The sequence below is a fragment of the Metopolophium dirhodum genome, chromosome 1 (genome assembly GCF_019925205.1).
Source record: "Metopolophium dirhodum isolate CAU chromosome 1, ASM1992520v1, whole genome shotgun sequence".
Classification (NCBI taxonomy): domain Eukaryota; kingdom Metazoa; phylum Arthropoda; class Insecta; order Hemiptera; family Aphididae; genus Metopolophium; species Metopolophium dirhodum.
In genome coordinates, this window is record NC_083560.1 from 130,723,483 (window position 1) to 130,784,276 (window position 60,794).

Consider the following 60,794-nt stretch of genomic DNA (forward strand, 5'->3'; position numbering starts at 1 on the left):
AAAAGGATTTGGGTTCATGAATTGTGGAAAAAAAGAAAAATTGAAGGCGAATTCGCTACTTTGTATGGAGAGTTGGTAGATCACGAAACAAAGTTTTTTGAATATTTTAGAATGTCACAGTACTGTTTTAATTTATTATTAAGTAAAATTGAACATGATATAAAAAACAAGATACTTTTTGGAGACAAGCAATAACACCAACAGAACGATTAGCTGTTTGTCTAAGGGCCGGCGCACACCAATGCAGTGCGGTTGCGGCGCACTGCATGCAGTGCCGCATTTAAAATAGAACACACGTTATCTTATGGGAATGCCCACACCGATGCAGTGCGGCGGCGGTGCAGTGGTGTTGTGTATGCGGCGCGCTGCATGCGGTGAGGCATGGCGGTTTTTTCTTGCAGTGCGCGTGCGGTGAAAAGTCAAAATATAAAGAATTATCTATATTTACATTGTTCAAGTTGTTATCAATACGTTATCAATTGTAATGATTGTACCAAACTTCAAACTATCTAATAACACAGAACATTATTTTTGGTATTTTTTAAAAATATATTTACCTATACACTTGAAACTTATAAAAATGGCGGAGGATTGTGAAAAAATGGTGCAATTGGTTAAGCACATCGAAAACCACCCATGTCTTTTTGATTACAATAGAGCGGATTATTCTAACGACACAGTCAAGACAGCAGCATGGCATGAAATTGCAAAGGAAAATAATTTATCAGGTAAATAACATAATTTTAATTAAATTACCTTCTTATAATAAATATGAAACAGAACCATGTATTGTGTGATGAATGCATATAATATGTTGTATAATTTACAATTATTCACAATTTTTGTTCACCAGCAACTAAATTTCTTACACTGTTCTAGTTTGTGCCCTCAGGCAGTATTGAGCAAACATTTTCTATGATTAATTGATAATTAAAGTTTGTAAGTAATTTTTTTGCCCAATACTGCCCTCTAATTTTTAATAATATTGTTAAGGAGGCAAGTAAATGTGATTGTTCACTTATTTATTTTTATTCTTTTAAATATTATTACTAATATTAATGACTTATGGCAATAAATGTTACTTCCTAGTTACATAGGTTATAGACTTTATAAAAATGTATTAAGCAAATACTAATGTTTTATATTTATTATAAGAAGCCTAGTCTTATAATTTAATTAAAATAATATTATTAATATTAAAATATTTATACCAAGATTTTAAGTGACAACTACATTATAAATTAACATAGGTTCATCATATTACTATACATACAATAATCCTGAAGCTAGTTTGAGTTCAGTAAAAAATCAATAAGATATCTCATAGACCATAGTATTTATTTTAAACTATTTAATTAACATTTAAAAGTTATTTATTATTTTCCTATATCAAATGTGCATTAAGAACAATTTTCTTGCCAAGGTACCTGACCTTGATTTGATATAAAATAACTACACAATAACTCTCTGTTATTTTCTGCAACTCTTGTGGGTCTTGCTACTTGAATAAGTGGTAGTTCTTTATTATTTTGTACTCCCATTGAATCAATTGATTGAGGATGTGATGGTGTAGAAAATGTACCTTCTCGCATTCGTATGAAATTATGCAGAACACATGCTGCTTTAATAACAGATTCACATGTTTTTACCTTACAAGCTAGAGGTTGCTCAAATACTCTAAATTTAGAAACAAGCATTCCAAATGAGCATTCTACGCTTCTTCTGGCTCTGGAGCACCTAGTAAATAAAGAAAGATATATTATTCATTTTTATGAAGTCTTCTTAGGTTAGGTTCCAACTTATATTTTATAAGTGGCTAATTAAGTTATTTTAATTAATTTATTTATTTATTGAAATATTATACTCGTTTAGACCCAGTTATATGAATTAATTAAATTTAATACAATAGCATTCGAAAGATAAATTTTTAAACAGTAAATACTTAATTTAATAGTACAAACAAAAATATAAATAATATTATATGTATAGCATATACAATAAGATACAATAGCATTCAAATATTTGTTTAATTAATATTATATTTATTTTAATATTATTCTATATATGTACCTGTAGTTAAAAATCCTTCTGGTTTTATTTAATGATCTTTTGGGAAAAGGTCTCATCAGGTTTTTTTTCAATGGAAAGGCTTCATCTGCTACAAAAAAATGTGGGAAAGGGCCCTTTGAGTCCCAGCCAGGTAAAGGCTTTGGGTCAGGGGCATCCAGCAAATCATTTTCAATGGCTTTGCCTAACGAACTTCTTCTAAACACCCTACCATCACTGTTCCTACCATAATCACCAACATCAATGGTCAAAAAAAGTCCATCAGCATCTACACATGCCATTAAAACAATACTAAAATATTGCTTGTAGTTGAAAAAAGCTGATCCCGTTTTTGGAGGGCATTTAATTTTAAAATGTTTGCCATCTATAGCACCTTCAAAATAACATTAATTATTTTCTTCAAATTATATAAATTTAAGTTAGGTAGACATTTTAGTATAAAATTTACCTAGGCAATTGGGTATATTCCATAAATCCAAATAACGTTGCGAAACGTTTTCCCATTTTTCTTTTGTTGGTGGCGGCATATATTTTTCTTTTAGGCATTCCCAAATGGCCATAGTTGTTTCTGCAATGATATTCCTTGTAGTAGACTCTCCTCTCAAAAAATACATGGAGTGTGCTTTAACGTTACCTCCCATTGCAAGGTATCTAAAGAGTAGTAAACAACTCATAGTACTTCAAATTATTTTTTTATAATTGTATGAGTATATTTATATATTATACACTTACTGAACATATTTAGTTTTAAAGTGTCAAAAATATTATAATTGTGATTATTAATTTTTGTAGTGGCTGATTGTAAAGAAAAGTGGCGAAATATCCGTGGACGATATTTACGCCAACTTAAAGATGTGCCACCAAGTGGATCAGGGACCAAACGAAAGAAAGTCTATTACCTTACTGATTATTTACACTTTATTGACCCTTACACCACATCCCGACCTCAAACTGGCAACCTTACAGGTCTCACAGTAAGTGAAAATAGTATTGACTATTTAGAAGTAGATGAAATAGAATATGGTTATGAACATGAAGAAAGATCTATGACAGATACACATAGCATCAATAAATGTATCAAAAAAAAAAGTGGCATAGATAGTTCATCAAAAAAACAACAATGCTCTTCATTAGATGAACTTAATGTTGCAGCTGCTGGGTATTTTAAAGAAAAAAGATCCCAAAAAAAATCAGAAGAATTACAAGATCATGATATGGACTTTTTAAAGAGCTTATTACCTGATATTAAATCATTAGATTCCCATAATAAAAGAAAGTTAAAAATTAACATTATGCAATTAGTCGATGATGCTTGTAAAGAGGCATCATACAATAAGAATACAAATGTTCATAATATTCATGACACTCTATCATATTCAAGACAACCTTCACAAGATCAACAACCACTGTCTAATTTTCAACCAAGAGAACTATATTATAAGCAACCACCACAGCTATTTTCACATGTTGAACGACCACCTTCATCTTATGACAAAGAACCACCAACCCAACAACAAAGATCTACACACCATAAACATGAAATCGACCCAATGACTCAATATCAACCACCAGCAACGCATGCCCCAATTTGGACTCCTTTATAATGTAACTTATACATTTATGATTTATGTTTAATATATTATTACTAATATATAAACTTGTTAAAATAAAATAAATTAAAAGGTGTTTAATAAATGTTAATTGTATAAATAAAGTACCTAGTAACAGATGTGATTGCGGGTACTATTTAAACTTATATAAGGATAGGTATCATGAGAGAAAACATTTTCTGATTTTGTTCAGAAATTACCCCCTTTGCAACCATTTCAAGTTAGAATGCAACAAGATGATACATTTTGAAACATTAATATTTTTATTCAAATAGTTGAACAATAAAACTATTAAATACTTACCTCAATGTAATCAATAACAGTTCTTCCACAGTAATGGCTTTTCTGAAGTGAGTATCTTTTTTATGTAACATAGGCCGCACTAACTCTGATAAGATTTCAAATGATTTCTGTGTCATTCTATAAAAAGTTTGAAATTTTTCAGGATATAGAGAAAGCTCTTTTGCAACAGAAAAAGTTCCTAGAGTGTCTGCGTTTTTCTTTAGGTATGGATGCACCCAATACTTGCGTTTACATTTTTGACTATTATTATTATTGTTGTTGTTGTTTAATAACAACAACACCAATAAGTCTTCGTCAGTACTTGACATTGGATATTTTAATATTTTAAATATTTATAATTTTAATAGTATTGAAATAAAATAAAATAAACAAAGCAAATAAAAAAATGTTTAATGAAAAACACTAATCACTAGGTATTAATCACTGTTATCAAAATAGTAAAAATAGTTAAAAATAAAACAGATCGCGCCTCCGCCGCACTGCATTGGTGTGCTTTAGCGCGCTTTTGCGGTGCGGACGCAGTGTTTTTCGCGCGCTACTGCCGCCGCCCGCACTGCAACCGCACTGCTTTGGTGTGCGCTCTCCCTAAGGTATGTATACTGTACAGATATGTACCTATTGTACCTACTTATAACCAAACTGTATGCAATTATAATTTAATTAATTAATTTGAGAATAATAAAATTAATCATACAACATATTTCTTAATTATATACCTTAAGTAATGTAAAACATTTGAAGCAGTTTAAAATTAAAAAAAAACAAAACTTAATAACATAATCAATTAAACAAACATCATATTTAAAAGGTAAGTAATATTTTATTATGTGATATTATTATGTATTATCTTTATTTGAAAAATGTGCAAAATATTTAGCAGCTGACTCATTTTCTCCTGGATTTTTGTATGGTATAGTTTTTGGATGTTTAAATTTGTTACTTGACTGTGGTGCATATAAATTTGCGGGTAAATTTGAATATATTTCTTGCTGTGGTTGTATAATGGTTTGATCTGAAATATTTTGATCAAATTGTGGGCGTGAAGATGACAAAGTCGGTATTAACATATTTTGGGTTCTTTGTAAATGTGTAAAATTTTGAGTATATGAAGCAATATTTTCGTTGAGAAATGGAGATGGTGGTGAAGACGAATACTGAATAGGTGAAATAGTTGCAATTGGTGTTAAAGTATCGTTTGGCACAGGTACATTAGTAGAGTTTTGAGAATTATTTGACCCAAATTGATGAACGAACTGTGGAGATGGTGTAGATGAATATACAGGTGTAGTTGGTGAGCTAATATCATGTGACATTTCTATAGTATTTTTCGTATTACTAATTGAAGCAACGTGACTAACTTATGGAGATGGTGGTGAAGAAGAATAATTTGATACACTTGGTGATGACATATCTTTTTGCAATTGAGTACTAGGATAAGTATTGTGGTTTAGATGTTGTGTAGAACTTGATGGAAAGTTTTGATTATACTCTCGACCAAACTGTTACTGAGGTGGTAGCAAATGTGTGGGATATGGTGTTATAAGTTGTTTTTTTCTTTTCTTCGTCTACAATCATTTGCATTTCATATTCTTGAACTATAGAAAAAAATTTTGATTTCACTATGTTTAAATAGTATGGCGTGAATGATTTGAGTGTGGGTGAAAGGCCTGCTAAAAAATCAACAGAATGGGTTTGTGTAGTATTAGCTATATCATTTTCTCTTTTTTGCATTATACATATACCTACTTCATTAAAGTACTTGAAGCCGATTCCGGAGTTTTGGTTGTACGTTTTTTTGTAAATTTGCGAACTGCAGCTTGAGATTCTGAAGTTTTTGGTAATTGATCTTCACCATCTGTATTGTCACTAATACCAATCTCAATATTTTGAACTGTGCTAACATTTTCGACATCATCCTCACTGTCATTAGAATTCTCCAAATCATCATTATTCACATCTTTTAAATTTCCTAAAGTATCTCTCTCTTTTAAATGAGGCTTTAAAAATTGAAGCTGATCTTCATATTTATATTTTTTAATCCTTTTAAATGCCTGACTACTTGTTTTTTTAATAGATGTACGATAGTTATCCCTAATGTTATTCCAGCGAGTTTTGCATATTTTTCCTAAAAAAAGAGTTATTATCAATTAATATAACTGTACCTATAGATAATTTATATTTTTAAAGTGCAGTATTATAGAATTGTCTTCATCATTACAAAGTCTATAAAAAATTGTATTTTTAGCTAAATTTTTTTTTGATTTTGAGCCTGAATTATTATAAATGTTAAACCGGGACAAAAAAAATCTCATGTCCAATACCTACAGTTTTGAAATATAACCCTGTCTTATTAAAAACAATAAAATAATATTTATTTTATAATTTACTATTTGAAATTAAATTTATTTTCCATTTGATTTCAATTTGATAAATGTCAAAAATCGAAAAAATAAAAAAAATTGTGCCTATTTATTTTTAATATTTTTAATATTTCTCAGAATTTGATATAAGTATAATATATTTATAATTTTAAACAAATTTTGTTTTCTTATTTAGGTTTTTAGAGACGGGAGATTCGTTTAAGACTATTTCCTTCAGTTACCGTCTCGGTCACGCAACGGTTTATAAAATAGTAGTTGACACTTTTCAAAGTATAGTAAAAAATTAGATGCCTGAAGTTATGCCTCAACCAACTGAAGAACGATAAAAACAAATCTACAATGATTTTTGGAACGTTTGGAACTTTCCTAAGTGTCTAGGAGCGCTAGACGGCAAACATGACGTCACTATCCAAGCCCCAGCAAATTCTGGTTCAAATTTTTTAACCACAAAAAAACGTTTTCAGTTGTTTTGCTAGCATTAGTGGATGCAAATTATAATTTTATAGCAGTAGATGTGGGTGCTTACGGTAAAAATAGCGATGGTGGTATATTGGCACATTCTAATTTAGGAAAATCATTAGAAAATGGTTCATTAAATATTCCTAATGATGAAATTCTACCAAATACAGTGGCGTAGCCAGGAATTACCCGAGGGGGGGTTTATTGACTTTTATTTTTGCTCAACTCTAAAATATATTGTTCAGGAGTGGTAAAACTAAATGCGCTAAAATGTACCGAGTTATACGCTTATATACGCTTATTTAGTAATACATTTTTTTTTTATTAACTGAAGGTGAATAATAATTATATTTATTTATGTTAATATTAAACACGCAGTACATACTTATTGACTTATTATTATAAACAAGTAAAAATAGAAAATAAAAAAAAATTTAAATTGTAATATTTATATTAAAGTTAATATATTTTTCACATTATAAATTACAAGCTATAGCAATCTTATTTTTCTTGAGTCTTTTGCAAAGTCATTAAGAACTTCATCTGTTGTTAAAATAATTTCACAATGAATATTTAGTAGTACTAAACTATTTAATCTGTTTTCTCCAATAGTATTTCTAAGGTATGTCTTAAGTCTTTTTAACGTAGAAAATGACCTTTCACTGCTAGCTGTAGTTACGGGAAGTGTAGCTATTATTTGGAGAAGTTTATAAGTAGATGGAAAAATGAGTGGGTTACATGCTATAAGAGCTTCTAATGCATTTTTTGGTTTTTCTGTTCCAACAAATTTTTGTGTCCATGTCAATAATTCTCCAATTACTGAATCTGAACTACATTGAAGATCTTCACTATACTTTTCTGCCAAACTTTTTATGTTTTCTTCTCTATTTGGCAAATTATTGTTTGGTAAGAGACAGCAAAAATTGGTAATTAGAGATTTATGTGCAATGAACCTATCATGAAGTTGACTAATAAAATTATCTAAAAATGGAATAAACAATGATATTTTATAGTATTCATTTGGACAAGTAGTTTTTACATTAAACCAGTGGCGCCGAGGTTTGTTCCAAATCATGTTGTGAAATTATACATCTTTATTGAGACACCCACCACCTAAATTTATTTTATAGACCTACAAAAATACATTATGTATAATATCTTGAATCTTCACCACATACTAATGTATTTACTTATTATAGCTAGATTATAGACAAACTAAAACTGTTGACCTTGGGACTTGGTATTGCTTTCTTTATAACATGTTTTGTTTTAGATTTGGGAGATTTAAATCATTTATAAAAGTATAAAACTATATAAGTGTAATAATTCATATATTTATCAAGTATATTTATCATTTATATAAATGTAATGTATGTATTTATCAATATTTATTCTTGAATCCAACAAATACCTTATTTGGAGTTTGGACCATAAACATTAAACATAATACATACTTTAGATGTAACAATAAAATAACATAAATAAAAAATATTAAATTCATATTAAAAATTAAATTAATGTTAAAGATTTTGATAATAAAGTACTTTTTGTTGAAAAATATTGTATAACTCTTTCAGTGTTTGGTTCACAATCTTACTCACATGTAATAATTATTAAATTTTCCAACCTGTCTTCTGTCATAGTACTCCTTAATTTGGTTTTAACCAGTTTTAACTTCGAAAACGATCGCTTGACACTGCAGCAGCTGGACACGGGTAATGTAACAGCAATTTGTAGCAATGTATAAAGACTTGGAAACACAGTTTTTAACTGAAGTACACAACATAATTGAAATAATTTATTCATACTTCCTGAGTTTTCAATATTAGTTCTATCACTCATAGATGCTTCATCTTCATTGTCACTTTTATCTTGATCGAAATCATCAAAAAACTCTTCAGATTCATCAGAACCCTGATTGGGAGTTTTATGAATATATTCTGGTAATGTTACTGTATTTTCAAGTTCTAAATAGTTTTGACAAAAATCCATATAGTTTCTAATAAGTGCATCATGTTCTAAAAATTCTCCATACAACTCAACAACTTGTTTGAAAGCATCTTTAGGTAAAGAATTAGGCAAGAGCCTAACTTCAAGGATTCTTTTTCTTGAAAGAAGAAAAAGATCTTTCAATAATCCCGAAGACTCATCACCAAAACGATCATTCAATTCTGTTTGTATAAGATCTAAAGCTCCATAATAACATTCTATTTTAATTTTTTTAATAGGATCATTTATTGGATTATCGTTGACTAATTCCCAAATTATTTTGGAATGCGTTTATATCGAGGAACAGGCAAAGAAGAAAAGTCTATACTACTTTTTACAGAAAATTGTTCTGCATCTTTTATAACTTCAGAAAAAGAATCATTCTCCCTACAGTTCAATTCACGTATTTTTGATTTTGCATTGTCCAATAAATTAGTAGCTGCTAACAAATCCATGTCCCTTGTTTGTAATTTTTTGTTTACAGGTTCTAAAATGATAAAAATGTTCTTAAATACAAATGCAGTAATCAAAAATCGAAAAGATGTAAAATATTGAATTAAACCACTACAAGTTGCACTAACTTTAGGGTCACTTGGTCCTTCTTGCGTTTGGATTGTTGTCAAAGTATTTATAATACACTTATGCGTTTTTAGTACTGTATCTAACGCTGCTGAATGTGATGACCACCTTGTCGTGCACACTCGCTTTAAAGCCAAAGGTTGATGACTTTTTGAAGAATCTGTGGTCTGAAATTGACGAAATATAGCTACCTACTCTTTTCTTTGCACACCAAACGAATGAATACAAAGTTTCCAAGTTACCAAATAGATCAGCAGAATTTGAATTAGACGATACTATTTGCTTCACAATAAGATTAAGCCTGTGTGCGTGGCACCATACAAACGTAGCATGTTTATTTTCCTCTTTAATTAATGTTTGAAGACCTTTATAAGCACCTCGCATGTTAGATGCACCATCGTAAGATTGCCCTACAAGATCAGTTAACCAAACATAACTTTCACTTTCCATTACGTTTTTAAATAAATTAAAAAGATCACCACCGCAGGTATTAGGCGATTCTCTCATTGCTATTAATCGTTCCAATACATTCCCAGATTTTAAACAAGTATATCTAATAATGAAAGACACTTGCTCTTTACGCGAAGCATCGAACATCGAGTCAATGGCTATACTAAAGAATCTTGTATTTCTTACTTGATATTGAATAGTTGTGTTGCTATCTTTGGCTATACATTCAATTAATTGATTCTGCCTCTCCCAACTAATAAAAGATAATTCTTGTCTGCCTCTAGATTTTAACTTTGTAATATGTTCTGAAAGAGAAACAGAGTTTTTGGACATTAAAATGATCAAATCCTTAAAATTTCCTCTTGATAATGGATTTGACCATTGTTCATTATGCCCTCGAAAACTTAAGTTATGTTGAGCCAAAAAAAGAATAATGTCAATAAGTTATGATATAATTTGCCTATTTGCCTATTTGAATATTGAATAAGTAGGTATTAAAAATAAAGTGACATACCTGTTCTTCTTGTTGGCAAAGGTAATGTTGTTGTAGATGAAGTTTTAACTGGTAGTTTAAAAAATGAAGTTATTGAAGTTGAATTTAGTTTTCTTTTTTTACCACATGACTCCAAATGCCGAGTCCAATTTGTTTTATTTAATTCACCACGAATTCTTCCACATTTACAAGTTGTAGAAGTAGAATTCATTTTAAAAATGTCAGTGAAATGACGATTAATGACGCACTGACGCAGTTAAATGTGACCAATGCGAGAATGCGAGATACGTGCAAAATCTAATATATGTTATATTTAACTTATATACCTCGTATCAGTCGTATCGAGTGAATTGTAATAACATAACATTATCACAATAATATTAACCGTTCAATAATAAAATAAAAATAGATGTTTTCGTATCTTATGGTATATTTTATTATTTCTGTTGATAATAAAACTGGTTACACGCAAAGCCATACAAACGAGTCTATAATATATTATTAAATTATATTGACACAATAATTGTCATAAGACCAAAATAGATCACACATATTCATAATTCTTAGGATACCTAATCTACGGATAAGCTGGTGGGGGGTCACAATACCTTCAAAAATATTATTCTCTAATCTCTATAACTTGTACATTAGGTAAGTTTACTCTACTAAGTATAAGAATATAACATTATTCAAAAATGCGTTTTGTCTATTTAATTGATTTAGCATGTTGCAGTTGCACATGGGTCAGAGAGAGAAAACAATCCTAATGTAGTAATGTGTAATAAATTAAATTGACCATTGTAGGCTCGTAGTGTGCTCTGTAACTGTGTTGTATTATACCCCTGTGTGCACACTGCACGTGTGCAACTTACTAGTTGTTACTTGTTACTCTTGAGCCTTAAGTATATTACACGGTATCCCAACTATTTTATTCAAGTACGAAATCAAAAATAAGCCTATAGGTACCACCACCCACCCAAGACATGTGTTGCGGCCGCAACACATGGACATAGGGTTCGGCGCCACTGCATTAAACCGATTTTTTTGTATGTTTGTTAAACGAGGTAAAGTTATTTCAATATCAAGTGACATACATTTTTCTTTCACTTTCAAAAATAGTTTTTTAAAATCCTCATCTGCATTATTTCTGATATTTTTTAACACATCAGATACATTATCTGCCAGAGACATGGCTTCAATCAAATCAATATTTTGCATTTGAAGAAGTTTACTAAGAGGTAAACTTATGCTAAATACTTTTGCTAGCAGATGTATTGTCAAAATAAATTCAGGTTGCTTAATAGCACACAAAAGTTGATAAGCTCCTGATGACGATTCTCTGTCTGGCCATGTAGAAATAATTGATAATCCATCAATAACTGCATCAAATAATTCCATAAAAGTAATTATGGATTCATGTCGATCGACCCATCTTGTTGGACAAAGTAATTTTAGTTTAGTAATCTGTGATTCAGGACATACACGTTTTATTGAATCTAACATTACATTTTGTCGTTTAGGGTATTTAAAAAACACACATACTTTTTGTATGGTACCAGTACAGTTTCGTATACTTTGAATGTTACATGTGTCGGATATTGCTAGATTTAAACAATGTGAGGTGCAATGAATGTAGTGAGCAAGTGGATATTTTTTGGTAACGTGGGATTGTACACCATTAAAGCATCCACTCATGGTAGCTGCACCATCAAAACCTTGGCCTCTTAAATATTTCAAATCAATACCAAGTTTATCAAGGGTATTTAAAAGTGTGTTTGCTAAACCCATACCTGTAACATCAGTAACAGGAACAAACGTTAAGAAATCTTCTCTCATTTGCATTGAAGAAAATTCAAAATAACGTACACACAGAGAAAATTGCTCAATTCCCGATATATCGGCAGTTTCATCTACTAATACAGTGAAACATTTAGCAGCATTCACTTTTGAAATAATTTGTTTTAATATTAAATTTGAACAAGAAGTTAATATTTGGTTTTGGATATCAGCACTAATATAACTTGCATTTCCCTGAGCAGTTTTTAAATGTTCAGCTAGATTTATATCACCAGACATAACTTTAAATCGTAAGAGTGATCTAAAATTACCATCATTTTCAACAGGAGGATTGTCACAGTCTATTGGACCTGAGTCTCGATGACCACGCAAAGGTAGACCTTGACGGCCACAAAACAAAACAGTTTCAATAATTGGTTTTAATTTGGCACGGTTTTGTTCTATCTCAGATTTCAATTTTTTATCCAGTTGTATTAAAATAGAATCATTAGTTTTATTAGACACTGACATTAAACAATCAAACTTTAATAATGTCATTTTATGGTATTTATTGTTATCGTGTTAATTAAATTCTTCTATTGCGTTTTTCCAATTTGAAAACGGCGTTAAAACAAATTTACCCAATTTTTGACTACCCGAACCACCTTCATGTTCATTAAAAATTACACAATATTTACATAATGCGCCATCAAACATTTTTGAGTAAGCAATCCAAGTCCATTTGTAAAGCCAATGGTGTTGGAATTTTAGATTTCTTTTATTGTTTGTTGGATATTTATAATTTTGTTCAGGAATAAACAATGATTGCAGTATTTCAATTCGTTTAATAGATTCAATCTTAAATAACAAACAAACTTATTAATAATTAAATATTTCAAATTTATAAATATTGAGTGTACCTAATCATTCTACATTTCTAAATGCAACTAGTACCTAAAATAAATTTAACTAAGTATACCCTAAGGTAAATACCCTAGGTACCTACTCGTATTTACAAACTGAATTTAAAACAAGCTAAATGAAGCTGAAATTTATTTTAAAAAGTATATATACAGCGTACCTTACTGGAAACTAATATAAATCATAAATGTATATTATTATATCAATTCCCTAATCATTTAACAGTGTACACACAATTAAATGAAAAATGCTTTACTTAAGTTATCAGAATTATGGATCACCAAAAATCTAAAATATAATTAAATGAGTTTTATCTAGTAGTTCGTTGTTATTACCTATTGTATTAAAAATTGCATATTAATTTAAATAAATCAAATAATATTGTGTAAGGATATAACTACTATATTATTACTACTATTTTTAACTACTTAAAACTTACCCTTTCAGAACAATTAACAAATAAACCAATATCATTTAGTGACTTTGCTGTTTTATATTCATCCATATTTACTATTGATACTGGTGTGGACTAAAAATATAAAAGTAATTTAATATTTTATACTATGACAGAACATTATGATCTAATATAATATAATATTTATAAACATCTTACAATACCATCTGCATTTGTATTCAAATTAATATTCAATTCTGATGAATTTTCGTTAATCACTGTAGCATTTGTATTGTCAGAAATAGCAACTAAATGAGTATCCTAGAATATAATTATGAATTAGTTACAAAAAAAAAATTAATCATATATATTTGAAATTTAAACTCATGTATCTTATCCAATTTACTTATTGTATAACATGTACAGATTGTAAATATATTAAATTTTTTTTCAATGAGAAAAAAAAAAATTATAAATACTTACATCTGGTGACCCGTCATTTGATCCGGTAAATAATATCCGGCGACAAATGATCCGCGACATTTGGTCCGGTTCAAAAAGAACTTGTACCAAAAATATCCTGCTAAAAAATGTCCGGTAACAAAAAAATATATAATATAAATATATAGTTTTATTTTAATTAGTTGTTATTTTATTTTCATAATTTTCAAAAACGTCATAATAAAAGTAATAATATAGAATACAAATGTTTATAAATTAAAATTATGAGCGATACCCTTCAAATACGTAATGATATTTGAAGTTTCATAGTTTTCTACTGTATTTTTAAGACGTTGGTCTATGTTTTTATATTTTTTTTTTTTTGTAGGGTTATTTTCCCCCAGATTAATTTTTTCTAGTTTTGATTCTTGGAGCCCCTGTTCCTGCTTCAAAAAAGATATAAATTTCCAAATAGTCGTATGATGACTTCCCAATGATGCATTGAAAGCATGGTGCCAACCTTCAACAGCATTGTTTGTGCGAGGTTGGTCATTAATTACATTGTCATAACAGTTCCACATTTCTATTGGAAATAATGGTTTTTTTCTTCTATTACGAACTGTTCGACCTATCCATGTTTCCTCAAAGTAATCTACTATAAGTTCAAACAATTGTTCATTATCAATAAAATATTGGGATTCTAGGATAGTATTAAAAGATTTTACTACATCAAGGACTGGCACAAATGCTAAAGCACATAATTGTTTAACATGGAGAGCAAACGTTGAGTCTTCTGCATATTTCTTTTGTAACCCAGTAGATTGTACTTTACGCCATACACACTGGCCAAAATGAAAAAAACATCCAATTATATGAGCATTAGGAAAAATTTGTTTGAACGCCGAAACAAAGGATTGCTCAAAATCTATTTTAATAGATTTTGGGTTCAGATCTGGTTTTAATACAAGCAATTGCCTTAAAACTTCAGCGTATACTTCCTTTGTACGACTAGTCATTAATATATACACTAATGGAATAACTAAGCTACGTGTGTAACAATGAATTGTATATAATTGTGAAAATATCGAGGGAACACATTTAAAAGTTCCGTCACCAAACCAGTCATCTGTTTCTTGAAGCATATTTAAATTGTACTGAGTAGTAAAAATTAAAATTCTGCTTTCACTACTACCACTATCGTATGCCAAAAATGTTTCGTTTCTGTTAGTCAATTTATATATTTCAGGAATAATTAAGTCTTTGATATGACTTGGATTAACTGGAGCATTTTCTTTTATTACTCGAGTCCGTTGAATAGTCCTTGACAATGATTTTATAATAGGTAATTGTCCAATTACCGGAACAGAAGTTTGACCCAACACATTTGAAATTATATTTCTTGTAGAAGTTATTTCTGTTATAGCAGTATCCTTTATAGTATTCACCAGTTCTTTGGCCTCAATTTTGGCTAAGTTTGGAGCATGCGAATGATCAGTTTCTTTTAAAATCGATCCTACGAAAAAAAAAACAAAACATTGTATGAAATGTGGAATGTACAATTTGAAATAAAGTCTACATCAAAATAATTAATTAATGTTTTATTTTATAAATATTATTATTATTATTATTATAAATAAATATAATTAATTAAATTCTATTAATTTAGTATACAAATTTAAGTACATACCCGTTTCGTCTTTCGTTGTTGTGTGACATCGGCTTTTACATGACAACTTTTTATACTCGGTACAACGCCATACTACTTTTGTTTCATATACATCATGAATACTAAATAAAAAACCTTTATTTATACGCATATTTTTGCCTTTTTGGCTTTTTATAAATGTAAGTGGCATTATTTAAAGTTAACGTTATTCATACACGTTTGCAAACGGCTAGGTGTTCACATGTACTAAAATCGAAAAAAACGGATGTATCGCTATCTCCAACATAATAATAATTTATATCTGATAAATCGTTGAGAACTGTTTAGATTCGTTAATTTGTGGTTTTTCTGACCGTTTTCTGTATATAAGGTAGATTATATATAAATATATTTATATATCTATATATATATATATATATATAGGGACTATTATTGATTATTTTTCTATATATTTATTTCATATTTATTTTCATAACTAATTTTTATATATTTATATTTTATATTTTTTTGTTACCGGACATTTTTTAGCAGGATATTTTTGGTACAAGTTCTTTTTGAACCGGATCAAATGTCGTGGATCAATTGTCGCCGGATATAATTTACCAGACCAAATGACGTGGAACCCTTACATCTAATGATTCAGGAATTTTGTTTTTAAAAAACTGTAAAATAGTTTTTGATTGTCCTTGTTCTTGCTTGAGTGCTTTTCTTTTCAGATTATTCATAGCGATTACTTATTAGTGGCCTAAATAACTACTAACTAGTATTAAACAAACGTTAAACAGTTAAGAATTTAACAGTTACAGACCAACAAACCACACTTGACACTATCTCAGTAGAATATAATCAAGACTCAGTCTCTCAGCAGCACGATAGTATATGGTATAAAAGAATAATTGATAAAAGTATAAATAGAACAATATAACCCGTCGCTGTCGTCGGGTCATACATACACGCCATAGACATATACATATGTTTATATAATTCTGAGTAGATGTGGGATCGTTCGGTCGTCGGTGCGATAAGCACGCGACGATCACCGAATAGCGTCCCACAGCCGTACATAGAAAATACTAAAAATATAATATTAAATAATAATAAAAATAAAAGTATTAAAATCATACAATAAAAACATTTTTTTAAGGCCATGGGGGGGGGGGGGGGTTGAACCCCTAAAACCACCCCCAGGCTACGCCACTGCTAGGCGACGAAGCGTTTCCACTGAAAACGTACTTAACTCGACCTTATCCTGGGAAGCAACTTGACGACTTGTCCAAACGAATTTATAAGTATCGTGTTTGTAGAACGCGGAGAGTAGTCGACAATTGTTTCGGAATTCTAGTACAAAAATTTCGTATTTATAACAGAAGGATACAGTCTAAACCAGAAAACGTGGACTATTAGACTGTTTTAATAAATAATATTAAAAATGAAACAAAACATTATAAAATATATTCAAAATTAAAGTACTTGTTTGAGTAGTTGAGTAGTTTATCTTCCATAGTGATACCAAATAATATTAAATAAAAGATAATTCATTTTTATATTATACACCTACAAAAATAATCCTTATATAAGAATTAATAAATAATAATATATTTCAAAACGTTTAGATATAATTATATTTAAAAAAGTATAATATAATTATAATATAGGACTTGAAAAAATTCTTGGTCACTGCTGTCACTATCTGCATTTTCATTAGTATTCAAAACAGCATCTTTATCAGTATTAATTAAATAGCACTCATCAAAAATTATTTGTTTACAATATGATTTGTATCTATCGTGTATCCAGGATAGTTTATACTTTGGGTGGCTAATAGCTGATAAAATGAAGGATTTGCTTTTAACTTTTTTTAAATCTAATATATAATCAAATCTTTTTTCTAAACTGCTTATAATATTGAAACATAAAGGTCTACAGTGGACCAAGTTATTCATCTGTATTAACAAAAGTCTAAATGCCAGTATAGTAGGGGCAACAAAACCTAAATGACAAGACCTTTCACCATGCAATTTATCCAATGAAATTGCAAGTGGACCCATCACCTTACAATATTCTTCTAAGAAACCCCATTCATTTTTTTTCATTTTTTTCATTAAACACCAAGACTAAATTCTGTTTATTTGTAACTACTTTATGTACAGCATCATACATAGAATTCCATCTTGTCAAATTAGGAACTGGAAATTTACAACTACATAAATCAAAAACTTTATCTGAGACTACAGTACTTCGACTAAGAAGATTCCAAAATGATGATAACTTTTTAAATGTAATTTTAGAAATTAAATTATAGGCTTGATCGACTATTTTGGCAGTATCAACTATAGCTATTAGATTTAACGTGTGTGCAGAACAAGTTAAATGACTTGGTAGAGAAATTGTATTAGTAATAGTTTCTTTATGATTCAACATCAATGACGACAAATCTACAACATCAAATTCAAGATTAGAATTATTTACATCATCATCACTACTTATGTTAACATTGCTATCTGAGTCATCACTGCTTATTAAGCCTAAATAATTTGAATCAGAAACATGTGTATCATCAGTCACATTATATTGTTTTGAAAACGTACGAATTACTTTGCCAAAATTTGAGGCATTGTCAGTAACTACGTGGGTAACTTTTTCATTTTCAATCTTAAAGTCCAGCATTATTTCATTGATTACTTTGGCAATTTTTAAATAAGTATGATTTCCTTTTATACGCCTGCAAAGCTAATATATAAGAATACCTACTGTAGTTAAGTTCATCGATAAATTGACAAGTCATTCCCAAATAGCTATTATTGTTGGAACTCCAAATATCAGCAGTAACACACACAAAACTTTGTTTTTCAATAAATCCAGTTAACATTTCTACATAATCTTTGTATTTATGGTTTAGATCACTAACAAGAGCTTTTCTGTATGGAAGTACGATAGAATCTGATGTAAGGCCTCGAATCAACCGTTTGAATGATGGTTTTTCAAATGTCGCTAGTGGTTTCATTTCTTCAAAAATGTAGTTAAAAAACTAAATCCTTCACCTGTAATAAAATAATTATAATTCAGAAAGACATAAAATGTCACACTTACGTTTTAGAATTGTCACAAAATCATCCCACAGTAATAAAAATAAAAATGAGTTAAACTGTTGATATACCCACGACTTAAGTTATTAGTATATTAAAGTATAGATAGTTACTAACCAGTTCTTTTGAAGTATTTTTGTTTGAATCATTGTTGATGTTTCTTGATCTTTTTTTTTTCTTGAGTTTTCTTCTTTAGGCAATAATGACTTATGTTTCCGCTATAAATATTAGATAAATTCAACTATAAGTTTAAAATATAGTTCAATATTTTTTATAATAATAATAATAATTGTTAAGTCAAAAATATAGGATTTATGACCATATAAGTATACCTACATTTTTCTGAAAATCAAGCCATAGTAGCAAGTTGCTACTATCAAGTAGCAAAATTATATTGTATTTTTTAAATTTAAGACATAAAACTACCTATGTATTTTTAGATACTGAACATTACCTAGTATAATAAATTTACATATATTAAATTATGATGGTATGGGTAATCAACTGATCAAATAAAATATGAGGCTACTAAACTATACTACTATGGACTATGGTCTATGAGGGGTACTGATCTAAATTGCTTAAGTATTAAATTATAAGCACCAACAAGATAAACTATACCTAAATATACTTAATAAACAAACTACGTATTTAAGTGTTGTTTATCAATCTTTTTTTAAATCAAATTAACTTTAAATAATTAAGCTTACCTTGATATGGCTTAAAAAATTACCACTTGATTTTGTGGACCCACTAACAACTTTAGAACAGTTTTAACAAACAGCTGTTACTTTAAGATTTTCCACATTTCGAAGCTTATAGAATTCGTCAAATAAATATGTATAATAAGGTGCAGGTGCAAGTGAAACGTGAGTAGAAATGAGAGTTGTTGGGTCGTCCACATTTTGATCTTCTGCTGGTTCAACGTTCAAACGAATTTTTTTATTTGATGTGGAAGTTATAAATCGATCCATAATTTAACTGCTCAAATATAAAGTCACAATTCACAAGTAATTAAATGTTTATACCTTTTACTAGACAACGGTCACCTTATACGAGAAGTCGTTAGACTCTTTAGTCTTAATGAAATAATATGCTATAATACTATTTCAAAAAACGCACTGCATCGCGCATCGACGCATCGTTATCAGAGGTTCAACCGGTTTTCATCAGCGTTCTGGTGCGTTCTCATTTCTACGAAGTTAATTTTAATTTATTTTTTAAATGGATGGGGAAATAAAGCTATACCTAATTAATTGTAATAAGCTTATGATTTATGGCTAGTAGAGAACGATGTATAGTGCATGCCCGCACACAGGTTCTCGTATTATCGTAATACCGTCGTTGACAATAATAACAAGAAATATATTCTTCTAATTTTATAAATAATTTATATTATTTAAGAATTTTAGTAACATTGGTTTTATAATTTTGTAGGGGCACTAGGTATAATATTTATCTAGATAAATCTATCTAGATAAGCCAATTTTTTATCTAAGATGAACATAGATAAATCGTAACATAATTATCTAGATACACTAAAAGATAATTTTTTTCAAAAAATCTTATCTAGATAATTCCCAACACTGATCATCATTTGAAAGATTATTTTCAATGTTGGTATATTTTAATAAATGATTTTCCACTTTTTGTATGGTTGGATTTTTGTCCCCTTCGAGTTCATCAGAAGCATTTTTAAATAACTTCAAAAATTCAATGAGAGTTTTTAGAAGTTCGGTGTTTATATTTTGAATACGACCAAAATATTCACCATGAATTTGTATTATTTCAGGTAAAGATTTATAAACGGACTGTAACATAAGTAAACGTGAATTCCATCTTGTTTCAACCTCTTGAACCAAAACCATGGATAATTCACTATTCTTCCCCGAACTTTTCATGAACTTAACAAGAGTTTTGTACTCAGTCATTAAATTTGTTATGGGCTCCAAGGACTTTGATCCATTGTTATTTTCTTGTTGCAAAAACTTCAAATCAAAAACATTTCTTAAGACTGTATTAATCAAGTGTGCACAACAATTTAAACGATTATAATTTCTAAGAGTACTGATCATATTTGATCCCTGATCAGTGACAAAAGTTATGTACTGCATTAAATCCGAACCATCATTTTCGTCAGAATCTTCTGATAACTGGGTAAAAAAATTACTCATAAATTTTTTTATATTTTCGCCAGTTTTAGAATCTTGTGATGGATATTGGCCTGTGTACAGAAGACGATTATTTAAAACCCAACTTTGATCTATATAATGTAGTGTTATAGACATATAATTATTCTTTTTGAAATTGTCTGTCCACATGTCGCAAGTTGAACTACAATAATTATTTTTTATCAGACTGTAGATTTCAGAAAATAACTTTTTTCTTACATCTGTTGTTGTTTTAATAATATGCCTTGAAACAGTAGTCGGATGTGGTATAATATCATTTATATTTGAAACTCCATATTTAGCACCAACATCTAAAAAAAATTGGGCTATTTCAAGAAAACCTTTACCTTTGATTGCCAACATAGGTCGTAAATCTAAACTACAATACTTGACACATTTTTCAATTGCTTCGTCTTTTACTTGTGTTGGCAGAATTTTGCATTTGTTGTTAGTCAACTTTCCATACATTTCAATGGGATTCTGATTTGTATTTTTTGTACATCTATGTCGTTGGAGAGTAGCTGTGCTAGATTTTTTAACATTAAGGTACAAGGGCAAGGTCCAAGGGCAAGTAACAAAATCAGTGTTAGTATGATCTTCAGAATAAGAACTATGGTGCATAACAATTTTAAATTTTTTCTAAACTGCACTTTTGCCACTATGTGGAACAAGAACAAATTCATGACTACCACTCAACAACTTACATTTTATAAAACTTTTCGAATAATTCAATCCAGAAGACTGATCTTCTATTGAAGGTGTACCAATAGTTGATACAGTAGTAGATGCAAATGAAATATTTTCAGTTGAATTGTCACCTATGGTTTCATTTAATATTTGTGTACTTGTACTTGGCTCTGCAAAGTCCAATGAGTGCTCAGAATATGATATTGGTGAAACTGACCTAATGCTTGAATCCAACATATTTCTGATGAATTGAGAATTATTCATGATCTAAAAAAATTGTAGTAGTTAATAGACTGAAATTGTATACACTGTTAAAATAATAAGTATTTTTCTAATATTATAGATGTACTTTAAAAAAACACAACATAATATTATACATAATTTATAAGATTGACACATTGCATAACTTAAACCACAAAATATATTAAGTTAAATGAGTAGTAATGTACTAATATATTTAATTTTCATGTATTAGAATTATAGACACAATGCTTTAGAAACATTGGTAGAATGAATAGAAATATCAAAAAAAAGTTTGAGGGAAATTATTTCACATTAAAAAAAATAAATAATGGTAGGTACATTTTACATATTATGAAAACTATTTAATAAATTCATTAATAAATTTATTCTTGTTATCTTGTATGACAAAATAATACAATAAAAAAATAAAGTTTCAGAAATGGGGTTTCTTTGATTTACACAGAACTAAAATTAAACTTGAATGAAAAAAATTAATAATCCATGCAAGTTTGATAAGAAAATAGGTACTAAAATATTTTTACTTAATAATGTTTAAGGAAATATAATAATGTTGCTTATAGCTACTAAAAAATATTTATTTTTTTCTTAAGAGAACAAATAATACTAGTTTTAAAATAGTTAACAATTACACACTAGAATTAATATAATATAAACACTTTTAGACGAATTTAAATTATGTTAAGCATAGGTACTCAATTCATAAAAACATTACGGGAGTATTGTAATTTACTACCTAGATATCATGTGTTATAAGTAAAATTAGAAGTTAATTGTTATAACTTATAAATGTACATTTCTTGATATTTAAGACATTTTATTTTTAACTGAAAATTATTTCAATAAGCAAGTTAAACCTAAAGAATTGATATTCCAACTGTTTAAAAAATAGTGTTTTAAAAGATAATTAAAATTTAAAAAAAAAAAGGTAACTAAACAATATTGAGAATAATGTTATTGATAAAATTGTTAAGATATTAGACTATTTTATGTATTATTTTCATAAATCCTTAGAACTTTTTGTTACCATTCCCGTCACAAGTTGCTCTTTGTGAAAGAGCATTATTTTAAAAACTAACTTTTATCAAATCAAAATTAAAGTCATAGAACAACACATTGCTATTGAAATTGACATATAAGATGTGATTGAAGAATTTAAAATCCTTATGTCAGGAATGAGAGGGCTTGAATTATAAAAATGATGTATAATGTAAATTTTAATTTCAATAAACATATTATGTCTATAGAAAAATACTTTTATTTTACAGTGAAAAAAAGATGAAAAATCTGTTATTTTCTAATAAGAAATTTAGTAATAACCAATAAATCTTATAATACAACATCATATTATGCATTAATTTAAGGGGCGTTTATAATCTTTGATGGGTAGGGGCACTAGGGGGCAGGGTCCCATTTTATCAGCCGCATGGCGCATACCCTGCTGAAGTGTGATCCACCGTCGAATGACGTTAAACCGTAGGTATTGGTGTTAAGTAATTAACACGTAGATTACGTATACTGAGATTACCAATTTATTAAATTAGACACTTCTTGTAACAATGCATATAATGCTTTTTTAAGTTGATATTAATACTAAATATTTCAATTAAACACAAAATAATTAATGTATATATAATTAATGTAATGAATCTATATAAATACTGACACTGAGAGAGGTTCTGATTAAAACTATATGAGGCTCTGTAATAAACTATTAAAGATGCTCTGACCAGTAACACGGGTGTTACTCACTCTTTCGACCTTACACGACTGCCGTCCGCCGGGCGAGGCCCGCCGCAACGGTCCGTCCAGGCCTATAAGGCTATAAGAATGTGCTGACCCAGCCCTTTCGGTCACGTAGACCATCGTGAGAACCGAATCGGTCACACTATCGTCTTACCCCGAGTCAAAACATTTATCCCTATATATGTATTACATACATACATATATATACATAGTACATATATACATACATACATACGCGTGCATGCATATACAACATACCCCCAGCGTTAAACTGGAGCAGTCCCTACTCCATAAATTTCTTACACTACGGGTACACCTAGTTACAATACCGCCATATGGTGTCTATAATGCTTAAACTTACTTAATTTATTCTACACTTAAGGCAATACAATTTTTTTTTTTTATACAAACTTAAGGGTTAACTTGTTCATTGCTTGGAATATTATCCACTACCTCTGGTTTATACATTTTTATGACCTGGTTCTTAAACTTAACAACAACTATACTTATGGTTAGAGTTATGAATAATATGGATATGTACATAACTGTAAAGTGAAATTCAACTTTAAATATAAATAGAGGTTCCAATGACTTACGTTGGAGGTTATTTATTTCGATTGCCTTATGTGCTAAAGAGTTTAGATTTGTTATTTGGTTTAAGTTTGAAAAATGTTGGGGTAATACAAATGGTAGAATCTCTGCTAACAGAGAGATTACACTGACTTTTGGATTTTCTGGGATTACGTCTGCTTGTACATTTCTAATGTTTTTATTTAACGGTACGAGTACAGAATTTTCTGTAAAAATTTCACATGACAATGAGGTGGTCAACCTACCCACGCCCGAGATCTCCACGGTATAGCTTTGCAGAGGTTCTAAACAGGTAATCGTACATGTGTGTGGTTGTGCATAGTACAACCAAGAATTGGTTTTTGACAATCGATTCCAAATGGGTGTGTCTAATGTTACAAATTTAATTTTACAATTTCCTAATGTATTTTGCGAGTTAGCCAACCGTGAAATTTCACACAAACTAGATCCCGTTCGGCGGTGTATTGGTTGATCACCCTTACAAAGAGTGTATAATTCTAGCCTAATACATAGTTCCCATTGACTTAATTCTAATACAAAAAAATGTTCATTATTATTACTTAAAGCAAGGTAGTCGATTTCAGACTGAATAATTGTGTCTCCTTTGCCAAGTTTTCTTCTGTATCCTCTTCCAACGCAAAGGCTAACGCGTCACTTAACTTCTTCGGACCTCGAGCCTTTAATAGAAGCCGATAAGATTCTGGCAACCCACTTATAAAGGCGTTGAGTACCTGATTGTGTAATAGCCTGTCAATATCAGTTCCATTCGAATATTCTCCTGCCTCCATTGTTGCATCGATCAAGTCATGCAATAATTGTTCCATTTTATCATAGTATTCTTGCACTCCTTCATCAGGGCTCTTCCTAAACGTGAGTAATTTCATTTGTAGTTGCGGTAATAGCTTTTTTGTTTCTGATATTTCCACAATATTTTTCCGGAACTCCTTGTATGTCGTTATATCCTTGTACCTTAACGACCGCAATGCTCTTCCTGTTAGCTTTACTATTAATCCTTGCACTAGAAGGTCCACCTGTTCCGGATCGACGATCCTGACTGCAAAATCACATGCCCTTAAGAAATGGTATGCCTGGTCGGGATTTGTTCCATCAAAGTTCGGTACTACTCGCATTGCTGCTTCGATGCTTACTCCGGATTTGGGTCCTTCCGTAGAATTAGAGGTATCGTTGTTCATGATTTCTATCTGTTGCTCTGACGGTTTTTGCCTTTTTGTACTTCCTGAATATTTTTGATGCTTTGAATTTGGTTGAGGTTCTGGGTGTTCCGTGTGCTCCTTGTCTTCTCGATGCTTTGGATGTTCTGGACTTTTGACTTTTTGATATTCTTGATGCTCTGAACTTTTGATTTTCGGTTGCTCCGGATGCTCTGAACTTTTGACTCTAGGAAGCTCTTGGTGCTCTGAACTTTTGATTTTCGGTTGCTCTGGATGCTCTGGACTTTTGATTTTCGGTTGCTCTGGATGTTCTGAATTTTTGATTTTTGGTTGCTCTGGATGCTCTGAACTTTTGATTATCGGTTGCTCTGGATGCTCTGAACTTTTGATTTTCGGTTGCTCTGGATGCTCTGAACTTTTGACTTTTTGATGCTTTGGATTTTCGGTACTGGTTTGAAGCTCTGACGTTCTGCCCGACGTTTGACTACGCAAGAAGTACCTAGTTTCACCTAAAAGTTCGTCTGTTCGTCCTAAGGTGTCTCTTGCCCTGCGTAATACACTATTCGGCTCATACAAGTCCCCACTTGAGGGATCACTACTGGAGCTATCAAAATCAATTAAATCTGTGCTAATATTATCGTCCGACCCTGATTTCGACATACACTAGCTATAAAGTTCCCAAAAATTGTGCCTAATAAATATTGTTGCATATTGAATTGTAGTCGACTGTTGTTTACTCCCGATAACGCTTCTGTAGATAGCGGCACGATGTTGTTGATACTCTGATCCACTGACACGGTGGCGTTGACCTTGCCCTACTCCTGCGGCGGCGTCGCGTACTGCTCCTCGACGATGACACTGTTCAACACGGCGGCGGCGACGACGACGACGACGAAGGCGATGACAACCGACCCCTCCTCGCTCGTGTGTACGGGACGCTGACCCACAGCGTATGAACGATTTGCCTTGGTGGCTACGGTGACGCATATGAATATTATATATGACGCACAACAACGAAACTGCCAGCAGCGCGTATCGGACGAGTTAACACTATTTCTTAGATCGTATTTTATATGATCGGGTTGCCTCGACGGCGGCTGCGGGACGATGATGTCAGCACGCCCGTCCGGTAATGAATTGTATAGATAAATCTTTAGTATACACCGGCGTATATACATTCGGCCGGTCGGATATAATATATAACACGCCGTTACGGCACTGACGACGGCGGTGCGTAATTTTCCGATATACACTATATATTTTTTTTAAATATGTATACTATATATATACCTTTGGACACTCGAGTCTCCGATTATTGAACGTGATTGCCTTATCTTCCTGTACTGATTTTCCGTAGTGATTTTCTGACACCAAGCCGGTTGAAACCAAACGGCGGTGGTCCACGTAGGTTCTTTAGTGATCTCCAAAATTGCACTGTCACAAAATAAATTATGACAATTTTTCCCTTTTAGAGATCCCACCGCTGCCACCAATGAAGTGTGATCCACCGTCGAATGACGTTAAACCGTAGGTATTGGTGTTAAGTAATTAACACGTAGATTACGTATACTAAGATTACCAATTTATTAAATTAAACACTTCTTGTAACAATGCATATAATGCTTTTTTAAGTTGATATTAATACTAAATATTTCAATTAAACACAAAATAATTAATGTATATATAATTAATGTAATGAATCTATATAAATACTGACACTGAGAGAGGTTCTGATTAAAACTATATGAGGCTCTGTAATAAACTATTAAAGATGCTCTGATCAGTAACACGGGTGTTACTCACTCTTTCGACCTTACACGACTGCCGTCCGCCGGGCGAGGCCCGCCGCAACGGTCCGTCCAGGCCTCTAAGAATGTGCTGACCCAGCCCTTTCGGTCACGTAGACCATCGTGAGAACCGAATCGGTCAAACACTCGTCTTACCCCGAGTCAACACATTTATCCCTATATATGTATTACATACATATATATATATATACATAGTACATACATACATACATACATACGTGTGCATGCATATACAACACTGCGAACAAAGTCTCCACACGCCTATGTATGACATAAATAAAATGTACAAGTAAAAAATAATAAAGAGTTTTAATTGATATAATTTAATATTAACTATGATTAATTTGATGTACCTAATACCTATGACTGTAATAATTTGTTTTTATTTAATGTAGATACAAAAAAATATGAAACTTATTTAAAAATAATATTCTCAAAGCATTTTATAATTTTTTAAATATTCAAAAATGTATTGGATATATTTTTGGAAAATTATTCAGATACGTATTCTGAACACAAAATAATTCTGGACCTTGGGTCTAAAAGGGCCAATTTCACTATTTAACACTTTTGGATAATAAACAATTACGTTTTTTTTTTACTTCAAAAATGCATATAAATTTGAATTTTTATTGTATGCATTTTTCCTTTTGCAATCATCATAATATAATATTATATACTACCTAATGGTAAACATTTGGTTTTTTAATGTTCTTATTTAAGTATTTTTTATTGACATTGGCCCTATGAAAATCAGTATTTATAAAAAAATATGCGACATTGGCCCTAAAACCACATCATCAATGTTTATAAAAAATATTTTTTATATCTATCCTTACACTTCTTAGGTTTAGTAACAATTAATCAAAACAATTGATTTTTCATTTTTATATTTATTTAATATTTATATATTAACATAATTTGTTTTAAAATAAATATAATAAATTAACACTCACTAAAATATTATAATATTAATAGGGTAAAAATAACTTTCTTATGTAACAGTTTATAAGATTAAAGATATTATTATTATTATTATTATTCAGCCTTGAATATTTGTTACAGTATCACAAACTTAAAACTAAACTATAAAAAAAAACCTTATAACAAAATTAAAAACAAACTATAAAATAATATTCAAAATAACAACTTAATCACTTTCTTCTTCACTTGATCTACAAGTTGTGGAGTTGTTTATTAATGAATAGTAAAATGGACGGCTTGATTCACTGATAAAAGGTAATAAAGACTGTAAGTCTTTTAACTTTTTTGCTTCAAGTGGTAAAAGGTTAGTGTGTAGAGCATGTAGTTCACCTAATTCACAAGAACGTCTGGTTTTTTTTGTTAAGTCCAATATTTTAAATGTATGGTTTTCATCACAGGAGAAGGAATGTTTATATAAAATATTTCCAAAATTATTAATCATGTACTTCATCCACCTAATCTTATTCCACCCCACAGCTTCACCATCAATATTAATTTTTTTATGTATAAATACTTTACCAATTAACTCTTTGAAGTTTAAAAAGTTGTATTGCTCCATTTGTATTACATTTATTGGAGGCTTTCTTGGAACTGAACTTATGAGTATAGCCCAGTCTCTTGGCAATTCAATATCTATCATTGTACGTTTTTTTTGTTTTTCAATGGCTGCATGAATTGTATCTGCCTCCATGTGTGTATGACCAGGTATTAAAAATGTATGATGGATAATCAGATCTCTTCCTTTTTCTTTCAAACAACCAACTAAGTGCAAAAACATTACATCCATATAAATATTTCTGTTCTGACCTGGGCAGCAATCACTGTAAAAGATGATCTCTTTAATACCATCACATTTATCAAGTTTATCATTAACATATTTATAAATACAAGATGCTACTTCTTGACCACCACGATTTGCTTTAGTTTCATCCCATAGATAACAATATGAATAGTTTTTATCACCATATGTCTCATATATAGTTAAATTGAAAGTCCATAATTGTCACTTGTAGAAAGAAAGACCACTAGATAAGAATGGTGTAGCTAAACATTTTTGTAAATCAAATGACACAGTTAATATTTCATTGTTAACAGTACTTAGAGCTTTATCTTTTTTTTTCTCCTCATAAGCCATTTCAGCCATTTTTAAATGTACATTTTTTTCTTCAATTGTATCTTGTATTTCTTCATTCACAGTGGAGCATTTCAAAATAGTTTCAAACTTATCGCATAACTGACAAGTATCAATATTTGGTTTTTTGAAAGCTAAATTGAATTCTTCAACAAAAATGTTCCTGTACATAAATTCACTAAGAATATTAAAGTGGTTTTCTGTGCAATGGTTTTTATAAAGATCATACATTCTACTTATAGAAAGATCTGGATTCAAAAAATACTTTTTATTAGTTTTGTTTCTAGAGTAATGACTTTCTTTGAATGGAAACATTTTAATATGATCTCTTATATTATTTTTATCTTGGTCAGATGTTTTTGGATGATTTGAATGACGTCCTCTACCATCTGTCAAACATATACCTGCACCTGTTATCTTTTTTTTTGCCATAGTAACTCTAATTTTTTTCAAGCTTATATTCAATGTGTTCATAAACATAACCTGACATACTTCAATTTGTATATTATTAATTCCTGTGAGAAAGTATTTTCTTGAAAATTGTCTTCTACTGGGTGTGGAGTTTTGTTTTATACGTTCAGTTTTTTTAGGGTACTCTTCTATATTATTTGATATGAACTGGCTTTGTCCTTCTGATTCCAACTTATAAAAATTATCAAAAATAACAAACATTTGATCTGTGTCAATTTTTTCAAAGCATTTACGTTTACATGAACAAGGGGGCTTCAATGTTTTTGCTGGAACTAATTTACCTTTTGTAGTTATATAACTTTTGCCTTGCATCTTTGACGTTTTCCTTACATTTTTAGTCCAACCTTCTGGATTTCTTTTACGTTTTCTTGTCAGTAATTCATCAGCCAATTTTTTCCTACCACCACCTCTTGAATTTATGAAAAATCCTTCTATATCTTCAACAATACTTATATCTCTAGACACACTAGGGGAGTTCACCACTAAATTTCAAAATACCAAAATATTAGAGTGAGTAATTTAATAATGAAAAAAAAAATCTAGTTATTTTATTTTCAATACTTTAAAATATACTATTTAGTATTATTCTAATAATATTTTATAGTATTGAGTTTTTAGTTTATTTGTATATAATAATAGGTGCCTAGTAATAATAGTATAATATGAAATTATTCTATTATAAAATATTATTATTTCTGTAAAGCAAACATTATAAAAGTATATACTATTAATTTACCTTCAATATCAAAACTCTCATCATTATCATTGTTGTTTTCAGGATTTAGTGTATTTATCAAGTTTTCGGGATTAATCTCAATAAAACCTAGGATATTTCAAAAAATATATATTATATACATTACTTTTAAGTATAGAAATTATGGTATAATTTTAGTATGTTATCTACCATTATTATTTAGAATATCGTCATCACTACTTTCTTCAGACTGAATATTTTTGATTGGTGGAATATAAAATTCATCACTAGAATAATCATAATTTACACTACCAGATTCACTTTCGGATTCGACTGTATTTTCTAGATTTAAATATGATAGTATTATGTATAATAATAATATGTATAATATTAAATAAAATAATATTTTTAAATATGACCAATCAACTATAATAGTACCTTTAACTGTTTTGTCGTTGCACATTGACAACAGCAGCTTCGATCTTTTACTCATTGTAATGATTTAAAAATAAATAACTGTTTTAAAAAATATTGAACTATGAGTACTACACATTTGATATTAACAAAAAATTGTTCGACGATGTAATGTTTACTTGTTATTAAATATAATTTTAATATTTTTTTCGTTTAATATAGAATAGAATATTGATAACACTATCAATAAACAACGTCAACATGGCCAATGATAAGACAATATTTTTATTTAATTTTATCATATAAGGGCCAAAGTACACATAAGCCTTATAGTTTTATGAATTAGATAATGACTATAAAGACTTAAATCAGATAGGTCACTATAGAAATAGAAATAATGATTTTGTTTGTAACATTGGCCAATCTGTTTCTTGTAATTTTAGTGATCAAGATACGCCCTTCTAGCACAAAAAAATATACATAAAATTGTATATGTTAAGCCATTTATCTCATTTTCACCAAAAAGTGAGATTGGCCCTTTTAGACCCAAGGTCCAGAATTATAAATTAAAATACATAATCAACATTTGTAATATATAAATATTAAAATATTTAATTTTATCTAGATAAAACACAACACTGCACATAACGACTGACAATAAATATATTAATATTGTAAATTTCAAATTATGTACCTACCTTTTACCCAATAGCAGTGGCGGCGCGAAATTGTGAAGACTTTGAAGCATATTGTATAATTTAAATATTTTTAACACCGCACCATTTATTGAACCAAAATCAGCAGCAGGGGCCATTAATAATTATTAATTATAATATTTACCATGATATTTGTGTTGAGGTCTTACGATTATATATATATTTATACACCCACCCACCCATTTCAGATATGAAGCAATTGCTTCAAATAATCCTATATCCCGCCGCCACTGCCCAATAGGGTAGGTACTTGCTTTTTTGTACTTACCAACAATTTCAAAATCGTGTATTAAATCAACGGCACTGTATCTGAATTCTGAGTTTATCGCATGTTGGTAAAATGAATGAATAATGATAATATGAAAATTGTATGCCGAATTTCTGACAGTGTCAGGACTCTGGATCGATGCCTGCCGCCTGGACGCAAATAGGCAAATGGCAACCGAGTCACCGTCGCGTCGGGTCGGTCGGTAAATAAAGATAACAATAACAATTCAATAATATTCGAATCGTAAAATAGTTATTTATATATTTTATAAGATTCTATAGATATATAATATAATAGTTTGTAGGAGCTCGTGTTGATGTCAGGAATCGAAGTAGTTAGTTAGGCGGCACAAAACACGAGACTCAATTAATATGAATAATAACTCGACACTTTAATAATTATTAATTATACTTTGAAAAATAATAACAATAACTTTAATAACAAGTAAAAACTTTAGAAAGACAAGTCAGTGCCCGTGAGCGTGTGCAGTCCGGAACTCCGGACACACTCCGACAGACACACGCACGGCAACACACACCAAAAGACTAATACCATTGAGTATAGATAGTATAGAGAAACCATCTATAGCTGAAATATGTGATACGCGCAAAGGGATAGCAGCCGATAGATGGCGCATTCCTAAATTTGTCGCAGATAGCAAATGCAGTATGATCATATCAATGATACATATTTATCGTATATATTTAAAATACTGTAAAATTAAATTGTACATAGAGCGCCAAAAATGTAATTTGAAAAATACACGGATATATATTAGAAGAAAAGATGAACTATTAATATTAATTTCTCTATGTAGGTATTTAAAAAATGATTTAACGAACTTTGGTAATTCGTTAACGATTACCTTTTGGATTTATTAGTGTTATAAATTTCGTCATTGTGATACTCCTAAATATTTTGTTTATTACAAATTTTAAATTTATTAATAAATATGCCTGGCGGAAGCTGCAATTTTTCGAACTGCAAAAATAATAGATCAAATTGTAAAAAAAAAATGTATAGATTTCCTACAGATAGAGAAAGGTGTAGACAATAGATTCTTAATTCAGGTAAGTTAAATACATTTTCATTGAAAGAATTAAGATGAATGTAGTATAAATAAGTTATTATTTTTATAGGAAACATGGTATTAGATGGTTTATCGCCGAAAAAAATTAAAAATAGGTATCTGTGTGAAGATCATTTTAATGAACATGATTTCACCAGACCAGATCATAACAGGCTTATGTCTGGAGCCATCCCTGTGAAGTTTAATGCAAATAGTAAGTTTATTATAACTCAACTAAAATTGTCTGAACCTAGTTAATATATACAGAAGTTTTTATAATAATTATACTTATCCTTTTAAATATATCTAGACAAAGAAGATATAATATCAAAAGTGCCACAAAAGACACCAGTTAAGAGAAGGATTACATTTCATAAAACAGGTAAATAATATATATAGCATCCACATTTATCATCATAAAAGTTTTTTTTATTCAAGCTATTGAAAATTTATTTCAATACTTAACATGATTCTTTTTTAATTAATTGAAAATATAGAATTATAAATACACAATTTATTAGACATTTGAAATTCATACTAATGAAATATGTTATTTAAACAAAAAAAAATTATTTTAGTTATTCTATTGTACTTAATTAACTGTTGTATTATTGTACTGTAATTAAATAAAAATACTCAATAGTCAGTTTGAATACTTTTCATTATTAATTATAATTTTTTTACACAGTGAAATTCAAATAATATATTAATATTAATCCATTAATTTTTTTTTGGATTCTTCTTTTTTAGTGAATACTTACACAACATATAAATAAAAAAGGTGGGTAAGTGGATGTCGCTCTGCTGTACTGTAGGTTACAAGTGGGTCACTGTAATGGATGGTATTAAATTTGAATTCAATGATATATCATTGTATAAGAAAAACGATTCTGAGTGGAGACGGTGTGTCAGTCTAGGTATAAGACTTATTATATACTTATCTATGGTATTAAAAAAAATTGACCTATAATAGGTACCTATAATAAATTCCCAATTAATCATATCACAATATCCATTAGGTACTTACAACGCGTTATACATCAACAACAAACTGTGATACTATCATAGATATATAATAGTACACTTTAGAAGTTTCAAGTACCCACGAATAATATTATACAATCACAACAAAATAACTAAAATAGTTATTCTAGGTTTTTTAATATGTAATTTTGTCCAAATATGAATTTAAAATGTCTGTAAAAAATAACTGTGCTCATATATTTTTTAGATTTTTTGGCTACAGTATGAACTATTTATGAGAATCTTTGTTTTAAATTTTCAATCCTTAGCTATAAAAGCTGAACATTTTATAATTTATTAATTACAATGATTGATAATTTTCGAGATTTTGATAAATTTTGTCAAAAATCGATCTTTAAATGCTTATAAAAAAAAATTGTGCCTATGTATTTTTAATATTTTTCAACTGCTATTAGAACGAAATATCAGGAGCCTTGTATTAAATTTTTACACTTTTTGGCCCAACAGATAAAACTTAATTGATATTTATAGAAAAAAAACCAAAAAAATTGAAAACTGAAAATGTCCGTAAACAGCTCAAAAAGAGTCAAAATATTTTCAAAATTGTATGGTGTTTAGAAAATGCTAATATAAACATTCAGTGAAATTTTCATGTATTTACAGTTTTTCGTTTTTGAATTACAACAAAATAAGAAAATCGCCACATGAGAAATCGAGTGAATATCCAATGTTGTAAAAATAAGAATTTCAAAGGTTCATAAAAATTTAATTTGACTTTCTAATAGACATTTTTTTTTTGATAAAGGTAGAAAATCTTAAAAGGAATCTTGTATTACATTTTCAAATCTTAGATTTAATAAAAAAATTTTTATGAATTCTCAACTCAAAATAATTTGTTAATTATCGTGATTTTTTCGTATTTTGTTAATATTTGAACTTTAAATGCTTATAAATAAAAACTGTGACTAAGGTTTTTGAATTTTTTCATCTGCCTTTGAAACAACACAGGAGCCTTCTATTAAATTTTCAAGCTTTTTTAACCAACAAATAAAATTTTATTGATATTTATAGAAAAAAAAAACTAAAAAAAAATGTAAAATGAAAATGTTCCTAAACAGTTCAAAACAAATCGTAATATTTTGAAAATTTTATCGTGTATAGAAAATGCAAATTTAAACAACCAGTGAAAATTTCAAGAATCTACGGTAATTTGTTTTAAAGTTACACCAAAAACCAAATTCGATTTTGTCAAAAACAGATTTTGCGTAAAAATTCCCGTTTTTCCTGAATTTTTCTTTTGTTTTTCCCGGCGCTTTTGAAAACTACTAGGAAATTTAAATTTTGACCTCCCCAATGCACCAACGATATTCACTTTCTGATCGAACAAGATACTGAAGTTGAAAATCGTAGCATTATTTCGACTACTTATCGTGTACACAGACACAAAAATAAAAAAAAAATAAAAAAATAAAATAAAAAAACACACATCATTGTAAAATCAATACATTCATCGTTCCACCCAGAATCTAAAAGTATTGATTTTGTACTTTGTGCAATTTTTTTTCAATTTTGCATTATTTTGGAAAATTCATAATTTTTAATTTTTAAACACATACCTACTCCAAGTGTTAATGTTTTCTATTTAAAAAAAAAATATTATATACTGTGTGTCCTCGAAAACTGGGTAAACTACTTAACTTAGTTACCTATACATAATTACTCAGTACCCTAAACATATTTTAGAATTGTATCAGTGAGAGATTGATTATGAAATAGTGTAATTTTATGTCTAGCAACCAGGATTCAAAAATATGTATAGGTTATAAAGTAATATGGATAATTTAATTATACATTGTAAATAGTTTTTGTTAACACATGGTATATGCAATTGTTATTCTCAAAGTATACATACTTTGATTATTGATATTTCATAAAATTATATAAACACTTAAAACAAAATATATATGTGTACCATATTATCTATCAGCTACCACTTAAAGTTGTTTTATATTTTTATGAAAATATGAATTTGGCAGAAGGTGTTAAATATTAGATTGTAATGTAGTTTGTACCAAGTAGCCATGATACATTTAGCATTTTGCTAAAGAATTTGTAGTATGAAACATTAGTCTTATTACATTTTCCTCACAAAAAAGTTGATATAGAAGTAAACGTTACCTGATTAAACATCTAATACAATATTATTACTATACTGACTACAGAATACACAAATATAGTGGAAGACTGGTTAATGTCTGTCTATGCTAATAAATATAAATTACATTTTTATAGTACCTATATTTTAAAATAATGCATTATTACTTATTATTTATTAAAACAATTTAAAAATTAAAACAAATTACTTGTCATTACATGTTATACATAAATACAAATTTCAATAAAATAAAAATTACATTCTTGTTGTTTGTAGGAGAAGAACACATAAATGTATTTCAAAAGAGTCCTTTTGGCGATAAAATGATACAGGACTTTTCACCAAAAGAACTGAAATTAATTATCCCAAATAAAACTTATGAAAAATGTATAGAGACACGTCATGATATCAAAGAAATTGTTGATGAAGAATATGATCAAACATATAATTTTGAAACTGTTTCCCCAAATACAAAAAAATATGTGTCACAATTGACTCAACTACCAAGCCCAATAAAAACCAAACAAAGTAGAAAATATGAAAAACTTTTAGAAACAGTTATGAAACAAAAAAAACTATTGGCACAGAAGCGTCTTAAAATATCACGCCTGATAAAACAAAATGCAAATTCCAAAAAAAAACAAAAAAAAAATGGGATCCAAGTACTTTGATTAATAACTCTGTATTTAACTCAAAAAATTCCAAAGCACTTGTCACTATGCAACTTTTGCATAACAAAAAAAAGCCATGGACACAAGCCGAGAAAAATTTTGCTACATCTATATATTTTAAATCCCCATCAACATACAGGTTTATGAGAAGAAATAAGATAGTTTTACCCGGAGTGACTTCTATTCAGCGATGGCTTAAATCGTTGATGTATTTGCCAGGTTTTGTAACAGAATATAATTCTCAATTGACATTAATGTCTAAAGTAATGACTGAGCAAGAAAAAAAATGTGTAGTGTTAATTGATGAAATGTCAATAAAAACATGTCTGGAGTATAATAAATCATTAGATTTCATTGAGGGCTATGAAGATCTAGGGCATTTGGGTCAATCAGAAAAGTCTGCAAAACTTGTTCTTGTTGTAATGATACGTGGACTTTATAACAAATGGAAACTACCTTTTGCTTACTTCATTAGTAGTACTGGAGTCACAGGTGATCAAATGGCCAACATTGCAAGAACTAGCATTGTGAAACTATGTGAAATTGGATTTTCACCAAGTATAATTACGTGTGATCAAGGTACAAGTAACCGCAAAATGTTTTCCTTGCTTGGAGGGACTCCTGAAAATCCATATACAGTAATTAACAGCAAAAAAATTTTCTTAATGTATGATATTCCTCATTTGATGAAAAGCGTTAGAAATAATCTGCTTACAGGAAATATCATACTAACAACAAATGAAGGCGAGAAAAAAATATGTTTCAATCATTTCCGTGAAACATATAAAATTGACTCATGTAGCAAAACGACAAGAGCAATGTGTAAAATTGATCAACGGCATTTGTATCCGAACCCATGGCAGAAAATGAGTTGCAAACTAGCTTTACAAGTTTTCAGCAACACCGTCAGTGCAGCAATGAAAACTGCCATTGAAACCGGTGAATTAGTTTCTTCGACAGCACAAGACACAGCAAATTTTTTCCTCCAGTAAACAATCTATTTGATGTCCTGAATAGCAAACATTTATACGATAAAAACCCATACAGAAAACCGCTAAGTGAAAAAAATTTAAAGGGATTCTCAATTATTTATGAAGCATTGGAAATGTTTAAAAATATTAAAAAACAAAGTTTTAAAAATAAGGCAAAAGCCAAAGATAATATCCCACCATGCTTCACTGGGTTTGTTTGGTCTTTGAATGCAGTATTGGAACTTTATGAACATGAAAAAAGTACAAATCCATCACCAACAAACTTCTTCCTTTTGACAAATAGACTGTGTCAAGATGCACTCGAAAATCTATTTTCAATTTTCAGACAACGCTGTGGGTACAATAGAAATCCAACTAGCAAATCATTCAGATGTGGTTTTGCGAGTATTTGTTCCTTTAGTCTTTTAAATTGTGCATCTGAAAAATCAAATTGTGAGGATGACGAAGACAATTTTTTAACACCAGAAATATTAACTGACTTACTCATTGATGATACTCCACATGATAAAGATGTGGACGTTCAAAAAACTACTTTTATAGCCTCTTCTAGTGATTCAGAAGATACATATGATTGTACGGAGAATGAATCACTACCAATGTCTTCTTTGTCATTAGAAAAATGTTCCTTAGAATATTACGCAGGATATTTAGCTATGAAATGTTTCAAAAAATTCCAATGTAATAAATGTTATCATCAGTTAATTAATACGAATAAAAGCCTTGTTGACAAAGATCAATTGTTTATATTACACAAGACATTTGATCATATTGAATGGACATCAACAGATGTAGGTTTAAAAGCACCCACTAAAGAATTAGTAGATTTTGTTCATGAAAGTCTAAAGGTATTTCAAAATTACTATGAAAATTTAAAATGGAAAAAAAATTTGGTATCCACATTAGTAAACATGGCTGAAAATAAAATAAAAAACAGTTTATTAGAAAATATATGTCAAAAAGAAAAAAAAATTATATTAAATAATTTATTTACTATTCGAATCTATAAAGAATGCAAATGGTCTATGGATAATGTAAAAATTATAAATAAAGGAAAACAAAACTCTAAATTAAGTATACTTCAACATAAATAAGGATTTTTTAATTATTATTATTATTATCATTCTATATATCTACCTATACTCAATTGTTATTAAATGTAATAAATAATAATACTCATTTAGTTAAATATTAATTTGTTTATTATATAATTAAGTGTTTAATATTATTATTATCTTTGTTATTATTATAATTCATAATTATGTATTTGTTTTTCAGTTTTATACTGTTATTATTATTCTTTATGTCATGTACAAATTTAAATTTGGTACAATTATACGATGTACCTAATAATATGTTTTTAAATCTTCAATGTTTCAAATAGGTACGACGGAACGTTTAAAATATATGTTAATTTTATTAAATGATTTTACTTTATAATTTATTAACACATTTTACAGATTTAAAATTTATAATTTTTTTTATCCACCTACATATGCATACAATCATTAGGTACTTAATTTCAAAATTTTGATTTTTATAACATGTTACTTTTATTGTTTTATCTAAAATCTTAATATTTAATTTGTAATTAATTCATTAAAATTGAAAATTTAATACCTATCAATAATAATTTTTTAACCTTCAAAAATAAAGATAAAATAATGGTGCATGAAATGTGTGTTGATTTATACTTGTAAATCTTAAAATCAATTTTATCAAATATCAACTATCAATTTATACATAATATTATATTATATTTTAATAAATTATTATAAAATAATTTTAAAATGTAATCAATATAACAGAAAATAAACACATTTAACACAAAATTTAAATACTATAATTTAATGGGTAAATTATGAAATTATACATTCACTCACTGTTGTCATACCTATTATACCACGCTAATATATTGTAGACTTGTAGTAACCAAGTTACTACGCAACTGTCAAAATCATCTCAAAAGGCATTACCTATATCTAGTATAACATTTTATATTACTTACAAATAAAATAATATAAAATAGATAGAAATTAAATACGTAATAATATAATAATATATAAATAATTATTATTAATTTTATAAATTATTATCAGACTGTAGTGACAAAACCGAAGGTTAACACGGGCAAGGCGATTTTAGGAATCACACAGAATAGACATTTATCAGTGTAGGGCTGCCATTCGTCCCGATTTAGCCGGGACACTACCGGTTTCAAGCACGCTGTCCCGTAATTCAATAAGTCCCGGTCGGGACATAAAATAATACCGGTTTCATGAAATTTCCTGTTTTAAAATTATAAGAGTGATTATATTATGGCGGTTTTTGGAACAAATGTATCGCGGAACAAAATGTAATGATCCGATATATTATTATCAATGATTAGGTCGTATAGCTAATATTAGAAATTCTGTCGTTTACTTCAATTGAACATTTATCCATCATAATGATTGTTGGAATAATATTCTGTTCTATTTATAAAAATGTTGTCGATAAACTACTTTGTTTTGACGAGTAGGTAATAATTTCGTTATGATAGAAAAACAGTTTTCGGCTGCGTGTACTCCGGCTTACTTCGTATTTGTCGCCTCGTGCATAGGTTGATTTTTATTGTTTTATCGAAATAAGTAATAGTTATTATTTTATACCTTTTTATGTACTTTTTATTCGCGTGATTTTGTAATTGAATTGTAATAAAATGGCTCCGAAAAGACTATGTCGTTTCACTGAAAAATTGGAAAAGGAATTCCCTTTTATTAAAAAATTAAAACCAAATAATGATTTTGATGTACATTGTACTACATGTTTAAGTAATTTTTCTGTTACTCATGGTGGAAAAACAGATATAACTGGCCATATTAAAACAAATAAACATAAAAACGCAAAAGAAGCTGCAATTACTTCAAATAAGGTTAGTGATTTTTTTACGCTTCTAAATGCTAATGATGAATCACTAAAATTAGCTGCTAAAGAATTGACATTAGCTTTTCATACCTGCATGCATAATCATAGTTTTAATTCTATGACATGTACTGCAGATCTTATTCGTCATTTATTTCACGAAAAAAAGTTCACTTCCGCCAAAACTAAAACTCGTGACTTAATCACAAATATTTTAGCACCACATGCAATGAAAAATACGATTGATTGCTTAAAAAATGCTAACTATATTTCAATATTAGTAGACGCTTCAAACCATAAGGCAATTAAATTAGTGCCGGTCATTGCTAGGTACTTTAGTCCAGAATATGGAGTAAAAAATCAAATTTTAGATTTTTCTAGCTTGCCAGGAGAAACAGCTGATTTAATTCATAATAAAATAATAAGCGTTTTGGAAAAATTTGGAATCAAAGAAAAAATAATTAGCTATTCCGGAGACAATACAAATACTAATTTTGGTGGTATTGCAAGAAAAGGGAAAAACAATGTGTATGTTAAACTAAAAAACACATTAAATCGTGAAATATTAGGATTAGGATGTTGTGCTCACATAGTACATAATAGTATCCAATATGCAGCAGATAGTCTTCCGATTGATATTGATTCAATTGCTTGCAAAATATTCGGATTTTTCCATATTTATACCGTGCGTGTCGAAACCTTAAAAGAATTTTGTGATTTTGTCGATATTCAGTATACAGAGATATTATCGCATTCAAAAACTAGGTGGTTATCTTTACAACCAGCAATTGATAGAATAATAGCTATGTTCTCCGCACTCAAATCTTATTTTTTGTCGCAAAATAACTGTCCTAAGGCCTTAAAAATATTTTTTGAAAATGAAACATCTTTGTTATGGCTAAAATTCTCGCAAAGCCAATTGAAAACAATTAATATCTTCATTAAAAAAATTGAGGAACAATAATTATGTGCTGTAGAACTAATATCAATTATGAATAACTTAATTGAAAAGCTAGAGAATAAAAGAGATGATTTGTTTTTAACAAGTGATATGGAAGAAATGTTAGATAATGGAGAAATAACAAGAAAAAAGTTTACTGACATTTGTACTTCATTTTATAATTTGTGTATAAATTATCTAAAGGATTGGACTGCTTCAAATCAACACATACCTGAATTAAATTCTTTATCGTGGATTTTTATGTTGCAAACAAATGAAATAAGCTGGTCAAATTTAAAACTGTCAATCAATTTTGTAAAATCAAAATTAAACATTGTTTTAAATGAAGAAGAACTGTTTGAACAATTTAAATTATTTGAAAAACTTGTTAAAGAAAAATCTGCAGAATGGCACAGTTTAACATTCGAAGAAAAATGGATATCTATATTTAAATCATTTAAAGAAACAAACACCGATTATTCTACATTATTGAAATTAGTCGAATTTGCTTTTGCATTGCCAGGTTCTAATGCTGCAGTAGAAAGAATATTTTCATTAATGAATAATTATTGGACAAAATCAAGAAATAGTTTAGGAATAGATACAGTTGAAGCAACTTTAATCATTAAAACTAATTTAGAAAATAAACCTTGCAAAGAGTTCTATGACGAAATATCAAAAAACAAAAATCTGCTTATTCAAGTTCATAAAACTTCAAAATATTCATGGAAAAATCAAGCATCTGAGAATGAAACTTCAAGATCTCAACAAATATCAAAAGAAAATAGTGATGAACTTGAAGACTGATGGTGTCAATGATAATCGATATTATAGTATTATACCTATATATAATGTATATAATGATAAAAAATTTGTTTAAGATTATGAACTAAAAAATCAATAAATAAAAGAATTATAATGTTATTATTATCTTAATAGTCTTTTATTATATTATAATCTTTGTATATTTAAATAATGAGTAAATATAGAGCTGGGGAGGTTCATTCTTCTCAAGTATATGTACTTTACACAAATAATAATATAAAAAAATAGCTAATGGGTACTTACATACTAAGCTCAAATGTTTGAAGGGTTTCCAAAATTAAATGTCCCGATTTTTAATCTCTAATAAATGGCAGCCCTATATCAGTGTGAATATTTTTATTACTTATTAGCATTGAGTATACTATCCATACTCAATGTTATTAGTTATTAATTATTATTAATACTATAGAATGTAAGTTGAATCAATATTATAAAATTACAACAAAATAACTAAAATCGTTATTCTTGATTATTTAATATGTCATTTCCTCCAAATTTGAACATAAAATACCTAACTATATAAAAATAAAAACCGTGATTTATATTTTTGAGATTTTTTGGTTGCAGAATAACCTACTTACGTCTACGTGGAACCTTTAAGTTTTCAATCCTTAGCTATAAAATTTGAACATTTAAAATCCGATTTTGAGTAAAAATTCTCGTTTTTCCTTAATTTTTATTTTTATTTAAATTTTTAAGTTTTTTATTCAAATGAAATGATTTATTCTTGATGACTAAATATAAGATTGGTTCTGGGGTGGGATTAGGATATAAGTTTATACTATCGTTCTAGTAGGGCCTCCCCCCCCCCCCCCCCCCCATTGACCATTAAATCTCATAGATCACAATATTATATTAATTCATTATTATAAATTAATTAAAAGAGGTAAATGGTATAATAATGGTTTTCAAAAACAATAAAGTAAACAATTAAATTAAGCTAAATATATTTTTCATAAATTATAATATTATTAGAAATACATAAATGTATGAATATTTAGATTATTTCAAAAAATAGTTCAACTTTATTACCACAAGTTCTTTGCTAGGTTGGTCTTGATCTGAATCACATTTTGATAAGCTGTTCTGTTGATCAGTTTCTTTAACTTTTCTTTGGAAAAAAGAAATAAAGGCATTTGACTGTCTTTTCATTTTTTATTTAATAATTTAATATGTAATTTAGTAATATATTAAATAGTAGAAAACAATAGACATACATCCACAGACCACAGTTAAATAAAAAATATTATTTTATTATAATATAAATAATAATCGAGATTGGTGTTGCACTTGCACTGTTGCTCAACGTTTACACTTTTACAGTAATGTTACTAATGCAATATTCGAAAATAGTTAATACCACAGAATAGAATAATATCTAATAATATCATTATAATAATAATACATTGTTTGTCGACGTCGCACGTCGTCGATAAGCAATTTCCTGGGAAATACCCCAAATTTTATCGAAGTTTTACCAAGTTTAGTCGAAAACAAGAATAATCAATATACTAATAATATGTCAACCACTGTACTCATTCCATGATTATTATAAGAACTAATCTAGATTATAAAATCAATAATTGATAAAACACTAGCATTAATATTTGTATTAGACATATTTCAATGTTTCACGTTTTTGTGATATATTTCATGCTTTTAACAAAAAATAAATATAATGTACCTAATAATATTATTATATTTATATAATATTATCTAGAAAATGGCAATAGAAGTTTATTTGGTGAACATTTTAAGTCGACAATTATTCATTGTAATTTTGTTTATTTCGTAAAATATGATTTTACTTTATAATTAATAAAGACGATAATATAACGAAAATAATATGATCCAGAAGGTACTTTCGGTTAGGTCTAGGTGTATATACGTATAGCAACTATTTAAATGATTAAATCATGAAACATGAGAGAAATACCAACAATACAATTTATGATCAACTAGGTAAATTAAATTAAATGTATACGAATATTCGACTTTACACGAGTGTTAAAGATTGTATTCGTGCAATAATAAGTTCTTTGACGCTTGACATTAACGTCGATCGGAGCCCGGTGAACGGTGGTCACCAACGATATCGTAGCATAATGTACGACACATGTGGCCGCCGGCCAGCATTAATGGGATATTGAGAATTGGGATGCAACTTGCAAGCTTCACGACGCGCAGGAGTGCAGGACTCGTCACTCGTCAGGGCGGACGTGCGGCCGCAGCTTGTAAATAATATATGCCTATTAATTCATACATTTAGGTTGTAAATGGCAACGTTAATTATGACCAAATTAGGCAACGTTGTATCGTAAACCTATGATGGTGATGAAACGTAAATTACGTAGAGGTGTCAACTGCACAACTACATTACATTATTTTATAATATAATTATAATTATTATTTTTATATTTTCATTATAACGCGGTGCGCGCTCTATTGACAGTTCTAGTGAACTAATTCATTACGTATCATAATATAGGAAAGATGGTCTCTCTATACTATCTATACTCAATGCTAATACTAATACTGCTAATACTAGACGTCGCTTCGGCGGCACGAGTAGGTGGACAGTGTTGTCACTTATCACTACAAGTTCGTGGAATTGACAATTATACATATTACATAACGTCAAAATACGATTTTATATTTATAGGTATCCGGGTATCACTATTTCAATTATTTGTTGTTGTTATACAAGTTCACGTCAGTCTAGACTGTAATTATTATTTATTCTTTGAAAAACAGAAAGAGATAAAATGCTATTAGTGTCGGAAATTTAACATTTTATAAAATGTATAATATTATTATGTAATATGTATAATTCTTTCTAAATATAAAATCGTATACGGCGGAACCGGGACCGAAGACCGGACCAATACCGGAACCGGTCTTAAACCTGGACCAGGACCGAGTTGAAAGTAAATATGAATATTTTATTCGAACCGAACTGAACTGTAACACAACATATTTCTGTTGAGACTAGACCGAATTAATTTTTAAATGTCTAAAACTAGACCGAACCAAACTGTTACTTAATTTTATTTCATAGGACTGGACCAAACCAGACTGTAGTCCGGACCGGACTGATTAAGACCGGACCATGCAGAGCACTAGTGTGTGTGTGTGACGGTCGTCGCGCAGGCTACCAAACATACTCGGCGCGGAGGCGGGGTCGTCACGCGTGTAGAGGGGACCGTCGGGCGGAGTGGGGTGGCAATTCGTACGGTGTGCTGCCAACATAATATTATTATTAATTAATTATTATTCTCGTTTACGTATACTCGCGAATCCGTGTTAATATCGTATAATAATATTATTATACACTACGACTGCCCATGCGGACTCGTTTTGTGCGTCGTTGTCGTCGTCGTGTCTGTACGAGGTATTACTATATTATATTACTATATTATTACGAGGTATTGAGTAACTCAAACATTACTGTGGTTCATCAATTGAAAAGGTAATAAGTAATTACTTTTTGATTTAATTTAATTAAATATAATTTACAGTCAAGAACGCCGAAAATACCCACGTATCTTTATTCATTATTATGCGTTTATGCTCGCGCACGCACGGAAATCGGAAAGTACGGTGTATTTAAAATATTGAGTATAATACGCGCCCAGTAAACATAGCATGTATAATCTACGTTTATAATAAGGATAACTTTGGTGTATGTATATACGTAGACATTATTCGTATAATAATGGTATAATATTCATTGAAAAAGATAGATTTTACGTTGACAATACGTATATACATAGTCGTACATTTTTCGTGATAAAATTACGTTTATTCTACGTTTATCTTACGTTGATTTTTGGTTGGTCGAACTTACGTCGAAATATAGGTATGGATTTACGTATATTTTACGTTGACGGTACGTATACACTTATTCGTACATTTTTCATGATAAAATTACGTTTATTCTACGTTTATCTTACGTTGATTATTGGTTGGTCGAACTTACGTCGAAATATAGGTATGGATTTATGTATATTTTACGTTGACGATACGTATACACATAATCGAACATTTTTCGTGATAGAATTACGTTTATTCTACGTTTATCTTACGTTGATCATTCTTTTCAACATTTCAAAATATACTGTTATAACAGTAGATGTGGTTACTGACAACTATTATCGATTAATAGCCAAGAGAAAATTGATAATATCAGAAACATATTTTTAAGTTTTAACATCTATACTATAACAATGAATGCATAGACTAGTCTATAGCTGTCAAGTGCCAGTCTTGGCAATTCAAAATTTCTATGCCAGATTCTTTGTAAATACCATATAATTAACAAATTGGATATTTGGACTGGGCCCACCTACAACAAACAGGCATAATTAGTTGTATGCCAGCAATTTATCATAATTTGGTATAAAGAGAAACAATAATAAGAAACTGAAATGATGCGTCTGAATGATCAACCAGTGCACTGGCGTGGGAAAGTGTGGTCGTTCAAATTTTTTCAATAAAATATTGAGTGGTAGGTAAACTAAATTATTTGCTCCTATTATGTTACATATATGTTAGACATAGCTTGCCGACACCGGATCGAACTTACGCTGATGCTTGGGTAAACTTTAATAAATATAATGCGTGACGCGTCAAGTATACTTTTACATTTACTAGGTATATAATAATACGTTTTATAAATTGTGTCTATATATAAAGTCATATAGATGATAGTATATTCACGTTTACCATTTGGTATGTTATAATTATTATACGAATTAAAAACCTAGATTATACGTACCATGTTTACTAAATATTTTACCAAAACATGCACTGTCGGTTTATTGATACTGGGTAATTCAATTATAATAACATTAATAACTTATAAATATATTATATATTTATAAACGTGCGATAGCAGTTTGTTGTTTATCTTCGGATCGGGCGTTACCTCATCCCCGCCGATCATAATCGACAACCCGTATAATCGCCGTTGCACTCGCACAGCCTGACGCCGATCAACACTGAACACGTTATTATTACTGTACAGTAATAACACGTGTACCGGGATAGACCTAACCGACATATCATTTGCGAATGTTGTCGATCCACGACAATTATTCAGTTTAGTTTAAACTAAATTTACTAGTTTACTACACAAAATTCAAAAACGAAAATATCGACTTCTTATAAGAATAATATATCAGGTAAAAACTTTATAAACTATAATAATAATATTATAGTTAGTGCTTTGTAGTTTTACATAGTATTACGTGCATGCACATTGCGAACTTCGAAGTGCTTATTAATATATTAATAATTAATTAAGCCATAATATTATTTTTAATAATATATATTATTATTTATATAAATCGTAGATACATATAATAATATTTGATGTGGCACAATGCACAGATTACTTTCATCATTTAAATTAGGGTTGACTTTTTATTTTTTTATTATCTAGATAACTATCTAGCTATAACATATAAAATTAGTATTTATTTACTATTTAGTAATTAGTATTATTTAGTAAGAATTATATCTACCTATTGGTATATAATATATAGTATATATTAGTATATTTTGTTTGTGACAGTCGACAGACAGTTTCTATAGGTTTCTATAGGTTACTATATTACTATAGTAAGTTTATATAATGTAATAGATGTACGTATAATGTTAATGGGGCACTGGGTGTGCAGTTCTTACAAATTATTCTGCTTTTAATTAATAAAATTGTCTTTGTTTAAGTAAATAAATGGTTAAAATATTTCAAAATGTTTTATTAACTTTATAAAATACCAACATAATATTGTATTTCTAATTTATATATTATTATACAACATTGTATGTAGGTATACTTATGTTAAAAAATTATACCTATTAAACATTTTTTTTAAAAACCCGCTAGGTACCGTAATTGAATTGTTGTTAGGGAATTATGTCGGAAAATTTAATAGTTGGGAATCTTAACAATATTTTAATTTCAATCAAATTAAATTATAATTTATATTATAATATAATTTGCGTATGTACGTACTATATGTGCTAAATAATAAGTATGCGTTAGGTATACCTAACCTATTATAGGTAATGAAGAAATTGAACCTAATATGGTACCTATCCTCTTCTATTTTAAATTTTCTTTGTGTATTATTATGGTTTTATTTTGCTCTGTATGTGTAATTTCTAATCTATTTGCCTAAACAGAAAAAAATTCTTACTAATACTTTTTTATTTTATACATAAATATCAAGGATGAGAGAATTTTGCTCTTGAGTAGGTCACTGTGATGGATGTGTTAAATTTGAATTCAATATGATAAATCATTGTTTACGATGATTTTTCAGCCTAATATATTTTATTTTATTTATTTTACATTGATAGTAATTAATTTTCTATTGTTAATATAGTAAATTTTACAAAACTTAAAAATTATGATTGAACCTATACTACTCTAATTTTCTAAAATTACAATATTAGTATATTTTTTTCTAAATTTAAAAAAAAAAATGTTCATAGTTCAACGAAAAATGCCAAAGTATGCTTTTAAGCCTAGTTGCTGTTTATCCAAAAAATCAAAAAAACTCAGGGAAAAGCAGAAAAGTATTTGTACAATACCTCAATCTAGTAATATAACAAATATAACACAAGTATCACCAAGAACTGATATTTGTGATATTATTTCACCAAATGTTAATGTTGCTACTGTTTGTGACAATTCATTTTCTAATAAAGACAATTCTACTGGTATTCCATCTGGGAACTTACCTGCATGTGAGCAGAACGCATCTTCTGTAGAATGTAATATCAATACAATTCAAAGTACTAATACTCCTATAACATTTCAATCTCAGCTTGCATCATTCATAGTTACATCGGGACTTTCGAGAAATAAAACAACAGATTTATTAAAAATTCTTAAATCTGTGGATAACATAGAATGCCTTAAAGATCTACCATTTAATTCAAGAACATTATTATCAACTCCTGTGTCGGGTCAAGTTAAAATTAGTTCTATAGCTAATGGAGAGTATATTCATTTTGGTTTGGTTAAAGGGTTAATTCATTTATATAAAGTTAATAACGAATTACGACAGCTATCTATTTTTGAACTATGGTTTAACATTGATGGTTTACCTATTGACAAACGAGGAAGTTCATTCTGGCCAATTTTGTGTGGTGTCTTAACCAAGCACACAGTCATACCGTTTATTATTGGGGCTTATTTTGGATCAAAAAAACCACATGATGTTCATGAATATCTTTCACAATTTATAACTGAATTAAAAGACTTAATCGAAAACGGTGTCATCATAGAAAACTGTTCCATAACAATTAGGGTGAAAGGAATTATTGCTGATGCACCAGCTCGAGCGTTTATTAAGCAAGTCAAAGGTCATACCGGCTATTTCGGATGTGAAAAATGTGTAGAAGAAGGCGATTATTTATCCTTTTCATACCGTAATAAGACTACAGGTAATATATGTTTTCCAAATGATACAGCTGAATTACGTACAGATGAATCATTTGTTCATCGTTTGAATGAAGAACACCATATAAGTATTTCACCATTACTCAGTATTCCTGGTTTGGGACTTGTATCTTGTATTCCTTTGGATTACATGCACTTATGTTGCCTAGGTATAATGAAAAAAATATTAAGATTCTTTATCAGAGGGACCCGTGGTGGTTCTTGTGGTTCAACTCGTTTATCTTATGATCAAATTATATCTGTAAATAAAAGAATGAAAACTATTTCAAAATGGTTGAGTACAGATTTTGCACGCTATCCAACTGATATAAATAATTATAATACATTTAAAGCTACAGAACTACGACAAATTTTAATGTATACTGGCCCTTTTATCTTTAAAAATATTGTAACCATTCCTGTTTACAATAATTTTATGACTTTACATATAGCCATGCGTATCTTAGGATGTCCTAAGACAGTATTTTCACAAAATGATTTTGCGAAAGCTTTAACAAAACATTTTTTAAAAACATTTTGTATTATTTATGGGCGAATAAATGCTTCCTATAATATTCATTCAATTATACATCTACCAGACGATGCTAAAAAATATGGTGTTTTGGATTCATTTTCATCATTTCCTTATGAAAACTATTTGCAGCATTTAAAAAGAATTGTTCGACCTGGGCGTGCACCTTTAGTACAATTGTACAATCGCATAAATGAAGAGCATAATAATTGTATTTCAAATCCTCAACACTATATTAACTACCCTTTTATGGATGGATATCATTGTGAAGGACCTTTACCCAATAGTCTATTTAATGAGTCTGTTGTACAGTACTCTACTATCATAACTGAAAATTATACCTTAAGAATTTCAAATAAGAAACGTAGAAGCACAAAAAAGGATGATTGTGTTATAATTTCTAGAAACATAGTATGCATTGTAAAAAATATTCTAAGCATGAATGGTGAAATATTCTTAGTTTGTGCAAAATTTGATGATTTAGTACCTTTATATGACCAACCATGTTCTTCAATATCAGTTGGTTCCATGGAATGCAAAAATATATCCTCAGATTTAAAATTGTATCATTTAAGTGATGTGAAGTATAAAGCGTGCTATTTCCCTACATCTGAAGACATTTCAGAGACATCTTTTTTTGTCTGTGCTATGCTTCATGTATCCAGTTAACTATGTAATATTTTAATAATTATATTTACACAGTTAATTAATATATGTTTTCCTTTTAGAATGAATAATTTAAATAAGTTGTATGCCATTGCGGCCTTGGGCAATGGTAATGTTATGGCTATACCATGTATTTGGTTAGTTCGGGAAAATTATTCACCCATAGTCAAAAATAAAGATTATGAATTATATTTTCCATTACACGAATCTGTTAAGCAAGCAGAAAAATATGCAGATGTTAAAAAAGATTGGGTAAAATCATATTGCACGGTTCTCGATATTACAGGTAAAATTAAAACTTACCAATTTTTTTAAATATGTATATTAAATTACTTAGTTTACCTATAGTATAAATGTGGTTATTGTTCAAAAACTAAATCAAACTAAATATTATTTTAATTTTTAGATTCTTATTTAAGAGCCCATTATATGGCTACCACAGAAAACTTGGAAAATATACATTTGTTATTGTTGAGTTTTTGGAAGACCAATCAGCGGAAGTTGTTTTATGTAATTGGGTTTTGACTGATGATGTTACACAACAATTTAAATGTCAGTGGCCAGGAAGTAAAAATGCATTGAAGTACTCTCAGTTAAAAAAAAATCCTACAAATGTATGGTCAACACATATCTGTATTCCACGAAAATTTTTTGGCAAGTTGATATTTCATAAATATAATTGTTTTAATTCAAAATAATATGAATATATAAATATTGATAAATGATCTTATTTATTATTATAAAATTATTATTTATATCATTTAGATGATTACAAAGAAGCAAAAATGAAACTGTCTATTTTTTGTATAACCAGTTCAACAGAGACAGAAGATGTTGAACACAAAAGAAAACATAAGAAGAAGAAGCAGTTTGATGAAAATGAAGAAAATATTACAGCTGTAGTTCATAAGAAAAAAAACAAACCTAAAAGTAATTTATAACTTTATAACAATTAAAAAAAAAAAAAAATTAAAAAAAATTGCATTTCTAAAATATGTAGGTTTTTTTTCATTATTTGCAAAATTAAAATTGTAATCAACATTTAACTAACAGCTCAATTAATAGTATGACATTATTGAAATATATTTGTATTTAAATATTAATAATATTATGCATTTTTCAGATTATCTAATAAATTATTCTTATGAAAGTGACAATCAAAGTCAATCTATGTTTTCAATGCTTATAGATAATGTTCCGGCTCCATCAAGTTATTTATTTTTTAATATTAATATGATGTTTTGGTTTTATGTATAATTAATATATAATATGGATTCATTTATTTTTAGGTAACTTTAACATAATTGATTCATTTGAAAATGAAATTCACAACGAGACATTGTTTCCAGTACAGTTAACTTCAAGTCCATTACAACAGTCATGTGAATTGGAAAATGTAGTCGAAGACAATGGAAATCAAAATTCACAAGCTTGTACAATACCTGAACTAATGAATGTTGTACAAAATATTGGTCATGTTATGATGAATGGTAAGTTAAAGTCTTAATTAATTCAATAAATCATAAAATATTTGTTTTGTTAATTTATTATATATATAATTATTAATATATATCATTTAACCATGTAAAATGTATTATTAATTATTATATTTTTTTTTTTGTATAGTTTCAAATCAAATATCTGCTATTCAAAAAGATATAGGAATTATGAAGGTTGATATAATTAAAAACCAAGATCTGTTGACAAATATTAATGACAACTCACGTCCACAAAACATTTTAAATATACCAGAAAATGTTATTGATCGCTCTAATTTAAAGATTCCCGTGATGACAATTGATGAGTTAAATGCTCTTGAAGCAAATTTTGAGCAAAGACGAGTCTTAGTAAGTTTAATTATGAACAGGGTTATTTTTTAAACATTCTCCCTTCAATTTTTTCCTTTAATACTGATTTTATTAAAATTCTTCATATTTTTTATACTAGTTAAGATAGTGTTGTGACAGCATAAACATATATTTTTCAAATGAAAACACCTTTTTTTCAAAATGTTGATGCATCTATGTCAAAAATGTATTAAATAATTTCTGAGTTATTAAAATATTTATACTAAGGACAATAATCCTTAAAAAAATTTTTACAATAATCTAAACTAAATGTAATATTGAATCTAGACTCATACTATTTTTTACAAACTATTACTATTGTTGAATTAATAATAATTACCTACTAACTTTTTCAATTCATTATAGCCTCCTTATGGCTTATATCTTCCTAACCCATTACCATAGTCATTTTAGCCTTAGTACACAAAGTTAATTAACTCAAAAACTAGTTGTTTAAATTTTCATTTAGATTTATCTAAATTACATTTACCTAAATGATCTGCTGAATTATTATAAAGGAAAGTGGGGTTCACATTTTATATGGGACCAGAAATGGTAAAATATTTGAAGTATTTGAAAATTTGGACTTAAAGTATATTTAAAAAATCAAAAAATCAGAATTATAATTTAATTATGATAATGGTGTGAGAACTGAACTGTATAGCACTGCACCTATAGAATTTAGGTTACCTGGATAATAAGTTATTTTTTTAAAAAATTATTTATTTATTATATTTTCAGGCACACACTTTACGCAGAAATTGTAAGTCTTTTGATGCTAAACGCACGACCTATCAGATCATGAAAACAGTTTTGGACAACCGTGTTGCAGAAATGATAAACATGGAAGGTAGAAGAGGAGAAAAACTGGCTTTTGGTCGCTTAGAGCTGTGCACACTTATTACAGGTATAATAAATAAAAATATTTTACCTATTACACTTATATTTAGTAATTTAAACATAATACCTATATAATTTTAAACAAAAAAAAAGTAAATTTAAAAAATATATTAATAGAAACATTTTATGCTTGTAACTTATAGTTAATTTTTTTAAATGTAAATCGATTAACTTTTTAAATAAATATTGTATAGCTAAAACTTCAATTATACATAATTGTAATGTTTATTTCAGACCTTCTACTCCTGCAGGGGGGGGGGGAGAAGCTATAGGAGTAAATAATGAAGGGAAGTAAAAATGTCGTTTTAGATATTGTTTTATAGATCAATGTATCACTCTCCTGAAATAAACACTGCATGAATGTACATTATTATACTTATTATACCATATTATGTAATAAATAATTTAGATGAAAATGTATAATTTGTTTAAAAAATATATTTTGTTCGCCTTCAAATACTTAAGGTACTTTTTTTTTATAATATATAGTTGTAATTATTATTTTTCAGATTGCGTAAAAGATCTATTCCCAAATGAGCAGATGATTGTAATTAAAAGTCATATTTCAGACTGGTTGAAGCAAGCTCCAAAAAGGAAATAGAAAAAAATATTCATTAATATTCATAGTTGTTTTATTTAAATTTTTTTATTATTATTTCATTGGAGGTGCCATATTTTAATTATCTGTTTAAAATCCAAAGAAGGAACAGTACCTATTATTATAAATAATTAATTATATTATACATAAACTCATTTTAATATCAGCTATACAATTTTTTATTATTGATCGGTCATCCTTTTATAAACAGATAATATTACAAATGCATAAATATTTATAATATTTTTTTCTCTTCTTGAAAATTTTACAGAAAGTAGGGAATTGAATATTATCATATTAAAGAGTCTCACAAATATGTAAGCTTTAAGATTTTTAAGTTAAATAAAAATGGAGAGTTTAAATTTATGTAATAATGTAGAAAATGTGCTATTGTAGAACCTTTGTAATAACCCATGCTATTGTATAACTCAGAGTTCAGACATTTATATTCTACGTCAAAAAATAAGAGTATTCTTACACAAAGTATATTAATAACTGACGTTCTCAAGAATTTCTATAAGGAGAAGGGATATACAAATTATTTTCTGTTAATCTGAAAAAAAGGAGTATAATAATACATCAATATCTACCTGTTATTTAGCAATAAAAAAAAAAAAAGGCATAGGGTGAATCTACCCCCCCCCCCCCCCCCCGTGAATATCAACATGATTTATAAACTTCATTTAAAAATAATTTTATTATTTAGCTCCCCCCACAAAAAAACTCTGGGTACCCTTTCATAGTTATACACATAATATATTCGTATCCTACACTAGTTATACGCGAAATATATTCGTAGTCTACACTAGTTATATACGAAATATATTCGTGGCCTACGCTATTCATAAACGAATAATATTCGTATCCTACACTATATAGTTATACGCGAAATATATTCGTAGTCTACACTAGTTATATACGAAATATATTCGTGGCCTACGCTATTCATAAACGAATAATATTCGTATCTTACACTAGTTATACGCGAATAATATTCGTATCCTATATTAATTATACACGAATAATATTCGGTTATTCTACCATGTATACACCTGATTTAAACGAAATTTGTTGAATATTTATACTAAATTAAACGTATTTTATACGCCGAATAAATGTAGTTTGTTACGTATAAAACACAAAGAATATTCGTTAAATAGCTACCTTTTGACCCAAAATTATACCTAAATTATACTTATATTCAACACAATATACTCGTGTATTATACGTAATTGTGGTATACCATATACGTATAACATACGTTTAATACTAGTATATTTGTTTGCTGGGCGTCTTAGGATAATCGTATTATTCATTTTATACCTATTCATATATTGTTTTTTTTATTTTATTATTTCAATTTTCAATAATATCAATACTACCGTACACATCTTATATTTTAATTTTGTATTGCGATTTGTGATCTAATATTACTTTTTCGATGGAATGTATAGGTATGCTACGTATACCTAATACATACAATTCGTAACATAACAAACGGGAAATACATTTATTATGCTATAGCTATACTATCAATCTATATACTATCAGACTGCACTTTTATAAATTACTATAAAAGCTATTATTTTCTATGGATAATTATTACGGAAATATGATATGTATATTATATTTATTAACCTAAATAATTAAATAATCATTAAGTTATTTAACGATAAGTTGTCTTTAAACAATAAACATTTTAACGTTAATATGAAATAATATTCCCGAAAAAACAGATAATGTACATATTAAAAGGTGCCTACCGACGCTACCGTTTTTCTACAATTTAAACAATTTAAACGAAAGACAATTCAGGTTACTTTTATTGTTGCCTACTGTTGCGAACAATTACAATAGGTAGGTACCCGTGATGTATTATATAATATAATATAATATAATATTTTGCATTCATAATAAAATAATGAAGTTATACAATCAGAAATTTATATATCTTATTTCAGCTACCATAAACCAATAATTACATGTATAAAAGATATTGAAGAAATATAAATTTTAAAGAGAACGCGATCTTGTATGATTATTGTTACCTTATTAGTTATTATACAAATTCCCACTCAAACCATGACATTATATTCCCCAATTAAAGTCGTACTACAGCTAAGATGTGAGATCATTTACACATCATTCGTGAGTACAAAGGCACTCATTCTTTTTAAATTAAATAATAATCTAAACATAAATTCTTAATAGTTGTTTAATAAAAATATGTTATTTATACTAAATAACACATTATTAAGTACTACCACTTACCCGTTAGATTTATTTCATTTTCTATAGAACTCCAAATGTTATCTTTATGTGCACTATCCATGTATTTCGGGTGTGAAAGGTCGTATAATTCTATATGAGAACGAACCATTTCTATAATTTTTTCGTCGGCATTGGTACTCATGACTTCAGATTTTTTAAAAAAATAACTTTTTAAAAACTTAAAAAACTTTTTAAACTTAAGAACAAATACGTCTCACGAGTTGGTAAAAACAAACCGATCAAGTTGTTAGTTGTAACTGACGGCTGTTTACATTGTTCCGTATTTTCCATATCCGTATCAGTGAAATCCCCAAAAACATTGTCTCCGACAAATTTTAAACCACGGAAACGGATGGAGCGGATACGGAACGGATACGATACGGACATGTATAAACATGCCCATTTCATAACGAGTAAACAAACTTTAAACGTCGGACACGGAACGGACAGTACGGATACGGAACGGTTATGTGTAAATAGACCTTAAATACATGTTTTTACAATCAGCGTTTTTCTAATAATCAAATTAACAAATTGATAATTTCATATCAGATTTAAATTTTTATTTCTCTTGGGTATTAAAAAAGAATGTGAGATGATTTGGAGAGGACGAATTAATATTTGATCAACGATTCTAAATAACATAATGTGTTCCTTGTTAAAATTATTTTTAATTAAAAATTATTCCTTAATATTTGTATACAATAAATAAAAACATAATAAACATGTATACATTTATTTTTAATATGGTGTATAACTTCATAGGTAGTATCATCGGTTTAACGTGTATAATATATCAATTTGTATCAATATTCAATATACAAGTATTATTTCATATTATTAATTCGATCTTTAAAAAAGAGTTATTTAAATATTTATATATTAAAATATTAATATCTTACCTGACATTTGTAGATTTTTACCAATCTCTTCCCATGCCTCTTTACGAATGTTCTGATCTTTATAATCGGCGGAAAAAACATCGTATAAAGACTTGTGTTAAAATAAAGACTCGCGGACATTTTCAATTAACGACTCTTCAAATGAAGACATTATAAAAAATGTATTATATTTAAGAAACTAACTGAAAATAAATGATTAACCAATTGCATGTCTGCCATCAACCGATGTTTGGAGTAAAATGTCGTATTTTACTATCACACGTCACACGTTTTTCAAAATTGTTTGAAACGAGTGGCGTGGAATCCAGTGGGAACACGTTGCGTGTTATAAATATAATCACAAAACCGAATAATATTTAAAAATAAACGGGTTAACATGCGATTTAAAATTATCGGCGTGTTAACGCGTGGCGTGTAAAGACATATTAATACGTGGCGTGTGAACAGTGGTGTCCCTAGCTTAACCTAAGGTATATCTTTAACCGTACGACGGACTGAATTATTTTAGTGTTACCAACTGTGTAGTACGAATGCCTCATGCTCCTCTAGCTTAGTAGTACTAGACAGATACGATGATTTCTCTGACAGGCCAGATGATGATTGACGAATTAGAAAGGTTGATACATAAACTGGTGGACCATTTGATTTATGTTTCGGCGTACCAAGGCCGCAACGAGACAGCTGGTTGGACGATGAAACGAGTTTAGGTGGTAGTAGTATGTCATACTACAATAATACTTGGACAACGACGACGCGTACACTTCGACAGTGCGTTGAACAAGATAGACGGACGAGATTGGCGTACACGGCGGCTCATTATACGGCAATGATACTTAGACAACGGCGACGAGTACACCTCGGCGGACGTATTGCGGTGACGGAGCGTATCACTGACTAGCGGCTTTTCTAGTCACTTTATCAACAATTGCTAAAATTTCGGACATTACTTTTCCACTTTCCATCAATGGTACATTATTCTTTTCCTTCATGTTTAACCATGTACAATATGCAGAACGACAATCATCATGTGAACCAAGCACATGATATGGGGCATTTTTTAAATCTTGTCTCAATGTGTTCACATCATGCGATTTTTCACACTCCTTAATTGCAGTCCGCACCCCCTTGACCAGTCTTTCTAGGGGAGACGAACTTCTAGGCGAGTCTATATTGACACTATCATAAATAAAAAACATTTTTAATTTTTACTAAAAATTATGCCGGTATATGGATTATAGATTTTTTTAAAGTATGACAAGAAAAACTTATGAGGAACTTTGAATTATATTTTCAAGCTTTTTAACATAGAATTTTTTTTAAACATTTTTTTAGAAATAAAAAAGCCGGTGAAAATACAGTGAAACCTCTGAATAGCATTTTCAAATCATTCTGTAGATTTTTGGGCTACTTATAAGTATTACCTACTTAATATGAGTTATTTTTACGTATTTTTATTAAGTAGGTATTATACAAATAAAACTGTTTCCCAAAACAGAAATGCTTGAAAATGTAATTTACCTAAGATTCGTCCAGTGCCGTAACTAGGAGGGGGGGGCAAGGGTGCTCAGCAGTCAGCACCACCATGGGGCCTCATAAATTGGGACCCCGACATTTATAGAAATCTTAGGTGAAAAATTTAAGAGAAGAAAATAAACAATAAAAGCTATAATAAGGTAAATAAAAAATAACAAAGTAATTCATTTTAGTATTTTATTATCTACTACAGTAGGTTCAATTCATAAAACCTAGTTAAGGAACTGGGTTCGTCATTAGGTGTTAGACCTGGTACTAGGAAAATATTTTGCAAAATGTTTAATGAGAAATATTATTAGTCTTTAGAGTTGAGACAATTAGTCAAAAACACATACATTTTTTAAAAACCTAACGTAAATTTAAATACTTGTTATACTTCTGCTTCGTTACCTTATGGTCGGGTTTTCGATATCCTCTTCAATTCTATTAGTATTATCTTCTTTATTTATTTTTTCCTTTTTTCTGTATTTACCAGACCCTAAGTTTTTTATGCACTTAGATTTTGCACTTTTTTTTTGTGCATTTAGACTGTTTACCGTGTTTTTTGTTTGCCATAATTTATTCGTCCAATATAAAACACAATAGTAAATACGTTATTAATAAAATATGAGCTCACACGTTCACTGTAGAATGACTAAAATGACAAAATATTGACTTTGCTAATAGTGGTAGGTAATACATAGCAATAATCATAAATGCAATTACCAAATATACGAGCTGTACAATAATAACTAGCAACAACATAATATTATAATATGTATGATTATACCTATATTTTGATATTTATTTATAATGTCTTCAAAGTAATATTCAGAAATAATATTATTATTATTTTTATATTTTATATCGTGGTGCGACTATTATTTCAGTGGCATAGATAATAATAGCAATCGAACGTGAGTAGTGGGAACCGCTGCTGAATCGCCAGCGCGCCGTCTTCAAACAGTAGGTCGAAGATAGTTAGAGTAGATTATAGCGCGATTCTGATTCCTAGTAACGCGCTCCGACAGAATTCGTCAAAACTCAATCGCATATTCCCCTTTATTAGCTATTCGTATACCAGGTCGTGGATTCCGTCGGAGGAGTCCACTTATAAACAATTAAAATTACTGGTCATAAGGATGTCTAGAGCTCTCTGCCGGCTCGTATTTATGTACAATCGGGCTCGCATTCTATGTTCAGCTTCGGCGTTTTTCATTGTTGATTTTAGAGGGTTGAATTCCGAAGTAGATATTAATGTGTGGTGATATTATGGTTATGAAGAGTATGGTTACCAAGTTTATAACATACTTATAAACTTAGTAAGTTTTAAGCAGGTTATAAGTCTGATAAGTACTTGTTTGCACGTTTAATGCGTAGTTGTTGATGCGCGCCCTCTAGGGTCACTAAGAATGACACGTATTTTGTGTGCGTCAGGATTTTGTTCCAAGAAGTGTGTATTTGTTCGGCCGCGCATGGGACCGCTAGAGGGCAGTGTAGGGCCGATGACTTAAATTGTGTGTTTAGTTTTGTATGATTACAATGTGTGCATGGAAAAAATTGTCTACCTTTTAGGAATATGTGTACCTGCTGGCCAGTCTGCGCTCCACTAATAAATTGTGAGTTTTATTTGTATACCTATTATAATTTATCATATTTTTACTTGTTGGACCAGAAGGGTCGTAGTTTTTGATTATTGGCATTAAGATAAGGGAGTCGAATTATTATTATAACTACTCACGACTAATCCCTATTATAGATATGTCATGTAATTATTATTTATACTCCTACAACCTACACATTATAAAATATTTGTATGAATTTAAAATATACACAAAATTATTCT

General features: G+C 29.0%; 2 protein-coding genes and 1 pseudogene across 2 annotated transcripts; 1 reads left to right on the forward strand and 2 right to left on the reverse strand.

Moving 5' to 3' along the window:
- Positions 1–357: 357 nt before the first annotated feature.
- LOC132936546 (uncharacterized) lies at positions 358–4,184 on the forward strand. The gene is made up of 3 exons (XM_061003287.1): positions 358–728; positions 2,860–3,672; positions 4,123–4,184. Exons 1-2 carry the CDS (start codon positions 485–487, stop codon positions 3,669–3,671), a joined length of 1,056 nt encoding a protein of 351 aa, XP_060859270.1. The 5' UTR covers positions 358–484; the 3' UTR covers position 3,672; positions 4,123–4,184.
- LOC132936547 (uncharacterized) lies at positions 1,401–2,991 on the reverse strand. Its single transcript, XM_061003288.1, has 2 exons — positions 2,071–2,991; positions 1,401–1,737 (listed from the first exon to the last, which is right to left on the reverse strand). Exons 1-2 carry the CDS (start codon positions 2,346–2,348, stop codon positions 1,401–1,403), a joined length of 615 nt encoding a protein of 204 aa, XP_060859271.1. The 5' UTR covers positions 2,349–2,991.
- A 641-nt stretch (positions 4,185–4,825) lies between the features above and the next one.
- LOC132953773 (uncharacterized) lies at positions 4,826–56,676 on the reverse strand (annotated as a pseudogene).
- Positions 56,677–60,794: the final 4,118 nt, after the last annotated feature.

Bases quoted from the DNA above. Each gene is read 5' to 3' on its own strand.
- LOC132936546 (XM_061003287.1), top strand. From the start codon at position 485: ATGATTGTACCAAACTTCAAACTATCTAATAACACAGAACATTATTTT. The intron at 729-2,859 runs GTAAATAACATA...TAATTTTTGTAG, and splicing joins AAAGGAAAATAATTTATCAG to TGGCTGATTGTAAAGAAAAG.
- LOC132936547 (XM_061003288.1), bottom strand. From the start codon at position 2,348: ATGGCATGTGTAGATGCTGATGGACTTTTTTTGACCATTGATGTTGGT. The intron at 1,738-2,070 runs GTACATATATAG...TTTATTTACTAG, and splicing joins AGAAGGATTTTTAACTACAG to GTGCTCCAGAGCCAGAAGAA.